Source organism: Neolamprologus brichardi, chromosome 18 (assembly GCF_056152115.1).
Source record: "Neolamprologus brichardi isolate AB-2024 chromosome 18, ASM5615211v1, whole genome shotgun sequence".
NCBI classification, from domain to species: domain Eukaryota; kingdom Metazoa; phylum Chordata; class Actinopteri; order Cichliformes; family Cichlidae; genus Neolamprologus; species Neolamprologus brichardi.
Window position 1 is genome coordinate 3,179,583 of NC_142121.1, and position 68,237 is coordinate 3,247,819.

At 42.1% G+C, this 68,237-nt stretch overlaps 3 protein-coding genes and 1 pseudogene across 9 annotated transcripts in view; all 4 read left to right on the plus strand.

Annotated features, from left to right (window-relative positions):
- The window catches only part of LOC148097306 (uncharacterized), a 2,521-nt gene extending 2,438 nt beyond the window's left edge, over nucleotides 1-83 (plus strand). For all 3 annotated transcript variants that reach the window (XM_087832295.1, XM_087832297.1, XM_087832296.1), the window contains one exon: nucleotides 1-83. This exon is cut by the window's left edge and continues 66 nt beyond it. In XM_087832295.1, the coding sequence (XP_087688421.1) occupies nucleotides 1-83 (83 nt within the window).
- A 4,745-nt stretch (nucleotides 84-4,828) lies between these two features.
- LOC148097307 (NLR family CARD domain-containing protein 3-like) lies at nucleotides 4,829-9,282 on the plus strand (annotated as a pseudogene).
- A 21,979-nt stretch (nucleotides 9,283-31,261) lies between these two features.
- On the plus strand, nucleotides 31,262-33,326 carry LOC148097308 (uncharacterized). 3 transcript variants are annotated; one of them, XM_087832298.1, is made up of 3 exons: nucleotides 31,262-31,406; nucleotides 32,734-33,116; nucleotides 33,180-33,326. In XM_087832298.1, exons 1-3 carry the CDS (start codon nucleotides 31,262-31,264, stop codon nucleotides 33,324-33,326), a joined length of 675 nt encoding a protein of 224 aa, XP_087688424.1. The 3 variants fall into 3 exon arrangements, with proteins under 3 accessions (XP_087688424.1, XP_087688425.1, XP_087688426.1); XM_087832299.1 differs by lacking the exon at nucleotides 31,262-31,406 and having other exon boundaries at nucleotides 32,829-33,075; nucleotides 33,187-33,326; XM_087832300.1 differs by lacking the exon at nucleotides 31,262-31,406 and having other exon boundaries at nucleotides 32,829-33,059.
- A 3,279-nt stretch (nucleotides 33,327-36,605) lies between these two features.
- On the plus strand, nucleotides 36,606-56,640 carry LOC148097309 (immunoglobulin lambda-1 light chain-like). 3 transcript variants are annotated; one of them, XM_087832276.1, is made up of 6 exons: nucleotides 36,606-36,648; nucleotides 36,741-37,082; nucleotides 54,225-54,272; nucleotides 55,620-55,931; nucleotides 56,064-56,138; nucleotides 56,492-56,640. In XM_087832276.1, the coding sequence occupies exons 1-6, from the start codon at nucleotides 36,606-36,608 to the stop codon at nucleotides 56,638-56,640; spliced, it is 969 nt and encodes a 322-aa protein (XP_087688402.1). The 3 variants fall into 3 exon arrangements, with proteins under 3 accessions (XP_087688402.1, XP_087688403.1, XP_087688404.1); XM_087832277.1 differs by lacking the exons at nucleotides 36,606-36,648; nucleotides 36,741-37,082 and adding an exon at nucleotides 55,501-55,519 and having other exon boundaries at nucleotides 54,131-54,334; nucleotides 55,632-55,931; XM_087832278.1 differs by lacking the exons at nucleotides 36,606-36,648; nucleotides 36,741-37,082; nucleotides 56,064-56,138 and adding an exon at nucleotides 55,501-55,519 and having other exon boundaries at nucleotides 54,131-54,334; nucleotides 55,632-55,931.
- The last annotated feature ends 11,597 nt before the right edge of the window (nucleotides 56,641-68,237 follow it).

Here is a 68,237-nt window from a genome sequence, read left to right on the forward strand (position 1 = left end):
GTCTGGTGTACTGCTGTGGACTCTCTCTGCTGATGATGCTCACAAACAAGGGAGCGTCCACCAACTGCACACATGCTGACTGACTGTTTCCTGCTCGCCTTTTCTCACCATCAGATCTCATCAATTCATCTCATTCATCACTTTGATCAGTATTGTGTTCATGATGTAGTTCATTCTTCTTCTATTCTGTTTTTATATTGCATTTTTATGCACACTCTATTCTAAAGTACTATATATATGGACAGTTATGGATCAAATGGAAATTCCTATAATAAACTGATCACTGATCAAAATAAATGTGATTTGTATTGTTTAGTTTATTTTGATTTTTAATTTGGTCATGTATTCTAAAACAAAAAAATAAAGCTTCATATTTTATCATTGTTATACGTACATTATTGTCCAGAGTGAGTTTTTTCATGCATTCAAAAAATCAGTAATTTATGAAACCATGTTAACACTTGTTTGTCACATTTACATCTTTAGTTTTAAATTATATCCATTTCCAAACAGAACTCCTGCATCTGAAGAAGACAAAAGTCAAATGAATGATCCAAATGTACTAAAACAAGTAAAATATTTAAACACAACTTTTAACCGAAATCATCTGAACTGTGACTGAATAGGTTTTTCTGTGGATGAAAAGTTCGTCAACAGCGACACCTGGAGTTGTTTTGTATGTCAGAGAACATCAGACCTGTGCTGATAATACTTAGTGATACTTTTTTCAAAATACAATTTTGAAAATATTTTAAAACAATGATAAAATAATTATGATCACAACACCTCACACTCAACATTTACTTTTGAGGTAAAAGTATGGTATTCAGCAGATATTCATTTGGTTTTATTTGCTCTTTTTAAAAGTACTTTTAAGAGGTTTTTAGTGCTGTTGGTATATATTAAAATGGTTGACATAACTGGCAGATGTGATGTGTAAATGTGAGGTCAGAGGTCAAATGTGACATGACATTTGGATGCAGGCCACATGTGAGGTGCAGAATCCTCGTATTACTTCCTAAGTGTTGCCAATACGCACAAAGGCAGCAGCATTTTCAGCTTTAATCCTAGAGCTGAAAGACATTTTATGAAAATTTGACATTATTTGACCTTGAAGAAGAGCTCAGAGGAATAAAGTAATGTCAAATTCAGCATCTCCATATATATATATATATATATATAAAACACCCAGCACGCCCCTGCGGGCGGTTTATCCTTCAAGCTCGGGTCCTCTACCAGAGGCCTGGGAGCTTGAGGGTCCTGCGCAGTATCTTAGCTGTTCCCAGGACTGCGCTCTTCTGGACAGAGATCTCCGATGTTAGTCCCGGTATCTGCTGGAGCCACTCGCCTAGCTTGGGAGTCACCGCACCTAGTGCTCCGATTACCACGGGGACCACCGTCACCTTCACCCTCCACATCCTCTCGAGCTCTTCTCTGAGCCCTTGGTATTTCTCCAGCTTCTCGTGTTCCTTCTTCCTGATATTGCTGTCATTCGGAACCGCTACATCGATCACTACGGCCGTCTTCTTCTGTTTGTCTACCACCACTATGTCCGGTTGGTTAGCCACCACCATTTTGTCCGTCTGTATCTGGAAGTCCCACAGGATCTTAGCTCGGTCATTCTCCACCACCCTTGGGGGCATTTCCCATTTTGACCTCGGGACTTCCAGGTTATACTCGGCACAGATGTTCCTGTATACTATTCCGGCCACTTGGTTATGGCGTTCCATGTATGCCTTGCCTGCTAGCATCTTGCACCCTGCTGTTATGTGCTGGATTGTCTCTGGGGCATCTTTACACAGCCTGCACCTGGGGTCTTGCCTGGTGTGATAGACCCCAGCCTCTATGGATCTTGTACTCAGAGCTTGTTCTTGTGCTGCCATGATTAGTGCCTCTGTGCTGTCTTTCAGTCCAGCTTTGTCCAGCCACTGGTAGGATTTCTGGATATCAGCCACCTCCTCTATCTGCTGGTGGTACATACCATGCAGGGGCCTGTCCTTCCATGATGGTTCCTCGTCTCCCTCCTCTTTCTTGGGTTTCTGCTGCCTGAGGTATTCACTGAGCACGCTGTCAGTTGGGGCCATCTTCGTGATGTATTCTTGGATGTTCGTTGTCTCATCCTGGACTGTGGTGCTGACACTCACCAGTCCCCGGCCCCCTTCCTTCCGCTTAGCGTACAGCCTCAGGGTGCTGGACTTGGGGTGAAACCCTCCATGCATGGTTAGGAGCTTTCTTGTCTTTATGTCAGTGGCTTCACGGGCAGGGCGTACGTGTTGATGGCCCGGATCTTGTTCTTACCGTTCAACTGACTCCTCAGGACTTGCCTGACCCTCTGCAGGTACTTGGTGGTTGCAGCTTTCCTAGCGGCCTCTTCATGGTTCCCATTTGCCTGCGGGATCCCCAGGTACTTATAACTGTCCTCTATGTCTGCAATGTTGCCTTCTGGTAGTCCAATCCCCTCAGTTCTGACTACCTTCCCTCTCTTTGTTATCATCCGACTACACTTCTCCAGTCCGAATGACATTCCGATGTCATTGCTGTATATCCTGGTGGTGTGGATCAGTGAATCGATGTCTCGTTCACTCTTGGCATACAGCTTGATGTCATCCATGTACAGGAGGTGGCTGACAACTGCTCCATTCTGTAATCGGTATCCGTAGCCAGTCTTGTTAATGATCTCACTGAGGGGGTTCAGGCCTATGCAGAACAGCAGTGGGGACAGAGCATCTCCTTGGTAGATCCCGCACTTGATGGTGACTTGTGCTATGGGCTTGGAGTTGGCCTCTAGTGTTGTACGCCACATCCCCATTGAGTTCCTGATGAAGGCTCTTAGGGTCCCATTGATCTTGTACAATTCTAGGCATTCCAGTATCCAGCTGTGGGGCATTGAGTCATAGGCCTTCTTGTAATCAATCCAGGCAGTGCACAGCTTGGTCAGTCTTGTCTTGCAGTCTCGGCTGACTGTTCTGTCTACCAGTAGCTGGTGTTTTGCACCTCTGGTATTCTTGCCAATTCCTTTCTGTGTCCCGCTCATGTATTGACCCATGTGCCTGTTCATCTTAGCCGATATGATGCCTGACAGGAGCTTCCATGTAGTACTGAGGCAGGTTATTGGTCTGTAGTTGGAGGGGACTGGTCCCTTCTTGGGGTCCTTGGGGATCAGGACAGTCCGACCTTTGGTTAGCCATTCCGGGTGTCCCTCGTTAACTAGCAGCTGGTTCATTTGTGCTGCCAGACGCTCGTGGAGTGCAGTCAGCTTCTTTAGCCAGTAGGCGTGAACCATGTCGGGCCCTGGTGCTGTCCAACTCTTCATACTGGAGACCCTTTCTTGGATATCTGCCACTGTGATGGTTACTGGACCCTGTTCAGGGAGGTCGCTAAGGTCTGCCCTCAGATCCACTAGCCACTGAGCATTGCCGTTATGGGTTGCGTCCTTCTCCCATATGCTCTTCCAGTATTGCTCCGTCTCCAGCCTTGGTGGTGCTGTTCTCTTATTATTGTTCCCTTGCCACTGAGAGTACACCTTTGCTGGTTCTGTGGAGAACAGCTGGTTTATTCTCCTGCCTTCTATCTCTCTGGTGTACCTCCTCAGGCGGCTTTGCCAAGGCTGTGAGTCTTTGCTTGGCAGTTTCCAAGGCCTCAGGTATGGACAGCTTGCTGTATTTCTTATGCACCTTCTTTGTCGCACCTTTCTGCAACTCCGTTATTTGGCTGACCTCCCTCCGTGCTACTTTGATCTTGCCCTCTAGCCTCCTTCTCCATAGAGGGTACTGCCCCTTGTGGCTGTTCAACTTGTAGCCAAGCATCTCACTGATCACTGCTGCCATATTGTAGATCAGCTTGTTAGTGTCGGTAATTGTGGTTGTAGGTATTGTCCGTATTGTCTAGCAGACCTTCTGAGGGTACTCCAGGTGAGTGGAGTGAGTAAAACTGTAACTATGAAGACTGTCGAGAAGTCCAGTGACCGGATAACACTGGCGCGGAGGCGTCTGGTAAACTGATAGTGTGGTTAGCTGGCAAAGAGAAGTTGAGAGCGCTGGCCTTATAAGTCAACAGCTTAATTACCCACAGGTGAGAGCAATGAGCAGGAACACGGTGGCTCCTCCCAGAGGTGGAACTGCCGGCTCTGTGGAAAAACACTGGCATTCACCCAGACCATGACAGAATTTGTTTCCCCTGCATCAGAAGCGTGCACTGCTGTCCAAATGACAGACAAACAGTATCCCACATTTTTAGTTCACAAACACTTCTTACAATCACTTCTTACTCCTGAAATTTTGGAAGTTTTATCCTTTTTATACAATAAAGTTACAGGACGATACAAATGATTATCAGGCAAAATGCTTTGAAGTAATCTCGTCCAATAACACATGAGGACAACAAGTGTATTTTCTGTTAATGTCACTACACTGATCTTAACCGTATGTTTTTTGATCGTAAAACATCACTCCTTCCAAATACAGTTGATTGGAATGGAGGCAGCGTCAACTGGATCCACCCTCTCTGCCCAGCGCGTGCTCCTAATACAGGAGAAACAAATTCTTTAGCATTTAACTACCTTGGCACAACACCAACACCACCATTTTTATAGACGACATCATTGATTATGTTGACAAATCGTTGCAGCCCTAGTCACAAGCTCCTTGTAGTGACTGAAACAATGAGATTGTGAATACAAGCAGCAGAAATTAGTTTCCTTCCAAGGGTGGCTGGGCTCTTCCATAGAGATGCTGTTTGTAGCCTGACCTTTTGAAAGGGACTCAGAGTGTAGCTGCTGCTTCTCCACATCGAAAGGAGCCAGTTGAGGTCATTCAGGCATTTGACTAGTATGCCTCCTGGACACCTCCCAGGTGCTCTCAGCTGGTTTGGGAACAATTCAATGTCTCCCAAGATGAGCTGGAGGAGGAGGCTGGGGTGAGGGAAGTCTGGAATCTATGATTTGAACCTGTGTCAGTCTTGTAACTGTAAAAGATATTCAATAGAACCTTAATGGAGATTTTTCCCCCCATTCATGTCATGGTAATTATTTAGTTATAGATAATAACCAATGTATTTGTGCAGAATGTTGGTTCCATGTGAAATACACTAGTGGTACAGGAGATTCTTTAAGTTTTGCCACAAGGAAGTCAAACTTTCCACTTAATGATATCTCATAACTGAAAAACTCTTAAGATGACAGAGCAGTTTATAGTTGGTGTCTATTTTCTGTGCTAATAATTGAAAATTCAGCATCACAATAACAATTACTTGGTTTTATTGAGCTGAATTTTTTTTTATAACTTTATCAATATTTATTTTAAGAGACGGGCATGATTTTCCAGAGACAAAGGAGCTGGATGGAGACGTCATATTTAAGGTCTGCTGAAAAAAAATCTATATTCCCTTAATAACAGCTTTTGAAAAAGAAAAGTATTTTTAAGATCACGCCTCTCATAGATATGCTGGGATATGCTTTTGTGTAAAAAAACAATAATAATAATGATCATAATAATAATATATATAACAAAAAAAGTGGATTAAAAAAAGTTTTTCTATTGCAGCTGGTGGAAACCCATGGCATGGAGATTTTTATGAGTGAAATTGGAAGGTATAAAAAGATGCTCTTTCCACACCTGTCACACTATTCTACTGAAAGGGATGAAGACAATCTGTCTACTGAAAATACAAAGCAAGACACGAGTGCCAGTGAAGGGGTTTTGAGGATTACATTACATGTCTTAAATGAAATTGGCCAAAAGGAGCTTGCTAACAAACTGGAGAAACGTAAGGACAAAACGTGCAAATATTACAGAATTAGTTTTATAGTTTGTTTTTGTGATCTCTTATTGAAAAAATATATCTTTTATGTTTTTTAATAAGCTGTTTGCGTTCTTTTTTGTTCTCTCTTTACAACCAGATATTTATGGTGAGCTTGATGTCTGCCAGCGCAAACTCAGACAAAAACTGAAAAGGTTTGAATACATTTATGAGGGAACAGTACGGCATATGGACCAGACTCTTCTCAACAAGGTGTACACTGAGCTCTACATCACAGAAGGACTCAGTGAAACTGTTAACAATGAACATGAGGTCAGGCAGATTGAGGCTGCATCAAGGAGATCAATGACAAAAGATAAGCAAATCAAATGCGAAGACATATTTAATTCTCTTTGTGGATCCCATAGATTCATCAGAACTGTGCTCACTACAGGCATTGCTGGTATTGGAAAAACTATCTCTGTGCAGAAGTTAAATCTTGAATGGGCAGAAGGAAGAGTTAACCAGGATATTCAGCTCCTTATTAATTTACCATTTCGGGAGCTGAATCTGATGAAGGAGAGAAGATACACTCTAACAGAACTTCTTCATAATTTTCTCACAGAGGCAAAAGATTCAGGGATTTCAGATTTTAGCAAATATAAGCTTGTGCTGATATTTGATGGGCTGGATGAGTGCCGGCTTCCTCTTGACTTCAACAACAATGAGCCTTGTTCTTGTGTCTCAGAGCAAGTTCCAGTAGATGTGCTTCTCACAAATCTGTTCAAGGGGAACCTGCTGCCCTCTGCGCACATCTGGATTACCACCAGACCCGCAGCTGCACGTCGCATTCCAGTTAACTGTGTTGATCGCGTGACAGAGATACGAGGGTTTAATGATCCACAAAAGGAAGAATACTTCAGGAAAAAAATCTCTGATCAAAACATGATCAGCAGACTCATTTCACATGTTCAGTCAACCAGGAGCCTTCATATCATGTGCCATATTCCAGTCTTCAGCTGGATATCTGCCACTGTCCTGCAGAAGATTTTAGAAGAAAAAAGCCACGAGAGGAGAGGAGAAATGCCCAACACACTGACAAAAATGTACACACATTTTCTTGTGCACAACTCATTGATCAAATGTCAGAAGTACACACTCAGGGAAGAGGTTTGCGAGACCCAATCACAGGTCAAAATGAATGAAGAGATTATCTTGAAGCTTGGAAAACTAGCCTTTGAGCAGCTACTGAAGGGAAACATAATCTTCTATGAGAATGAAATCAGCGAGTACGAAATAAATGTCAGCGACACTGCAGTATATTCAGGAGTATTCACAGAGATCTCAAAGAATGATTTTGGAATTCATCTAAAGAGATCATATTGCTTTGTGCACCTCAGCATTCAGGAGTATTTTGCTGCAGTGTATGTTTTCCACACCTTCATTTGCTCTAACCTAAACTTGTTGGAACCAGAAGGATCCCTCACTGTCCGAGAGGCTTCTACTGAAGTAACTGGCCTTCTCCAAAGTGCAGTGGATAAGGCCTTGCAAAGTGAGAATGGTCAGCTTGATCTTTTTCTCCGCTTCCTTCTTGGCCTCTCACAGGAATCAGATCAGTTGAAGAGTATTCTTGCCACCATGAGGAGTACTTTACCAAGTAATGAGGAAGTTATTGAGTACATCAAGGATAAAATCAGTCAAACTCTTTCCCCAGAAAGATGCATCAATCTCTTCCACTGCCTCAGTGAGCTTAATGACCAGTCTCTTGTAGAGGAGATCCAGAAGTGTCTGAGTTCTGGTAGTTTGTCAGAGATCACACTTTCACCTTCACTTTGGTCTGCTCTGGTTTTTGTGTTGCTGACATCCAAGGATGAGTTGAATGAGTTTGATCTGAGAAAATATTCCAGATCTGAGGAGGGTCTCCAGCGGCTGTTACCGGTGATTAAGGAATCCAAAATAGCTTTGTGAGTAAATTACAACAATACTCTGTAATGTTCATATGACATACAATATTATTTTTAAATGTGACAATTATTATGATGCTAAAAACACAGCTGAAACAAACACACCAGATCAAATTCACTCTCTTCTTCATAGCTAAATAATTAAAAAAATAACACTGTATGTTACTTACTGTAAATTAAACTTAATAGGCTTTACTCAGATTGACAATATGTGGAATCACAGACATTGGCCCTGGCTTAATATTTATTTAACTATTTTTTAATACAGTGCTTTAACTTGGCATCATCTACTATTTTATATTGTACAGCAGCCTATTAACCCTGCAAAATATACTAGCATATGGTTATTTTTTCTGCTTTTTAAGGCTTAAAGAATGCAACCTTACTGAGAAATGCTGTGAGATGCTTTCCAAAGTTCTATTTAGTTCATGTCTAAAAGAGCTGGACTTGAGTGATAATGACCTGCAAGACAAAGGAGTGAAACTTCTCCTTGATGGACTGGGCAATACTGCATGCCAGCTGGAAAAACTTAGGTTTGTGAAAATATCCTGGTGCAGGATATTTATGCCACACAAATAGCTAAAAGAAACTAACTCTATATGCTTTAAATTTAAATTTCAGTTCGGCATTCTGTGGAATCACTGACTCGGGCTGTGACTCTTTGGCTAAAGCTCTGACCTCCAGCCTCAAACACTTGAAGGAGCTGGACTTGAGTTACAATCATCCTGGGGAGTTGGGAATAAAGCACCTCTCCTCCATAGAGAACGACCCTGATCACCTCACTATCAGGTATAGTTGAGTTAAATTACACTTACAGTTAAATAAAAGTTATTTTTTTCATGTTCTCTAGATTAGCAGAAAATAACATCTTTGATTTTACCTAGGATAAGTGACAGTGGGGAGTGTTACTTAAAATCAGCTCTGAAGAAATGTGAGACTTTTTGTTATTATTTTTAAACAAACATACCAGTGACATTTCAAGTTTTTATACTGGATGGGGGCACAAAAAACAAAACTGAAATCTTTTTTTTCAGATGCACAAGAGCTGACTGTGAACATGAATACAGCACATTCAGAACTATCTTTTTCTGAAGACAAGAAACAAATGAAACGATTGGAAGAAAGTCAGAAATACCCTGACAACCCAGAGAGATTTGAAGACTGGGGACAAGTGCTTTGTAATGAGGGTCTCCGTGATCGGTGCTACTGGGAAATAGAGTGGTCTGAGGAATGGATGGGTATAGGAGTTGCATATAAAGGAATCAGCAGGAAAGGTAAAGGGAACGAACCAGTCCTTGGCTACAATGATCAGTCCTGGAGTCTACGCTACTGCAAAGGCAAATACACCGTCTGGCACAATAAGAATGATGATGCACCCATATCTGTTCCCTATTTCAACTCCAAGAGGGTTGGAGTGTTCTTAGACTGGACAGTTGGCACGCTGTCCTTCTACGCAGTGTCTTCACAGACCATGATTCACCTGCACACTTTCCACACTGAATTCACTGAGCCATTGTATCCAGGCTTCAGACTGGGAGAGCCAAGTGCTACATTAATTTTACGCCAACCAGAATATCTTTAAATGGTGATAGCCCCTGCAGACAACAGTTTTTAGAGTACAGTTTTACAGTATTGACAATTATGTGAGCGCTGTAAAACAAATGAAGGGATTTCAGAAGACCTTGTATGTAAGTGATTTCAACAAAAGTTTTTTTTGTCGTTTTTTTTAAATCAATTTCTAGTTTTGTAGCAAGTGGATATCAAAGCTGTGAAAAGCTGTCTGTCTTTAACCCTGAATTGAATCAGCAGAAGAGGACGGAAGGATGTATTTTTTCCTATAACTAACAATTTCAAGGAAATTGGTAATAAATTACATATTTTAAATCTTAATATCTATTTTCTGTAATGAGTTTTTTTTTATGTTAAAGTGTTTGTATTATGTTTTTTATGCTTTTGTGATGAGGGATGGGATATGGATCAATAGGTGACAGTATTGAGAAAATATACTAGAAGCTTGTGAAATCAAGCTGTAATAAATAATCATCAGAACGATCCCATTGCAAACCAAAAGTGTGGGCATTGGATTTATTTTCACATTTTAAAAATACAGAGAAACGTAGATGTCGAAAGCAAGAAGTTCACATCCACCATCTGCCTGGGCTCTTTCTTTGTGGAGTTTGCATGCTATCAGAATGTTTCCATGTCCAGTCCAAAGACATGCAGTTAATTGGTTATCTGAATGGGCATGATTGCAAGTGGATATCAGCGTGGGAAAAAACCCCACACAGCAACTCACTCATATTAACAATGATTAATTGGAAAAATATATTTTGTGCTCAGTCATAAAATGTTTTGTGGCACTGGTTCTTCCCATGGGTCAAATGTAATGTTAACTTCAGTTACGTTATATTGATCAGCCACAACAGTAAAACCACTGACAGATTTTAAATTAAATGTGTCCGAACAATTAAAAGATTACAGCAAAGAACCAAAGGCCCTGACTCAACCTCCTTCCTATTCCAATCTGAGTATCAGTGGGATGACCCTGAACATGCCTGATCCATGGAAGTCCCACTCAGCAACCCACAGGACCAAAGGACCCCAGTGCCTAATGCTACACAGTGATCGGCAGGTGATTTTCATGCTGTGGCTGTTCAATGTATATACTGTACATCTGAAACATTTAAACTACAGTTACGGTGCTTATGGGGAACAAACATATATTTATACATAAGACTTAAGAAACAGCATATCGTATTTTTTTCCCTTTTTTATTTCACGAGGAAAAAATGTCCCGCGCAATGTTTATGGAGATGTGGAGGAGCCGTCAAAGTTAAAAGCAAACAAAAAGTATGATTGGCTAAAACTGGTTGATGCATATCAAACAGTTGAAATGAAAAAAAAACTTTTTTTTTTATTTTTGTGCAAAGCTAGGTGAACCTTGCGCTATATTGACATAATGATAAAATAATATTAAAATATGGAAACACAAACTTTAGTCTATTTTTTTTAATTGAATTATACTAAAATCTGACAAAAAGAAGGAAAATAAAAAATATATCTCTATTTTCTGTTGCCTACATTGCAGAGGGTGAATTTGCTTCTGAACAGGAAAATGAGTGGGAAAGGCTAAAGTGTGTGTAACCCAAAGGACCAGACAGGACGCAGAAACTCGTGTTGGGCTTTTGTTTATTTGTTCTAATGTCATTGTTTGCTTTAGCACTTTTCGGTGCTCACTGCTCCAGATCCGCACCGACTCTCTGCTCCAGCAGCTCTCTTCCTCTCCAGCCCGGCCGCTACTGAAAGGGAAGGGATGATTATATGATGCTTGCCATGCTCTGAAAACAAGCCTTCCCAGGCGCCACACCCTGAACACTCTGTTTGACTCCTCCCTTGCAACCGAGCAACCAACCACACCCCGCCACACACCTCCAGCAGGAAATCAGCCACAGCCATCTGAACCCCCATCCTATGGACCACCATGAACTTAAAAGCCTGGAGGGCCAGATACCACCATATGATCCGACCATTAGCAAACACATAACAAATTGAACTGAAATGAATTTAATTTGACTTTTAAAATCATGCTGAGTGTTCCTCATGTGAGCCATGATGACATGAGGTGATGACTGTGTTTGATATGAAGCTGAATCCAGTGTATGTAGTGAACTTTGTGCTGTATTGATGAGTAGTTTAGTGATCAGAGTCCATGTAGTTTCCAGGATCAGACTGAATGCAGTGCAGTGCTGGAAGCTGCTGCTGACTGTGTGAATGTGTGTCTGTGCTGCTTGTTGCTGCTGTCAAACTTCAGATGAGCAGGTAGTGAAGCCCGTGGTGAGCGTGTACCCAGCAGCATCCAGAGCCCACCTGGAGGGGAACAGCTCCCTGCTGTGTGTGGCCTCAGCCATGTTTCCTCCTCTGGTCCAGTTCTCCTGGAAAAGACAGAAGAAGAACGGCGGAGAAGCGGAGGAGCTGCCCCCTGCTGAGGGAGAGCAGCTGGAGCTCAGAGAGTCGGGACACAGCGCCTCCATCTTACTGATCCAGGAGCAGGACACCAACACATATAAATACAGCTGCTGGGTGAAGCACGAGGGGGGCACAGTGGAGGCCCAAACACAACAAGGTAATGAAGGCTTGGTGACTGTGTTGAGCAGTGATTCAGCTTCATGTGGAGATGCTGTCAAAGAGAGCAGAGCAGCAGAGGACTGACATTTCTCACTGCAGCTCCAAACATTTGACTCCTTTTCTGTTTCAGAGCTTCCAGCTCCAGCAGCCTCCTGTCCTCCAGAGAGAGAGCCAGCAGACCTGCCAGCTCTGCAGCCAGCTGACTGTAAGATCACCTGCTGCCTCTCTGCATGGACAGCTCCAATGTCCAATGAGGGAGCTGGAACAAGTTTAGGGTCTTAAAGTTGCACTAATTGATCAAATCTTCATCCAACAAGCTCTGATAAAGCCACTGTACACTAGCTGCTCAGCACCAAACAGCAGACAGACCATAATATGTCAGAGATCAGTTTGTTAGCTGCTTGTGGAGTTCTTCTGCCCCCAAGTGGACACAAACACTACATCAATTCATCCACTTGAAGAAGAAGCTGTGACTGTTTCTATTTGGACTTTTTCTCCTTGATCTGAGAGGAATAACCCGACTGTCTGTCTGTCTCTTTGTGTCTGTCTGTCCTTCAGTGTCCTTCCAGTCTCAGTGCAGGGTGAAGCTGCTCTGCCTGCTGTACACAGTGCTGATAGTGAAGAGTCTGGTGTACTGCTGTGGACTCTCTCTGCTGATGATGCTCACAAACAAGGGAGCGTCCACCAACTGCACACATGCTGACTGACTGTTTCCTGCTCGCCTTTTCTCACCATCAGATCTCATCAATTCATCTCATTCATCACTTTGATCAGTGTTCACAAATGTTAGTTATGATGTGTTGTGCTTATTTTGCCTTTTTCTTCAACAGTTAGAAGATCATCTGAAATAAATCCATCTTTACATGTATTGTTGCTCTGAGTTAGAATTCTTTTTGTACTTATTGTGACTTTTATTGTAGTAACAAAAATCATCAGGAATATTTTTATCACAAGTTTTCAGTTTGATTTGTTTTTGTTTGATTTTCAAATGTCAAACAGTGTAGTTGTGTTTGTGTGAATAATAAAGATTTCAAGATGAAGAGTTTGATTCGACTTTCATTGTGTGATGAACAACAAGCCGTGTGAGTGAAGCACAAACTGACTGTATCCAAACTTCCTGCAGCAGACGGGCTGTGTGGCTTTCTGCTCTGCAGCCTCCACACCGTTAGCTGTGGCTTTTCACTTTAATAACACAATGACAGTTACAAGCATGAACTCTGCTTCAAGAATGATTCCAGGAAGCATCTGTGTTCTTCACCTGTGAGAGAAACAGCTCAAATCCTCAACTCAGAGCTGACAAATGAACTTTCATGGACTCAAAGGAGAGACCATGAAGCCCCTGCAGTCTGCTCAGCTCCCATTTTATTAGCTGAGCTGAGTTTTTCATTCTGGATATCACACACGTAAGAACAGATCAAGTCTGAACAGCAAATGTTGGAGAATCATTTTGAAGTGTTGCTAAATGTCCTTATTATTACAAAAACTACTGAATGATTCAGAAAATCGTTTCCAACAAGCAGAAATATGCAAACAAAGTAGAAACAAGGCAACATGAGTCATTCAGATGCAGATAACATATTGTCCTTATTTTGAAGAACACAGTCATGAAATCTTTCTGTGTGTCATTCATTGAGTTGAAGTGCCTAATAGAAGAGGAAAAGCAGAAATAATCAATGATAGCTGAGACATTGAGAACATGGCTGTATGCCTGCTATCATAACAGGAAACAAAGCACACAAACAGCAAACAGACAATAATGTGCTCGCAGGTTGTTGTGTCATTTTTGACATTTAATGAAGTCACAAAAATGTGTGCGACTCATTAAAGGAGTCTGTACGTGTCAGTCAGTGCTCTGTATTCATGTGTTCACCTCATTAAAGTCACTGAGACACTTTTCTCCTCCAAACTTACAGCACAGCTTCATATTTCACTGACTGATTCTTTGATTACATCCATTAAGGGTCACACAGTGAAATTAGTGCAAACTTACAAATGTGTTGCAACAATTTTGGCCTCCAAACTGAACTTTGAGACAAACAGTGAAGCTGTGAGCAAAAAGAGGCTCCAGTGTGTGTCATGGTGGAGGAAACTGTTGTATTCCCACATTAAAAACATGCTGATCTTATTGGATTTTTCCCTCAAAGTCTTTTTCCTCCTTTTTCTCTTCATCCAAATGTTCTAGCAGGCTGACTGTGAGTCCCTGTTTAAGCTGTACAGCAGAAAGTAACAGCAGTCAGCGGCCTCCACTTGACTTCATGACTTCAACCCCTCGCACAGTCACTTTCACTTTCTTCCTTCTGTCTTTTAGTCCTAAAATGTAGAACAACACCAGATCAAAAGATTTGTGTCCTTCACTCACATCTTCAAATGAGACCTTCCATATCAGAGATGATACAAAGGCAACATTTGTCTTATTTCTCTTTCATGAATCAAAAAGTACTTTTGTACTGTTGTGTAAATGTGTGTGTAAAGGTGGATGACTGCCTACTGCAAATGAAATCTAACCATGGCTACAAATAAATGAAGCTGACGTGAAACACAGCCCTGTTTTTATTACTGTTTATAGATATTAGAATTGATGATCATCATTTGAATGATTCTTAAAAAGGCTTTAATGAATCCTTCAGTCTGAAACCAACTTGGAACAAAACACATTAGAAGATGTGGGAAAGAAGCACAGTGTGCACATATTTTAAACACACAACAGAACCACATGTGTTTGTTTCAAAGAAGATTTTTACTCTAAATGTTCTTATATATGATTTTGTTTTTTTAACTACTTTGTGTGCAATTTATGAACTTTTAAAATATTGAACCATATTATTATTTTTATTTTTCTATTTATTTATAGTTTAGTTATATTTAGTTTGTATATTTAGTGTTTTCATCACAGCTGTTAAACAACAGATAACAGTGTGTGTTACTAAATTCACAGCAACATGAATGTTTCTGAGTGTTTGTGCATCATGTGACCCAGATTTTTGGATCTGCTGTCAGATTGAAATGAAGACGATGAAACCACAGCAGCTTCAGCTGAGCTGTCAATCAGCAGCAGCAGTCTTATCTGTGGGCCGCAGGGGCTGATGGGAGCTTTGAGGACCTGTTAGAAACCACGTGGCCCTCGTCTGATCTCGCAGCTCGTCCTTGTTTGGCCTCAGCTGCATCAGAGCGCCACTTCTCCCCAGGTTCACCAGAGGAAACACCACTGCACAAAATGCTTTTCCTCCCAGCTGCTGCTCTGTGCTGTCTGTGTTCAGGTGAGTGTTTCCAGCCAATCAGGAGCCAACAAAGTCAACCTGTAACAAACACTGTCACACTAACCTTCATCTATCTGTCTGTGTCTCTACAGCACTGGTTACCATGGCAGCAGAACAGCTGATTCAGGACGATTTAACATTGACCAGGAGAGTTGGAGAAAGTGTCTCCTTCAGCTGTGGAGGGATTAATAAGTGTGATTATAATTATATATTCTGGTACCAGAAGAAAGAAAAAGAAACATTCAAAGTGATTTTTGATATTGATCGGAGTAACGGTGACATAGATAGAAGTTACTCTTCTCATCCTCAGCTCAGTGACTTCTCTTCTGTAAATACAAACAAAGGCTGGGAGTTAGAGATTAAGAAAGTTAAACTCGATCATTCAGCCACCTACTACTGCAACTGTTATAAGGAACATCCCCACAGTGAGAAATGATCCCTGCAGCCTGAACAAAAACCAACAGATGAACAGATGTCAAACAGTGTCTGTGACAGGAAGAGAGCAGTAAACCACAGCCCAGCTTCACATGTTTCACCTCCATCTCAGAGTCACAAACATACTGAGCTCAGGGACGATTTTTATTTACTGCTGTCAGAAATTCAATTCTATTTATTTCTGTTTGAACAGATTTTTCATCTTGTTTTAAGACAGAAACAAGAGGAACAGATGACATCAAACTTCCAAATGGAAACAAATGTATCCTCAGTCCCACAAAAACATTTATTCAAAGTGAAAGAAAAACAGATTGTGTCAAACTGAATCAAAGTCCATCCCTCATTCACAGTGTTAATGTTCTCTTCATGAAAACTCTTCCAGCAGCACTTGTTGTTTAACACCTTTCAGTACATTTAACCAGACACTTGGACTGATGTCAGGTCAGGATTTTGTCCTTCTAGCAGCGGCTCATTAGGACGCTGATGTTGTTGGACAGATTTCCATCAGTTTCCTGTGGATGTTTATAGAGGATGAATCAGTCACGGTGCCTCATCTTTCCGTCACCGTCTTTTCTCTCTGATAGAAAAAAAACAGATTTTGTATCTGAATATGTCAAATCTGGAATCAAAGGACAAGATTTCTGTTTTCTGTTTGTGTTTCCTGACCAATCACATTTGAGCAGCTTTGGCTGCTTAATTTCATTTGCAGCATCGCTGCTGAAGAAGAATCAGAGTCTGACTGGATCAAACACACAGATTTAACAGCAGAAAAAGTGATTCCATGTAAAACACTCTCGTTCACAAGTTTTAACTCACATAACTTCACATTTCCTCAAATTGAATCTTAGTCATTTAATCACAGGAAATTTCTGGGATTTTGTTCCAGACTGTTTATTTATTTATAGATTTTTCTCTACTGAATTTGTTTCAAATATTCAGGTTAAAAATCAGTCTGATTTATTCTTAATGAGTCTTGTTCACAAAGTTACATATGCAGTACTCTGTACATCTTCCATCCTTAGAGATAAATAATATATGTTGTCCAATACTCAGCAGACTGAACCAGGACTGGAAACTTGCTCATCATCTCATCTTTGAGGTCTCCATTTAAAAAGCTTGTATGTTGAACTAAAAACTTTATTCTGGAATTCACTCACACTGTGTTTTGCCAATATTGTGTTTTTTTTTTTACCATGAAGTCATTGAGAGTCCTTCATACCAGAGTAACCAGAAAGGATAATATATATTTTAAATATGTAACTTTCTACAGGACTGAATATAACATCATTATGTAAAAGTCCAGAGTCTCTGTGCTTCATCTGAGGATGATGTGAAAACTTCTAACATCACACAAAGTAAAGGTCTCTATCACACTGCTCATGAAATGCAGATTTGTCCATCTCCTATTTTGGGCGTCTAGTGGAGGTCTGAAGATTTCCCTCTGAGGAAGCTGCTGGTGAAGGTTGCGAGTTCTGCTTGATCCCTGCGGTGACCTTCAGTGTCTCTCACCCTTTACCCACCCCTGTGGCTTGTCATGTGTTTCTTTGGTGTATTAAGAGTTTTTTCATGTGCAGAGGTGTTTTTTCTGTTCTCAAACTGGGGTCTGTTTCAGAAAGCGGGTTTAGAAAACTCAGAGTTAAAAATGATACTCATGGTTGAGTAACCCCGAACTGTCCAACTCGGAATATTCGGTTTCAGAAAGGCTGATAACAATTAGTTCAATCAACGCGGAGTTGCTTTAACCCCAAGTTAAGCGCGCGCACGAGGATACATAAAGCCCTGATTAGTGGAGCACAGATTAAGCGAGTCACCATGGAGATGGAGGGAAAGAAGGCGCGGTCAATGTATTTTACGGCGCTTGAGGCCGAAATTCTGATGGCAGCACAAGCCGATAACATGCAAATTTTGCGGAAAAAAAGTAACACAGCCTCAGCTGCAAAAGAAAGGGAGCATGCATGGCAAAACATAGCCGACAGAGTCAATGCGTGAGTGTTAATTTAAACATTGATCCTAATGTGTTTGCAGCTTGTTATAATTCTAGACAAAGAGGAGTAGCAATTTTAATACATAAAAATGTTAATTTTACAGTACTCGATACAGTTATAGATCCAGAGGGTAGATTTCTAATTATTAAACTATCAATATTGAACAAAAAACTATGTATTGTAAGTATATATGGTCCAAATGTTGATGAACCCTCATTCTTCCACGGATTTTTTAGTGCACTCTCTGAACACCTTGATTGCACACTCATTCTTGGAGGCGACCTCAACCTTGGACTAAATGAAGAAATGGATAGGCTCAACACAACAGGAACTCAGCGCAATTGGCAATCCACAAATATAATCAAACAGTATATGAGCGATTATGGCCTTTGCGATGCATGGCGCTCCCTTCACCCCAACAGTAAGGAATATACTTTCTTCTCACATGTTCATCACTCCTACTCTCGTCTGGATTATTTTTTGGTCAGCAGCTCACTGCTGAGTGACATTTCAGACACTGAGATTCACCCTATAGCTGTCAGCGATCATGCTCCTGTATCTTTAACACTAATGCACAAGAATAATACTACGCCAAGTAAAAACTGGAGATTTAACACATCACTACTTAAAGATGAAGACTTTATTAAATATTTTAAAAAGGAATGGATTTCATATTTAGACTTTAATGACACTCCCGGAACATCTGCTTCTGTTCTATGGGAAGCAGGAAAAGCTGTGATGAGAGGTAAAATAATTTCTTTCTCATCACACAAAAAGAAAGAAGAAAACAAAAATATTCAGGAATTAGAAAAAACCATCAAATCCTTAGAAGAAGCCTACGCGTTCCACCAAGATCAAGAAATAATGAACAAAATATGCAAAACAAAACTAGAATTAAATGAAATTATTAATAGAAAAACACAATTCCTTGTACAAAGACTTCGCTTGCAGAATTTTGAACACAGTAACAAATCAGGATTTCTAGCAAACCAGTTAAAAATAAATAAAGAAAAAACAACTATATGTGCTACTAAAGATTTATCGGGGAACACAATATGTGACCCTGGAAGAATAAACAACATTTTTAGGGATTTCTATGAAACTTTATATTCACCACAAATAAACCCATCTAAAAATGAAATTGATTTGTTTCTTGACAACGTAACTCTTCCAAAATTACTAGACAGTCAAGCAATGGCACTGGATTCGCCACTGACGCCAGGTGAACTCCAGGAAGCCCTGGTAAGTATGCCCAATAACAAGGCTCCAGGTCCAGACGGCTTTCCTGCAGAATTCTACAAAGAATTCTGGACAATTTTGGCACCAGTATTCCATAGATTGTTGCAGGAAATCAAGAAAAATGGCAGACTACCACCAAATATGAATTCTGCCAACATTAATCTCCTGCTAAAACCAGGAAAAGACCCTTTATTTCCCTCAAGTTATCGTCCAATATCCCTTATAAATGTAGACCTTAAAATAATCTGCAAAGCTCTCTCAAAGAGATTAGAGAAAATAACCCCCCTCTTAATTCATCCTGACCAAACTGGTTTCATAAAAGGTCGGCACTCCTCAACAAACACTCGTAGATTACTTAATTTAATAGACTACTCATACAATAAAAACATTGAAACCATAATATTATCTCTAGATGCAGAAAAAGCATTTGACAGAGTTAACTGGAAATTTTTATTTGCAACTTTACACAAATTTGGTTTTGGAAACTCTTTCATAAATTGGATAAGAATATTATACAATTCCCCAACAGCTCGTATCAGAACAAATGACCAGACATCCTCCAGCTTTTGTCTTCTGAGGGGCACCAGACAGGGATGCCCACTCTCCCCTTCACTTTTTGCAATTTTTATCGAACCTCTAGCAGCAGCATTTAGACAGGCTACAACAATTAAGGGCATAAAATGTAAGAACGTAGAACATAAAATCAGTCTCTATGCGGATGATGTGTTGCTTTTTCTGCAAAACTCACAAATCAACCTCTCTGAGGTAATTACTCTAATAAACTGGTTTTCAAGAGTTTCAGATTATTCAATTAATTGGCCAAAATCTACAGTTCTTCCCATTAACTGCTCCTTCCATAATTCATCTTCTGCCCCACTACAATCTGGAAATATTAAATATTTAGGTATTAATGTTTCTCCTAAGCTTTCAGACTTAATTAAATTAAACCACATCCCACTTCTAAAGAAAGTAGAAGGCGATCTGACTAGATGGAAATCTCTACCCATATCACTCATGGGAAGGGTCGCCACTATAAAAATGATGATCTTGCCAAAAATAAATTACTTATTTTTAATGATCCCCAACAAACCATCACAAGATTGGTTCAGATCTCTGGATTCACATATTTCTAAATTCCTTTGGAAAGATAAACCCCCGCGTATCAGCTTAAAAACACTACAAAGAACCAAGGATAGAGGAGGATTAGATCTGCCTAATTTTCACCAATACTTCTTAGCCAACAGGCTTCAGTTCATCTCAGAATGGTTAAAATGTACCCTCTTAGATGAGCCCTGGCTAGATGTTGAACAGGCACTATGCAATGATCTAGAGATTTCAGACCTACCATTTATTAGCTCAAACATCAAAAGACATGAATGCTTTAAAAGCATCAACATCAGCTTTTCTCTGACAGCATGGTGGGAGTTTCTAAAAATAACGGAGTCTTCATTAATCCCATGCAAACGTACACCTATCTGGAATAACCCTGACATATTACAAAACAATAATAAGATTAATTTCCCAGAATGGAGTTGTAAAGGAATCAAATACTTAGAACATATATTAGAGGGAACAGAATTTATTCCATTTGACAGACTAGTTACACAATATGGGATCAACAAGAAAAGATTTTTAGAATATCAACAAATTAAATCCATAGTAAAAAAGAAATTTAACCTCAGTCAAGTTGAATTACAAACACCACCAAGTGTGGTTCAATTTCTTACTCTTAAATCCCCCAAACTATTATCTAAAATATACAGAACACTTTCTAAAATAGATGAATCAATATCCCTTCCTATTGCAAAGTGGGAAGCAGATTTATCAGTCAGCTTAGACCAAAACGTCTGGTCTCAGATGTGCTTAAAAACCTTTAAATTGATTAAAAATCCCAATCTGCAATTAATACAATACAAAATACTGCATAGAGTGCACTATACAGGTCATCGAATGTTCAAGATGGGCTTTACATCCGCCAACAACTGCTCGCACTGTCAAGGCAATACACCAGACAATTACATCCACGCTCTTTGGTTCTGTCCACCAGTGCAGAAGTTTTGGCACGAGATATGTGAAGACTTATCAAAGTGTCTGAAATGTAAAATTCCAACCTCCCCTTTAGTATGCTTGTTGGGAAATTTGGATGATGTCACTACAGAAACTAATACAGTCCACATGGTTTTTACTGCCCTATGCATCGCCAAGAAAACGGTCCTCATGAACTGGAAAAATAAAAATAATCTTAATTCTAGCCAATATAGAAACTATCTAATAGATCACATTAGTCTCGATATAGCCTCTGCCACCACATTAGATCAATCCCTCTGGGCTCCTTTGATCGGGTCCATCACCTAGCGGGGTTGGGGGGTCGTGGTTTGGTCCCGCCTTGGCTATTGTGGTTGATGTGGAGGTTGGGATGGGCTTAGGGCACCTGGAGGACCCCTAGAGACGTTATCCCTGGAGGGCTTAACCCGGGGGTTGTGTTCATAACCTGGTTAGTGGCTCTGGTCGCTCTCAGAGGTTGTTCTCCTCGTGGCCGCGTGCAGCGGGGCTGGAGGATGGTCTGTGCTGGCGGACGTAGGTTACTGGCCTGGTGGCCTGGCTGCCCCTGAGTGGATCCGGGGCGGGCGTGGGGGTTTGGGGTTCGGGGGTGCTTCGCCTCCGTGCTGGGGCTCTGGCTGGGCCTTGGGGGCTTCGGTCCTCGTCGGTGTGTCGCCGAGGTTGTGGGCGGGTGGGTGCACGGGGGCTCAGCCCTGGCGCAGGGGGCCTCTTGTGCATCGGCCTAACCGGGGGGCTCTTCAACTGGCAGGGAGGTTGTTCCATCTTTGCAGGAGTCCACTCTGCAGGTGGGGGAGAGACATAGGAGAGGTGGAGAATAAACTTAACCTGGGTGTCTGTGTCTTGTGTAGTCTGGGAGATGATTGAATGTTGGGGTGGGTACAGTTTCCTCTGCGGTGGGGTAGGGTGGGCTGCCCCGGGTCCTGTGGGGCTTGGCGGTGCTGCTGCCGTAGGCCCCGGTCTGGATGGGCCTGGGCTCCCTTGCCTTGGTGGATACCAGAGGACGGGGGTGCCTATTGGGGTCAGCGGGGGAGCTGGCCCTAGGGAGGGACACCCTCCCCTCCCTTCTTTTCCTCCCCGTCCCCGGCTGCCTCCCTCTTCCCGCTCCACCACACCCACCCACACAGGTAGGGCTTTGGGGTGCGGGTGTGTCACCAGGGTGCAGGGGAGACATTCCCCCCCCCTCTGTCCTCTTCTGGCCACCTGTGCCTCAATTTTATCTCACAACTTAGACATCCACATTACTTACACTCTAATAACACACACACACACATATATATATATATATATAGGGCCTTGAGGGTGGGCACGTTAACGGCGTCCAGTAGACGGTCTGTGTATTCAAACCTACCTCTGGCGCCGGTGCCCACCTCTCAATTTTAAATCCATGTAGACATTGAGGGTTCTCGGGAGGGGCCGTGCTAACACCTGCTGCTCTCTGGCAGCAGCACCATGCTCTCCCTTGTTTTAAACACACTTTAGAGCAACACGCAGTAACACTACACTTGAGCGGGAGGAGGAGGGTATGGGGTCTTAACACACCCCCGTTCTCTGCTAGCCATCGGGGCGGGGGGGCTGGGAAGAGATGCTGGCTGTCCGATTGGCCTCCCTGCTGCTGCGGAGCCTGGGGCGGTCTGCTAGCCTCCACCCCGGAGGGAAGGGTAACATCTCTTGGGTCTGGGTGCCGTTTCCCCCTCTGGGGGCGAGGATACCTGGACCCGGGGTATAGAGTATGTTTGGGGAGTGTGATTGTATGTACATGTCCATTTACGTTTATTCCTACGTTGGGTGAGTGCTGAGTGTTTGTATATGTGTGCATGAGGGTGGGAATGCATGTCTGTGTCTGTGTGTGCCTGTTTGTCTGTGTCTATATGTCAGGTCGGGTCTTAGACTCCACCTCTCTGGGAACTCCCAGGCCCTCCAAGTGTGGAGGCCTATCTCCCCTCACCACACTCCCTGCCGGTGACTGATGCCCTCAGGGGTCGGTGCATTGTTGGTTCTTGGTGTCCGGGGCTGGGCGCTCAGGTCATGTGCCAGCTCACTCCCGGTGGCTACTTGGCGGGGCCTGGCGCCTGCTGCTCAGTCAGGCCTCTTCCGGGGCGCGGAGGGCCCTCGGGCCTCCGGCCTCTGTGCCTGCGGCTCGGTTCACTCTGGCACAGCTGGCTGCCGGCGGAGCCGGCGGGCACGCCGGTGCAGCCCCCTCTAGTTTCTGCCCGGTGGCTACTGGGTGACCCCTCGCCTGGGTATCCTCAGCCCTTCCCATGAAGGTGGCACGGATGCCCCTCCGGTGGTCCTCCTTGGGCTCTTGCACTCTGGGACCTCTGGATGTCTGGGGCCTGGATCTCCTCCATGCCTACTTCATGCCCTGAGGGACAGGGCTATGGCTCTCTACATCCTCTTGCAGACCATTACATGGGGAAACCATTTGAATACAAGCGCGCCGATCCACACAGGTGTGCACACAGGTGTTCACTGTTTGTAGACTTAAATCACACCTTTCTTGGCTGCTACTTCAAAGCACATTGTGCGCTGTCTGTCCTGCGTGCTGCACAACAACATTCAATATTTAGTATTTACTGCTGTTTACACTTAGGTAGATTAATGCGATGGTGTTGTGTATAGTATGTTGCTTTGTTTTGTTTTTTGTTTTTTTTGCTTGTTTTCTATTCTTTTTCTCTCAACAGGTGATCCCGGAGATATTTTTTTTCCCCCCTTTCTCAATGTCCCTCTCCCCTTCTGTTTTTCTTTTCCTTCCTCTTTCTTTCTCCCTTTCCTATCCCTCACTCATGTCTGTCCCGTCTGTAACAACTGAAAATAAAATAAATAATAAAAACAAAGGTCGATCAAATGGACCAATACGGCAATGCCATGATGATCCATTTGGCAAAATAAATCCATTGGGTATCCTTGTTGGTCTTCAGACAACAATTCTGACGGCTAAAGAACCAAATGGGACAAAAATGGGCAAAAAAAAAAAAAAAAAAAAAAAAAAAAAAACAACATTGATCTAGGGATTTCCACCCATTTAACACGTTATTTTATTATATTGTATTTTATTTTTTATTTTATACATTTCATTTTGTGATGTGATGTGAGAGCAGGTGCAACCCAACAGGCCCCAAACGTTCCTGGTAGCAAGTAAAAATGAAATATAAAAATATTGTCCAAACAGGTAAGGTGTAATTGTATTATGAGCCATAGTGCTTGGTCTGTTTGTCCTATGTAAATCAATTGCAGTTAGAGGCTACATTAATTTTCTTTCTGTAAGCACTTATTGAAATTATCTGAGCATAGGTACATATTTGCTTACTCTGTATGCTCAAATGTGACCCGTTATAGCCAACAGAAAAAAAGCAGAGGCCCGAAAAACAGGTGGGGGTCCTCCACCACCACCGCTCACAGAGGCTGAGCAGTTGGCCCTCAGCCAAAACAGTGGGCGCCCTGTGGCTGAAGGCATCTCTGCGGGGACATCCTCTGAGTCAATAACCCCGCAAGACACAAGTGCCTACATAAGAGGTAAATTCAAACTAATACATGATGTGCATACATCCTTTCTTCACAGTCACCTTTGCAGTGCTACTCATTCATTTGATAAACTCTTTACCATAATGAATTATGTTGTAGTGAAGTTATTTTCCTACTGATTTTGCCTTCCCTCAGTCTTGGTTGTCTTTGAGAGCATAATGACAATGAAGTGTAAGGTGATTGGTATATGTTTGTTAATTGCCATTTGGTCCCTTGTAAGTTATAAGTGACCTGTATAAACCTCATATTCTATCAGTTGATGGTGATGGTGTACTGCATCTGGTGCAGCCTACTGTTGAGCCAGACCAACATGCAGTTGTGAGTACTCTTAATACTCCACAGATTATATGAGTTTACAGTAGAACAGCAATGTTGTTCATTTCTTTACTACAGGAAAATAATGAAGAAACATTGACAGCTGTTACAGAGGAGGAAGCAACAGAGACACTTCATGAGGTTTACATCTTACAATGGAAAATATAACAATTGAATAAAATGTGGTACTATAATAAAACCATGGACTTTCTATGTCTCTAACAGAGTGATGATGGAAATGAAGAGGAAGAGGGTCCAGCCACTTCTCCAACAAACCTTCCCTCAGTAAGATGTTCAGCACTGATTTACAACCAACCTAAGTAGGCATGTACTATGAATGTCAATGCTATTTTCTGTGTTTCAATAGCTCCCTGTAAAGCAGCTGTACAAGACCTATTTGATCAAGAAAATAAAAAAATGCGACTTGGAAACGGAACACTTCAAGCAGCAGATCCAAAAGACCAAGATTGAGATTTTACTGCTGGAACATCAGTTAAGGGTGGGTGAAGTGGTCAGAGATGGACGAATTATTTCAGTGTTTGAACAACATAATAATATACTTATTAATACTTTGTGTACAGGAAATACAGGCGACCAATAAAGCCAGTTGAACAAAAAATCTGTTTATTCTTCTTTCAACATGTTGAGGTGATGGGTCAAAGGAAATGATTGTGACATATGGTGTCTCTGACTGCTCTTCCATCTTGTATGTCCGCGGGAGGGTCAGGATGTTCATGGTTTGGATCACTGCTGATGTTTGCTTCAGAAGGACAGTGTTCTCCTCTAATTGTGGCAATGTTGTGAAGAATCACACATGCCACAATAATGTCACATGCCCTTTCTGGGGTGACCCTGAGTCTTTGAAGGCACTGGAACCGGGCCTTAAGCATTCTGATAGTCATTTCAACTCTGGCTCTTGTCCTGCAATAAGCCAGATTATATCGCTGCTGTGGGCCCGGTTCAGGGTCAGGGTAAGGGGTAAGCAAATAGGGTAAACATGGATACCCCCTATCACCAAGCAAGTAGCCAGTGAACTCTTCTAAGACAGAAGGATACACTTCAGTTCAAATGTCCCTGTAGCAATTGGTCTTTATATATTTTAAAGTATTTTCAACTCACCATGTCCAAATTTTGTGCTCAGTGTACATTCACGAAAAATTCGTGAGTCACGAACAGAGCCTGGCCACTTGGCTTCCACATTTGTGATAATGTTGGCAGCATCACATATGATCTTCACAGTGCAGAGAACACAAATTAGCATCCATTACTATAATGAAATAATTTGTTAGTCTGAAATGCTACAGGGAACTATGTACCTGTACATTAATGCTGTGGAAAGACTTCCTGTTCACATAGTCTCCTTCATTTACTGAAGGAGCAATGATTGGAATGTGAGTGCCATCTATACAGCCAATCACGCCTGGGAACCCTGAAAATACATGTAAAATTTAAGTAGTAGTTCAAGTATCACCACATCATGAATTAAGTTTTGTTCATCCTGATACCTGCAATTTTGTGGAATCCCTCTTTGATAAATCTTGTGGGTCTATGACCGGGGAACACCACAAACGAGTACAGGAGACGTTTCAGTGCAACTGTAACATTCCTGACTGCCCGACAGACGGTAGCCTTGGAAACGTGCTCAGCGTCACCAATATTATATAGAAAGCTCCCGTTTGCAAAAAAACCGAAGTGCAATACAAATAATATGTACAGAACTGAGAGAATGTCCGCGATGTGTCACATGAGCAATATTAGGCCTGAGGATGTTATTCAAATAAATTATAGATTGTGCTGAAAAACGGTAACGTTCACACAGAAAATCATCAGGAAATGATAAAATGTCCAAACGCGCTCTAATCACTCTCCCGGCGGAGAGCTCTGCGGAGAATTTGGGCTTCAACATCTACTGGCTCTTCAAGGAAGGGGCACGCCATGTCTGACACTTCCTACAGTCAGGTTTCCGACAAAGAGGCGGAGAAAGTCAGGGTTAGATGAAGTAAACCTGCTAGGGGGCAGGTTAGCTTCACGGAGTGTGTTGTCATAGTAACTCACTCAGAATTAATCTAAACTCGCTTTGTGAAACCGAAAACCCAGAGTTTTCGTTAACTCAGGGTATACTTACTCAGAGTTTGCACTAAACCGGCTTTCTGAAACAGGGCCCTGATCTCCCTGTTGGAGCTCAGTCTGGGGGGAGTTATTTTTTTCTCCTTATCTTTCCTCATGTGGTGCATTTTCCATTGTTAGACCTCTCTGACCTGTCTTCCCCATGTGATGTTTTGTGTAATGTATGTATGGTCGGGGGGGTAAGATGGCGCCGCCATTGCGTGCAATAGGTCGGCAGCCTTATGAAATTTCCCCTTGTGGGACTAATAAAGGTATATCAGTCAATATCAATCAGTCAATCAATATAAATCTAATAAACTAATAGTTCATAAAGGACACAGACTCATTACTGTAAGATTCATTTTAATACTTTAATTGATAAATCAAAGAAAATGCTGGAGCTGCAACATGTTAACATGTGGTTAACAGATTAAAATTGATGCTCTCGTATTAACAGCTAACTTTCTATGTTGTGCTGATTTATTTGTCACAGTCTTGGTCATTTATTTTGAAGTTTTTTGTGGAGGTTAAACTTTCTGTTATAAATTTACCTGTATGTGTATTTTAAATATGATCTGTGTTATTAAATGCAACTGTTTCAAATCCACCTTGAAGGCTGCTTTCTTGTTCTGAAAGATGAGGATGTGTAACTGTGACACTAGAAGAGGTGTGGATCTTATTCTCTGAACTTTCTCTAAACTTATATTTTATGTAACAGTACCTTTGTATTTTCTGTTAACAACACCAGGGCCCACTGGGATGATGTCCATTAGCTTGGATATTCTCTTCTGCCAAGACTTCTGCTACCTTCCTTCCTCCATACTTGACAAAGACGACTGACTGTTGTTACTCCCACACACTGGGCAGGTGATCCACAGCGGATCCACTGGATACGTGAATCTGCGAGGCCACGAGCAATATTCCAGGGGAACGCTGGATGCAGGACACTCGACAAGCGCCGAGTGTGCGACCTTCGAGACATGGCGCCAGCAACTAGTCACCGCAGGAGCTTTTCCAGTGTGGATCGGGGCAACAGAAACTTGGGAGGCTGCTGACAAAGGCTCCCCATCACAAAGGTAACAAACACACCCCAGCCACACACAGTTCCACATACAAGCAAACACACACAGTAATTCAATTCAATTCAATTTTATTCATATAGCGCCAAATCACAACAAAAGTTGCCTCAAGGCGCTTCATAGATACCATAAAAATTGGAGATCCAACGATCACCAGTTTCATATCTGCAGCTGATTTATAGTTAAGCTGGTCTGTAGAGTTCACATAGAGCCGGTGTGGGTGAGGGGACTCGCCCAGCTCGAATGACCAAAGTCCAGGTGTTGTCCCTCTTTCCACTGACAAGAAACAAAGAGCTGAGTAGCCTTGCAGGTCAAATCCTACCAGTCCCCTCAGTATGACAGCTCCCCCCTAGATCGTGGAACTTGTTAGTAACAGGGTTGATGTTAGAGGCCTGAACAGTCAGGCCCAAGGGAGTGTTATATTTAAAGGCCCAGAGTAACCTCTAAGAGCTGTTTATAATAAAATGATTAATATTCTTACCTTTACCTTTACTATTTCACAAAGGTTTAAAAAGGGTACGTCCACAATTTAGACTGTAATTACAGGATATTTTACTTTATGTCACGCTGGACGGAGGCCAGCAACTTGAACAGAACCCAAGCGCAGACACACAGAGCGGAGGCAAGAGGGCGTTTTAACACAATTTATTGGTGAATATATAATATGGGTGAAACCACAATAATGTGGCAAACTGCGGTGTGGAAAAGTAGCCGTGGAACTATTAGCGTGGCATGAACGTGAGGACAACTGGATCTAGGCAGGTAAGTATTGGTCACACTGGGGAGAGAGGAGAGCGGAGTTAGAGCTGGGTTGAAGTGGTTTACCAGAGAGGGTAATTATGAGAGTCTCTTCAGCTTACTTGCAGGAGGTGGAGGTGTGGTATCGAGGGGGAGGTGAAACGGCTGACCTGGGGTTCGTTGGATCCAAAGTGGTGAGTGAGCAGGAGGGCAGGCAGATGAGGTTTGGAGATATTTCCCAGTGAGATGGAACGGAGCTGCGATCCAAGCGGTGCGCAGCAGTCGACACTGGAGAACAAGGAGGAGATGACAGCGCAGAGCTTAAATCCCTCTTTGGCCTGATTGCCCCAATCAGCTCCAGATGCGTGAAGCTGAGGAAGTCCTGCCCACGGGCGGAGCCAAGGGTGCTCTGGCACTGATGGAAAATCCCAGCTGCTCACCCAGACCATGACACTTTATTTGGCAGGAGAGAAGCAGAGGCAGAGTTAAAAGATAATAACAGTCACAGAATAATAAGCAAATCACATCAATCATAATTATCTCATTAACCTACTCTGAGCTAATGCTGATTTGAAAGGATGAGAGAGGTTGGAGGAGAGAATGAGCAGATCTTGTGCTGAATTTTGTTTCATCTCAGTGTTTTTGTGCTAATGGAAACAATCCAACAGGAAAGCAGGAATCCTTGAATATTTGATACTTCAGGAATACAGCGAGACCCCAGATCTTCTCAGTGTTGGGAGAAGCTGCAATCCACCAGGAAAATGATGGGAATCCAAACCATTAGAATTATAATCCAACAGAGCAAAGATGATGATGATGATGATGAGCAGAGATGGAGCCAAATCCATGTTGAATTTGTAAGTCCATTGTCTGGGCAGCTGCTTGATCCCTCTGGTGTCTCTGCCAGAATTTCCAATGGTGAATTTCTGGTATCCGATCATCTGAACTGCTCATCACACAGAACTGCTGGAAACAGAACCTGAACATCTCTGAGGCTCCAATTTATGTTCTGACAAGTGTTCACTCACCCCACCTCTCCTCCCTCTGGTAGGTCGTCACCAATCACTGTGTTTACAGAAGATCAGCAGTTATTTTATTTTCTGAAACTACATTTATTATTTAACATATTGATCAGGATCTCTGATCTCTGATTATAACTTTGATTAAAAATAAAGATGATTTACTATTAGCAGACCAATGTCTGCTAATAGTAATAGTTTATTGAACTGAGATCAGATCTGTAATTGTCACTCTACAAATTTGATGACAGGGGAAAGTGAAGGGGACTTCAGCCTCTCTGTCTCACTTCTTCCATCAGAAACTTTTTGTTGTTTTATTGAGCTGAGATCAGATTTGTGATGATCACTCTGATAACTTCATATTGTTTCCTTTAAACCATTTTGCCAAAGTTTCTGTACAACTGTGTGTTTAAGCCTCAAGTTCGTCTCTTGAAGGTCTTCAGCTGCTCATGTTGCAGATCCACTGTGAGCTGAAATTCCAATGAAGCTGTTAGAAAAATCAAAGTGATGTTTCAGATTAGTCAATGAGCTCATTAGTTAATAACTGTGTAAGATGGTGTTATGGTCCCCTGATCCTCTGCTGCCTACCCACCATCTATCTTTCCTCCCTCTGCTTTCTATCTTTGTCTCTCTGTGAGTGTGGCATTTGTGGTGTGTGTGATGTTTGGCAGTTCTGCTGGTTCCTGCTCCTCCTCGGCTGGAGCACCTGCAGTAACTGATAATCAGTCCAACATCAGTTTGGAAGAATTTGACTCCATTTTTGACACAGAGCAGCTTTAATTCTGACATGTTGGATTTTCTCACATGAACTGCTCACTTCCAGCTCTTTCACACCATTTTTGTTGGACTCTGTTGGACTTGGTTGTTGCAAAGCTCTATTTTTAACAGCAGGCATGGACACTTTGTGTTCCTACGAGGCTGCTGGAGCTGATTGAGGCCACTCAGTACAACACTGATGATTCCAGCAGACATGCCACAGCACATTTCAGAAGCATCCTTGAAGCATCTCTTTGCTCTGCACCACTAAAAATAACTCTGGATCTATTTTTTACAGAAGCTCCATCAAGCTGCAGAAAACAGAGGAAAATGTGCAAAACAGAAGAAACAGCAAAGGAAATCCTGTCAGTGTTGAAAATAGAAGAGCCTGTGCAGACCAACATGTTTCTCTTCTAAAATACACCAGGTGTGGTTTGAAGGACGCAACAAAACCACATCAGAAAGACATCAGAGACTCATCACATCACTCGCTGGATTCACTGTATTATTTTTCTCTCAACATTATTTGGAACAAAGAAAACAAACTTGACTGGTTTGTGTCATTGTGGTGCTGCATGGCCCACTTTCTCCTGAGATTCAGTTCACAGACACATGTTCTGATAGTTTTCTTCAGAATTTGCTGCTATAATTCAAAATTGATTGTGTGATTAATGATGGTGAGCCAGATGGGCCAAACCATGATACTATCAGCAGATGTTTCATTGTAGTGGTGGCATCATTGATGGGATAAATGGACTGGTGCTTATATAGTGATTTTCTATTTTCATGTGGACTAAAGTAGTGGACTGACCAACAGACTGACATTAACATCAGAGCCGTGCTGCTAGTGTGGCTAAAAGAAAAGAGAAGAAGAGACAGTCATGTTGATATGAACATTAGAGAAACACATCATGGAGCTGAAATATGATCCTGCTTCCTCATTTGGACTCATTCACCTCAGCTGACACGTTCAACAGCAGACAGGTTTTTGTAGCAGTCTTTCTCACTGTGAGAGGAACAGGATGGAGATACCTCATCTTTGGCTCTGGAACTAAACTGTCTGTAACAGGTAAGAACAAACATTTATTTTCCTTCAGTTGTTTTATTGTAGAAGCTGAAAATGTGTTTAAAGTCAGTTTCTGCTGCTTCAGGCTTTACATGTTAGTTTTTCGTCATTAGTAGAGAATTCATCTGCAGCCATTGTTACAGAAGAAAAGCTCAATAATCTCTGAAAACATGTTGAAATCTCACTGAACAACTAAAGTTATTCTTTATTTCTGCAAATATTAGTGATGTTACAAATATTTAGGATTTGATCCTCTCAGTGATTCTGCTGGTTTTTAACACAAGATCATATTTGATGTTAAAATAATACAGTAGTACATTTGTAAATATAAATGAAAATGTAAACATGTTTTTAATATTCAAAGATAGATTCTATTGGTGATTTTTTAAAAATATATTAATATATAAATTGACATTGATACTGATTAGGGACACAAAAAGTGTTTAAACAGTGAAGAAAAAATATAAATAATAAATAATATAGATCAAACAACAAAATATGAAATTGTTAAAGTCATGTTTGTGTTTCTTGCTTGTTTGATTTGTCAGTCTAAATTAGAAATGAAGAAAAAATTCAGCAATGGTCATATTTCAGTAAATATTTCTTCAGAAAAATAATTTTCATGACGTTTCAGATTCTTTAGATTTTATATTATAAATAATGATGAATTAATTTATACTGTTGAAAAAAGGTATTTAATTCTCATTCAAATTGCAGCTTAATTACATTTAATTTGTGCATTAATTCAAACATACACCGTATATAATCAAAACAAAATAAAAACACAATAATCAAACTAAATAATAGATGTAGTGCCCTTCAAATTATTCCAATAACATTTTTAAGGATTGTGAAGTCTGTGAAAGAAGTATAGTATTGATTAAAACATGAATAAAACACCTGTTTAAAAACGGATACAAAAGTGGAAATTTCATTGCTGGAATTAAATCATGTTGAATTATTAATATCTCTGGTAAAACTTGTGTTTAAGATGGAAAATATAATTTAAATAGTTTGAAGACAAATCTATATATGCGTACATTTGTGATAAATAATATATTAAAATATCAGCAAACAAATATTTTATTTCATGATGTAAAGACACACTGAGTGTTCGTCATGTGAGCCATGATGACATGAGGTGATGACTGTGTTTGATATGAAGCTGAATCCAGTGTATGTAGTGAACTTTGTGCTGTATTGATGAGTAGTTTAGTGATCAGAGTCCATGTAGTTTCCAGGATCAGACTGAATGCAGTGCAGTGCTGGAAGCTGCTGCTGACTGTGTGAATGTGTGTCTGTGCTGCTTGTTGCTGCTGTCAAACTTCAGATGAGCAGGTAGTGAAGCCCGTGGTGAGCGTGTACCCAGCAGCATCCAGAGCCCACCTGGAGGGGAACAGCTCCCTGCTGTGTGTGGCCTCAGCCATGTTTCCTCCTCTGGTCCAGTTCTCCTGGAAAAGACAGAAGAAGAACGGCGGAGAAGCGGAGGAGCTGCCCCCTGCTGAGGGAGAGCAGCTGGAGCTCAGAGAGTCGGGACACAGCGCCTCCATCTTACTGATCCAGGAGCAGGACACCAACACATATAAATACAGCTGCTGGGTGAAGCACGAGGGGGGCACAGTGGAGGCCCAAACACAACAAGGTAATGAAGGCTTGGTGACTGTGTTGAGCAGTGATTCAGCTTCATGTGGAGATGCTGTCAAAGAGAGCAGAGCAGCAGAGGACTGACATTTCTCACTGCAGCTCCAAACATTTGACTCCTTTTCTGTTTCAGAGCTTCCAGCTCTTCCTTCTCCACACGAGGTGAAGCTGCTCTGCCTGCTGTACACAGTGCTGATAGTGAAGAGTCTGGTGTACTGCTGTGGACTCTCTCTGATGCTCAAAAACAAGGGAGCGTCCACCAACTGCACACATGCTGACTGACTGTTTCCTGCTCGCCTTTTCTCACCATCAGATTTCCTCCAGTCAGCAGTCAGAAATGTAAATTAACTTCTGGTTGGTTCAATGTTTGTTTATTGAAAATTTGACCTTTTCTCATTTAACATCTTAAACCTTTTAATATAAATGCACATAATAAGTGTGCTTTGTGTGCTTGTATAAAGCAGATTCTTTGTGAAGTTTACATTTTTTAATGTAACGTTTAATTAATTTTTTGTTCAGCTGTGCAGAAAAACTCAGCTGATGCATTCAGATCCCACCACAACAAAATAACAGTGTAGTTATTTGTCTGAAGTAAAAATAAAGATTTGGATTTTAAGAATGCATTTCTCATTTCTTCTGTGATACATAACCTGTGTGACTGCAGCATTCACAGATCATAAACTTGCTCTCCTGCAGCAGACGGGCTGTGTGGCTTTCTGCTCTGCAGCCTCCACACCGTTAGCTGTGGCTTTTCACTTTAATAACACAATGACAGTTACAAGCATGAACTCTGCTGAAAGTTGTTCAGGAAGCATCTGTGTTCATGTGTGTGAGAGAAACAAAGTGTGAACTCAGAGCTGTTACAGACATTTGTAAAAACAATTTCACAAAACACCATCAGTTCAGATGGATATTGAGCATCTTTCTCACTTTTTCTAATAATTATAAATATGTAAAATGTTTAATCAAAATGTGTCATTGATTAATCAGCTTAATTATTCAGACTAGTACAATTTATACAAATAATATAATTGAGTTAAAAATTGAAATAAAAACATAATTATTATAATTAAGACCAGCACAGAGAAACAAACTCAAACAAACAACATTCATCAATTTGATGATTTAACCAGTGATGAATATTTATTAAGTTCACGCTGTGCTATAAATTCTGTTGATATTAATATTAAGATTTAACCCTCATAATGTCGTCCTGATTTCCATACACCTGTGGTCCTCAGGGTCAGAAATGTCCCCACTTCATTTGAGTGTTTTTTAAAGTATAAATTGTCAATGTGTAAAAAAATACATTAAATGATCAGTTATTGTGATTATTGTTTCACAACCAGAGTCGGTCGCTTTAACAGATGATCACAATCAGATTAAGGCAGTGGTAAAATCTTGCTTCTTTCAGCTCAGGCAGCTGCAAAAATAAAGCCAATTCTTTCACGGCAGCACTTTGAGACAGTGATCCTCGCCTTTGTTAGCACTCGGCTGGATTACTGTAATGCACTTTATATTGGGCTCAGCGCATCATATATTAGTCATCTACAGAGGAGGCAAAATGCCGCAGCTCGTCTTTTAACTGGCACTCGAAAGTTTGAGCACATTTCCCTGTTTTAGCTTCACTTCACTGGCTGCCCATTTCTTCTAGGACTCATTTTAAAATTCTTTTATTTACTTTTAAAGCTCTCCATGGCCTCGCCCCATCTTATCTCTCTGAGCTGCTACAGCCTCATACACCCACCCGCTCTCTCAGGTCAGCTGATCAGCTGCTCCTGCATGTACCCAGGACTGGGCGTAAACTTCGTGATCGTGCTTTTGCTGTAGCAGCTCCAAAACTGTGGAACGAGCTTCCTTTAGAGATCAGACAGGCCACTTCTTTATCAGTTTTTAAGTCACTCTTGAAAACCCACCTCTTTACCCTGACCTTTGACACCACGTGAGATGTTGGTTTATATTTTTATCTTTATTTCAGTTGTTTTTAGGAGATTCGATGCTGTTTTATCTTGTTTTTGTTTTAATATAGGGCTGTTTTAATTTTATGTTTGATGTGTTTTATTTATTTATTTTGCTGTTTTCTGTTATTCTATTGTTTTAACTTATTCTCTGTACAGCACTTTGTTCCTGTGCTGGGTATTTTAAAGTGCTTTATAAATAAAATTGCATTGGATCACAGACGGGTTTATGTCAAAGTTAATGTAGGAAGCTGTTTTTAAACTACTTCAAGTTTTTTACTGGCAGCAAATAATCACGTTTTCCTTTGGGCTCCAAAATGACCCCGTCTGCTTTGACTGTTTCTAAATGAAAGGTATAAAATATCATCCATCTCTGTGTTTCAAGGTTTAATTCAACTTTATTCCAACTCATTGCCTGACAGTTTCCTGTATTTTGGCATGGTAGGAACAGCAGGGCATGGGTCTGAGTGAAGGCAAACTTTCATGAGGACAAAGGCGTGTCCATATTTGACACAAGTGCAGGAGGATAAATTATCAATTCGCTGAACTTTAGTGATGCTTTTAAAGAATCTGTGATTTTAAAATCTTTAATGCAAATATAAAATCTGATGAGATTTATTCCACAGATTTGTGTTTTATGTCAGGGTAAATAATCTATAACTTAAGTGATTTACTATGAAGTGAAAAAGACAAAATATGAAACAGATGTTGTCATCGAGGAGTGGACTCAGGCGCAGACAAAACTCAGACGCTCGATGGTGAAGAATTAAGTGAAGTTTATTACAGGAGGTTCGGTGTGACGACAACGAGTGATGAAAACAAACATGAACTAAAAATCGTCTCTGAGGTAAATGACTAATTTACAAGGTATCACGTATCACACCACGCTGTGAGACGCTGTCAGCAGCACTGAAGGAAAACACTATGAACAGTGTTGAGACGACACCAGCCTCTCCGATCCTTTTGTCTTAGTAGAGATCACAGAGATGTTTCCAAATATTCCTACTTTTGTACTGTTGTGTAAATGTGTGTGTAAAGGTGGATGACTGCCTACTGCAAATGAAATCTAACCATGGCTACAAATAAATGAAGCTGACGTGAAACACAGCCCTGTTTTTATTACTGTTTATAGATATTAGAATTGATGATCATCATTTGAATGATTCTTAAAACTGTCGTCAATAAAACAGAACAATTAAAAATGAGATGCCGTGAATATTATTTATTCATTTTGATTTACAAAAACAAAGAAAAGGTGAAGATATTCAAAAAGTTATATAAAGAAGAAAACCACAGATAACAGTGTGTGTTACTAAATTCACAGCAACATGAATGTTTCTGAGTGTTTCTGCATCATGTGACCCAGATTTTTGGATCTGCTGTCAGATTGAAATGAAGACGATGAAACCACAGCAGCTTCAGCTGAGCTGTCAATCAGCAGCAGCAGTCTTATCTGTGGGCCGCAGGGGCTGATGGGAGCTTTGAGGACCTGTTAGAAACCACGTGGCCCTCGTCTGATCTCGCAGCTCGTCCTTGTTTGGCCTCAGCTGCATCAGAGCGCCACTTCTCCCCAGGTTCACCAGAGGAAACACCACTGCACAAAATGCTTTTCCTCCCAGCTGCTGCTCTGTGCTGTCTGTGTTCAGGTGAGTGTTTCCAGCCAATCAGGAGCCAACAAAGTCAACCTGTAACAAACACTGTCACACTAACCTTCATCTATCTGTCTGTGTCTCTACAGCACTGGTTACCATGGCAGCAGAACAGCTGATTCAGGACGATTTAACATTGACCAGGAGAGTTGGAGAAAGTGTCTCCTTCAGCTGTGGAGGGACTGAACAGTGTTATTACGGTCTGCCCTATATTTTCTGGTACCAGAAGAAGGAAAAAGAAACATTCAGAGTGATTGGATATACAGAAAAGAGTGGTCGTAGTTGCACTCTTAACAAACCTTACAATCATCCTCAGAAAGATGATTTCTCAGCTGTGAATAAACAGAACAGCTGTGAGTTGAAGATAGAGAAAGTTAAACTCGATCATTCAGCCACCTACTACTGTAACTGTTGGAAGTCTGCTCCCCACAGTGAGAAATGATCCCTGCAGCCTGAACAAAAACCAACAGATGAACAGATGTCAAACAGTGTCTGTGACAGGAAGAGAGCAGTAAACCACAGCCCAGCTTCACATGTTTCACCTCCATCTCAGAGTCACAAACATACTGAGCTCAGGGACGATTTTTATTTACTGCTGTCAGAAATTCAATTCTATTTATTTCTGTTTTGAACAGATTTTTCATCCTGTTTTAAGACAGAAACAAGAGGAACAGATGACATCAAACTTCCAAATGGAAACAAATGTATCCTCAGTCCCACAAAAACATTTATTCAAAGTGAAAGAAAAACAGATTGTGTCAAACTGAATCAAAGTCCATCCCTCATTCACAGTGTTAATGTTCTCTTCATGAAAACTCTTCCAGCAGCACTTGTTGTTTAACACCTTTCAGTACATTTAACCAGACACTTGGACTGATGTCAGCTCAGGATTTTGTCCTTCTAGCAGCGGCTCGACTAAACACACAGATTTAATAAAAACTGATCATGTAAAACACTCTCGCTGAGGTCAGGAGTTTGAACTCTCGTAACTTCACATTTCCTCAAATTGAATCTTAGTCATTTAATCACAGGAAGTTTCTGGGATTTTGTTCCAGTCCTCCTGACAGAAATGCTGGAACTGAATCAGGTTTTTAGGACTCTTTGTTGAATTATGCTTCTCTCCATAAATGCATAATAAATAAACTTGACTTTGCTTTCTTTAAAGTGTATTTTTTCTCTGTTTGTCCACTTCCTCACTGATGACCTGATGTTTTCTGCACTACAACCACATTAGTGTTCTTCTTCATGCCACCTTGTGAAGTAAACTTATACCTTGTCCCTGTTTCAGCATCTTCAGAAGCTCCTTTGTTCTGGGACTGATTTGCACTTTTCAAAACAGAGTCTGTCCATTTACAGGAGACTGAACACACATTTATGATATGACGGCCGTTAGCCTGTTTGTTTTGTTTGTTTTTCTGATGTGCTGAGTTTATAATTCTGGTGTTTTTATTTAGTTTTGGTTCCTGTTTTGATTTTATTATTTCTTCTAGTGTTTCTGGTGTCCTCAGTGTTTCCTCCAAGGTTAGCTGCACAGAGATAACTACAAAGGAGAAAAAAACAAAAAAACACACTTCGCACACGGCAGCTACAAGGATGGTGTGTAACATAGTTATTAGACCCTTCAGACTTACAGAGAATAGCAGCAACAGCCTTCACTGTTTTATAAGACACTAGTTCAGATCAGACAGACGAGCCACTCACTGTTGTCACGTTGTGTTTTGAAAGGACAGCCTGTCACATCCTCCTTTCCTGTCCACTCCACAACCTGCCTGTTCAGAGAACCTGTAATATTATCACATGAACTATTACAGTGGAGCCTGAACCCACAGTGGGTGGAGCTCTACAGCCAGATGTGAACAGATGTGATGTTTACTGAGTGGCCCTCTGACAACAACATATGCATCTCTTATATTTGCTCACAGTGTATAAAATGAAGTTCACTCATTTGAGTATGAAAACTATTTTTGTATTTCATTAGGAATGATGTGTGCTGCTCGTCATGATAATTGTTTTTAATCATAAAAGGTGATATTGTACAAGAGAGTAATGGAACAGGAGCGCTGAGGCTTCAGAACTTGTCTATGAAGCCTAAATTTTTAAGATTTCTTCAGCATTAAAGTAATCCAGTAATCCAGTGTAATCCAAATAAATTACTTATTTTTAATGATCCCCAACAAACCATCACAAGATTGGTTCAGATCTCTGGATTCACATATTTCTAAATTCCTTTGGAAAGATAAACCCCCGCGTATCAGCTTAAAAACGCTACAAAGAACCAAGGATAGAGGAGGATTAGATCTGCCTAATCTTCACCAATACTTCTTAGCCAACAGGCTTCAGTTCATCTCAGAATGGTTAAAATGTACCCTCTTAGATGAGCCCTGGCTAGATGTTGAACAGGCACTATGCAATGATCTAGAGATTTCAGACCTACCATTTATTAGCTCAAACATCAAAAGACATGAATGCTTTAAAAGCATCAACATCAGCTTTTCTCTGACAGCATGGTGGGAGTTTCTAAAAATAACGGAGTCTTCATTAATCCCATGCAAACGTACACCTATCTGGAATAACCCTGACATATTACAAAACAATAATATGATTAATTTCCCAGAATGGAGTTGTAAATACTTAGAACATATATTAGAGGGAACAGAATTTATTCCATTTGACAAACTAGTTACACAATATGGGATCAACAAGAAAAGATTTTTAGAATATCAACAAATTAAATCCATAGTAAAAAAGAAATTTAACCTCAGTCAAGTTGAATTACAAACACCACCAAGTGTGGTTCAATTTCTTACTCTCAAATCCCCCAAACTATTATCTAAAATATACAGAACACTTTCTAAAATAGATGAATCAATATCCCTTCCTATTGCAAAGTGGGAAGCAGATTTATCAGTCAGCTTAGACCAAAACGTCTGGTCTCAGATGTGCTTAAAAACCTTTAAATTGATTAAAAATCCCAATCTGCAATTAATACAATACAAAATACTGCATAGAGTGCACTATACAGGTCATCGAATGTTCAAGATGGGCTTTACATCCGCCAACAACTGCTCACACTGTCAAGGCAATACACCAGACAATTACATCCACGCTCTTTGGTTCTGTCCACCAGTGCAGAAGTTTTGGCACGAGATATGTGAAGACTTATCAAAGTGTCTGAAATGTAAAATTCCAACCTCCCCTTTAGTATGCTTGTTGGGAAATTTGGATGATGTCACTACAGAAACTAATACAGTCCACATGGTTTTTACTGCCCTATGCATCGCCAAGAAAACGGTCCTCATGAACTGGAAAAATAAAAATAATCTTAATTCTAGCCAATATAGAAACTATCTAATAGATCACATTAGTCTCGATATAGCCTCTGCCACCACATTAGATCAATCCCTCTGGGCTCCTTTGATCGGCTCCATCACCTAGCGGGGTTGGGGGGTCGTGGTTTGGTCCCGCCTTGGCTATTGTGGTTGATGTGGAGGTTGGGATGGGCTTAGGGCACCTGGAGGACCCCTAGAGACGTTATCCCTGGAGGGCTTAACCCGGGGGTTGTGTTCATAACCTGGTTAGTGGCTCTGGTCGCTCTCAGAGGTTGTTCCCCTCGTGGCCGCGTGCAGCGGGGCTGGAGGATGGTCTGTGCTGGCGGACGTAGGTTACTGGCCTGGTGGCCTGGCTGCCCCTGAGTGGATCCGGGGCGGGCCTGGGGGTTTGGGGTTCGGGGGTGCTTCGCCTCTGTGCTGGGGCTCTGGCTGGGCCTTGGGGGCTTCGGTCCTCGTTGGTGTGTCGCCGAGGTTGTGGGCGGGTGGGTGCACGGGGGCTCAGCCCTGGCGCAGGGGGCCTCTTGTGCATCGACCTAACCGGGGGGCTCTTCAACTGGCAGGGAGGTTGTTCCATCCTTGCAGGAGTCCACTCTGCAGGTGGGGGAGAGACATAGGAGAGGTGGAGAATAAACTTAACCTGGGTGTCTGTGTCTTGTGTAGTCTGGGAGATGATTGAATGTTGGGGTGGGTACAGTTTCCTCTGCGGTGGGGTGGGGTGGGCTGCCCCGGGTCCTGTGGGGCTTGGCGGTGCTGCTGCCGTAGGCCCCGGTCTGGATGAGCCTGGGCTCCCTTGCCTTGGTGGATGCCAGAGGACGGGGGTGCCTATTGGGGTCAGCGGGGGAGCTGGCCCTAGGGAGGGACACCCTCCCCTCCCTTCTTTTCCTCCCCATCCCCGGCTGCCTCCCTCTTCCCGCTCCACCACACCCACCCACACAGGTAGGGCTTTGGGGTGCGGGTGTGTCACCAGGGTGCAGGTGACCTGTCCTCTTCTGGCCACCTGTGCCTCAATTTTATCTCACAACTTAGACATCCACATTACTCACACTCTCATAACACACACACACATATATATATATATAGGGCCTTGAGGGTGGGCACACTAATGGCGTCCAGTAGACGGTCTGTGTATTCAAACCTACCTCTGGCGCCGGTGCCCACCTCTCAATTTTTAATCCATGTAGACATTGAGGGTTCTCGGGAGGGGCCGTGCTAACACCTGCTGCTCTCTGGCAGCAGCACCATGCTCTCCCTTGTTTTAAATACACTTTAGAGCAACACGCAGCAACACTACACTTGAGCGGGAGGAGGAGGGTATGGGGTCTTAACACACCCCCGTTCTCTGCTAGCCATCGGGGCAGGGGGGCTGGGGCGGTCTGCTTGCCTCCACCCCGGGGGGAAGGGTAACATCTCTTGGGTCTGGGTGCCGTTTCCCCCTCTGGGGGCGAGGATACCTGGACCCGGGGTATAGAGTATGTTTGGGGAGTGTGATTGTGTGTACATGTCCATTTACGTTTATTCCTACGTTGGGTGAGTGCTGAGTGTTTGTATATGTGTGCATGAGGGTGGGAATGCATGTCTGTGTCTGTGTGTGCCTGTTTGTCTGTGTCTATATGTCAGGTCGGGTCTTAGACTCCACCTCTCTGGGAACTCCCAGGCCCTCCAAGTGTGGAGGCCTATCTCCCCTCACCACACTCCCTGCCGGTGACTGATGCCCTCAGGGGTCGGTGCATTGTTGGTTCTTGGTGTCCGGGACTGGGCGCTCAGGTCATGTGCCAGCTCACTACCGGTGGCTACTTGGCGGGGCCTGGCGCCTGCTGCTCGGTCAGGCCTCTTCCGGGGCGCGGAGGGCCCTCGGGCCTCCGGCCTCTGTGCCTGCGGCTCGGTTCACTCTGGCACAGCTGGTTGCCGGCGGAGCTGGCGGGCACGCCGGTGCAGCCCCCTCTAGTTTCTGCCCGGTGGCTACTGGGTGACCCCTCGTCTGGGGATCCTCAGCCCTTCCCATGAAGGTGGCACGGATGCCCCTCCGGTGGTCCTCCTTGGGCTCTTGCACTCTGGGGCCTCTGGATGTCTGGGGCCTGGATCTCCCCCATGCCTGCTTCATGCCCTGGGGGACAGGGCTATGGCTCTCTACATCCTCTTGCAGACCATTACATGGGGAAACCATTTGAATACAAGCGCGCCGACCCACACAGGTGTGCACACAGGTGTTCACTGTTCGTAGACTTAAATCACACCTTTCTTGGCTGCTGCTTCAAAGCACATTGTGCGCTGTCTGTCCTGCGTGCTGCACAACAACATTCAATATTTAGTATTTACTGCTGTTTACACTTAGCTAGATTAATGCGATGGTGTTGTGTATAGTATGTTGCTTTGTTTTGGTTTTTTTTTGCTTGTTTTCTATTCTTTTTCTCTCAACAGGTGATCCCGGAGATATTTTTTTTTCCCCCACTTTCTCACTGTCCCTCTCCCCTTCTGTTTTTCTTTTCCTTCCTCTTTCTTTCTCCCTTTCCTATCCCTCACTCATGTCTGTCCCGTCTGTAAAAACTGAAAATAAAATAAAATAAATAATAAAAACAAAGGTCGATCAAATGGACCAATACGGCAATGCCATGATGATCCATTTGGCAAAATAAATCCATTGGGTATCCTTGTTGGTCTTCAGACAACAATTCTGACGGCTAAAGAACCAAATGGGACAGGCAGAAGAAAAAAAAAAAAAAAAGTAATCCAGTGACAGCTGTCAGTGTTTCCATGGCTACACAGCAAACAGTAACTGTTGATGGTTAATTCAACAAACTGAATTGTAAACAAATACAGTTTAAAACAGCGCTTATGTGTAACTGTCCATCAACGTGACCATTAAAACCCTCTTCCTCTGGCTCCGTCCTCCTAACAGTCGAAAGGCAGGTGATTAAACTCCAATCGCATTCAAACTAATGACTGTAGAAAACATGAACGACCCGACAGCTTCCCAAAAAAATGAAGTCAAAACATCTCTATCGCCTCCTGGTGTCTGGGTGCAGGTGTCCTTCCTCCTGAGTTTGACTCTAATTACATTAGTTAGTTAATGCTGTTAAACTGGGTGCAGAGTCGCCCAGTTTAACAGCATTATCGTTTAACAGTCGGGTCCTTCCGTCTAACTGACAGAAGGACTCGAGGCACCGACACACTTTGTCGGGAAGTTAAATTTTTGTTTGTAAGCTAATCAGTAACTAACGTCATTAGCTAGCTAAGATGATGAAAGTCGTGTTTGTTAGCTAATCTGTGCACATGAGTGAATTTACCCTGACTAAAGAAATCACTGTGAGCCTGAATGCTGATTAAAGTCAGTGCTGTAGTTCAGACATTAGCTCTGCTGCTCTGACTGAACTGAACTGAAGGATGTTCAGTCCTGCAGCTGAAACGTTTATATGAGAAACAGAAAAGTCACCGATCAGTCTCTGACTAATGTTACTGTACTTTTATTATGAGTGTTAGACTGTAAGAGGCTGGACTCTCCTTCAGCTCCTGTACAGAACTGATTATTAAATATAAACAGCAGCATGTTTCTGTCTCCACATCTGTAAGGACAGTAACACCAAACTTGCACTTCAATAATCCCTCATTAATCATTAACAGCAGATTAAACAGTTTGAACTGAAGATCAGCTCCAGTTTCTGATGTGTTTGTTACTGACACAGCTGATGTCCACAAAATACAAGAAACACCATTAAAATAACAAAGCCCAACATTGATGCACTGGAACATATTACAGACGTTTGGCAGCTGAAGCCAGAATTTATATTTAATTTTTTCTTTAAAGATTTTTTTAGCACAGACTGTATATTTATCTATAGATTTTTTTCTACTGAATTTGTTTGAAATATTCAGGTTAAAAATCAGTCTGATTTATTCTTAATGAGTCGTGTTCACAAAGTTACATGTGCAGTACTCTGTACATCTTCCATCCTTTGAGATAAATAATATATGTTGTCCAATACTCAGCAGACTGAACCAGGACTGGAAACTTGCTCATCATCTCATCTTTGAGGTCTCCATTTAAAAAGCACCAATGACTCAAAGGTAAATATTATACTGGATAATGTGTTAGTATATAAGACTTTGTCTTTTTTAACAAACAGCTCATCTATCAGCTGTCAGCAGAACTGTAGAACTTCAGATCCTGAAGTGTGTGAGGACAGAGAAGAGTCAGCTTTACTTCAGGTTTGATGGATAAACTTTCACAGTTTGTGATGATTCTGTTCTCTTTGTGATTTTAGGAGCTGCCCTCAGCACCACCCAGTGACATCACACACATCATCCTACATGTTCACTCTTTGTCAGTGGAAGCTGCAGCTGTTTTAATTGATAAAGTTAAAGACAAAAAGTCAAAGGGATTAAACATCCAGTTCCAGCCTTCTTGACTGTCTTTCAACAGTTTGAGCCAGTGTCTAATTCTGCTTTAAAAGATATAATTGATCATCTCAAAATCTCTGGTTCCCCGCACGATATTCTTCCTTCTCGTTTCTCTAAGGAAGTTTTACATGTTATTGGTCCTTGTGTCTTATCTCTGCTGAATGCATCATTGTCATCAGGTTGTGTACCGTCTGTCTTTAAGCATGCTGTTGTGCAACCTATTATGAAAAAGAAAAATCTTGACCCTAATGGTCTCACTAACTACAGGCCGATCTCCAAACTCCCTTTTATTTCCAAAATATTGGAAAAGGTAGTTCTAAACAACTTCAGGCCTTTTTCGATGCAAATGGTATTAATGAAAAGTTTCAGTCTGGTTTGAAACCTCGCCCCAGCACAGAGACAGCCTTACTTAGAGTTTTTAATGATCTTCTTTTAACCGTTGACTCTGGCTATTCCGTGGTTATAGTTTTACTTGACTTGACTGCTGCTTTTGACATGGTTAACCACAACATTCTTCTATCAAGATTGGAACATGTTGTTGGTCTCAAAGGTACGGTTTTAACTTGGTTTAAATCCTACCTCTCAGAGAGGTCGTTCTCTGTTGCCATGGGGCAACACTCCTCGGCTTCTGCCCCTATTTACTGTGGTGTGCCTCAAGGGTCTGTGCTTGGTCCTGCTCTCTTCTCTTTGTACATGTTAAAGTTGGGATTAATTTTTAGAAAATACAACATCTCCTTTCACTGTTATGCTGATGATATCCAGATTTATTCACCTTTGAAATCCGATGTGACTGCTTCTTTGCAACCTCTGCTCAACTGTTTGCATGAAGTTAAAATTTGGTTAACACATAATTTTCTTACATTGAACAAGAATAAGACCGAAACCATAGTGTTTGGTATTCACACTCCACTAGACCAGTTAGCTGATGCCCTTGGCCCTCTCGCTAGCCATCTCTCGCCCACTGTAGGAAACCTCGGAGTGTTCCTGGATGGCTCTTTTAAACTTGATGTAGTGAAGTAGATTCTAGATTCTGTCCGTTGCACCAGGAGCACGGACACCAGGGTGTAAAGAGAACCATAGACCTGGTTTCTCAGCGGTGTTACTGGCCGGGGATGTACCATGGCATCCAACAGTGGTGCCAGGAGTGTGAGCAATGCCAACTAACTAAAGATGTTCAAATCTATCCTAACGCTTACATGGGCCATTTGCTTGCATCCCGACCAAATCAGATCCTTGCAGTTGACTTTACTGTATTGGAGCCATCACGTAATGGGGTTGAAAATGTTCTTGTTATGACAGATGTGTTCTCAAAATATACCCAGGCCATCCCAACCCATGATCAACGGACATCGACAGTGACAGAAGTGTTGGTGAAGGAGTGGTTCTGCAGATTTGGCGTGCCAGGGCGTTTCCATTCCGATCAAGGTAGAAACTTTGAGAGTGAGACTGGTTGAGCAGCAGTGCCAAATGTATGGTATTGGTATTGACTACCCCTTACCATCCAGCCGGTAATGGTCAATGTGAGCGGTTTAATCGCACTTTACACAATTTGCTGCGCACCCTCCCTACCTCTCGGAAAAGGGACTGGGCTTGTTATTTGCCACAAGTGATCTTTGCATATAACACCACAGTACATCAGTCTACAGGTGAGTCACCATTTTTACCCATTGACTTTTTGTCTGGTAGGATTCAGGAGCCTGTGGCTGGTAGCACCCATGACTGGGTTGTAGAGGACCAGACTCGACTACGTCAGGCATTTGAACATGCTAAAACGCTTGGGGGCTGCAGCTAATTGGCGCAAGATACGTCATGACCAGCATGTGAGGGATGCTCCCCTGCAAGAAGGTCAGTTGGTTTACCTTAAGGAGGTTGGGTTTAGAGGCCATCATAAAATTCAGGATGTTTGGAGTTCGGTGGTGTATAAAGTGCTTAAGGCCCCTGACCAAAAAGGGTCCGTGTACACTATTGCTCCGGTAGATAACCTTAGTAATGTGAAACATGTCCACCGTTCACTACTAAAGAATAAGGTGGAAGGTGTGACTACCTACCCTCCCTGTGCTCCGATCCAAACATTAGAAACTGCCCCTGTAGAAGAACCGATTCAAGGTGGCGAGTGGTTTTTCATTGGTCTCTGAACCTACTCCAGCCCCAAACAGTTGCCAACCAAGACCAGAGAATCCTAGCCCTTGTAGACCAGACGAGCTAGAACCCTCAACGTCCCCCATGGTGTCGGCTTGCACTGATCAACTGCCAGTTATGGCTGGTGTTCATAACAATATAGCCCCTCTACATAGGACTACCCGTGGTAACCCATATGGAAAAAAAATAGTAAAAACTTATATGACTTAACTCATGAAAGTGGCCACTTTCTCATTACTTTCATATATTGTTTTAGTAAGTATCCAAAACATACAAGTTTCATTATATAATTTTTCAAGGGATCTTATATCTGTTTTTACTCTTGTATGCTTTTATATAAGTTTCACACAAGACAGATACAAACTTTATAAGATTTATATATATCTTTTCCATATGGGAATGCTGGGACGCACTCGAATCTGCATCATTTGCCCCAGGTAGCGGGAAGTAGAGCAATAGGGGCTGGGCACTCCCAGGCACCTGTGCCTAATACAGTTACCCTGTTTAGACCTTGGCAGTGAGTGTCAATCGTCGGGACGACGATTCAAATCCCGGGGGTAGATTGTAGTGAAGTAGATTCTGGGGTAGGATTTTACATGATGTCCACAAACGCACCACTAACATCCACACCTTCCCAGTTCATAATTAGCAGGCTTATAAGGAACAGCTGCGCTTCACTACCAGAAGGAGGCATTTGGCAGTCTTGTCCATCCAAGGTGCTGAGAGCATTAGGCAGCTAAGCACTGCAGATCTCTCAAGGAAAGCTACTGAGTTTAGTATTGCCATTTAGAGTGGTAAGTGGGACTCTTGTGTTCATCATAACGTGGCATATAGTAGGGTGGACTTTGACAACTGTTTCCCTCCTTGGTTGCAGGTTTGCACTATACTGCTGCTGTCTTGTCATGCTGTTTTGTTGTTATGCGATGCTTTTATAATGAACAGTAATTTGGGGTGTATTTGTTTTATGTAGATCTTTTACTAATTTGTCTAACGTTTTATGCTTTCTTTTATTGTGTTAGTGGAGGTGTGGCCACTTGTTGAGGGGCGAGGCACGTGAGGTGGAATCCCCTCTCCGATGCATGCGAGTGTACACACCGGGCATAGGTAGATTGCACCGTTTAGTGTGAGTGAGGTCTGCAGTGAAATCACACGGGTGAGTAATTGGTGGCACCCTTGGGCAGTCCTCCCTGTAGGTTGCCTCCTCAAGTGGCTGGTCTCCACCATTTTGTTTAGTTATTCTTTTAACATGTTGTGATTGTTTTTAGGGTAGCATCGTGGTAGGGAGTCTGGTTGTTTTGTTAATAAAGTGTTTTAATTATCTTTTTTGCCGTCTCAACCCTGCTACCTTAGGTGCCTTTTTGATTTTATAATTCTATGTTTTTAGTAGTAGTTCTTAATAAACTTTGATTTGTAAAATTCATCTGTCTCACCTCTGCCATTAATATTAAGTCTGTGGGCTTTGGTAGCCAGTGTAATACTTACTTTGGCTAGAGAAATCTTTCCTGGGGTGTAACCTGGCGTTGTCAACATCTTAGTTACCGTCCCCGGTTATTTCTCATCGCGACACCACATTGAGAAACAGGTGTCCACTGCGGTAAAAAACAGGTTTTACCAGTTGCGTCAGATTTCCAAAGCAAAGCCGTTCCTTCCTTTAAAGGACCTTGAAAAGCTTATCCACGCATTTATTACATCCAGATTGGACTACTGTAACTCCCTCTACTCGGGCCTCCAACACTCTTCTCTTTGCCGGCTTCAGTTAATTCAAAAAGCATCTGCGCGTCTTCTAACAGGTACGAGAATCCATGAACACATAACTCCAATTTTAGCCAAATTACATTGGCTCCCTGTTAAATACCGCATAGATTTTAAAATTCTTTTTTTTACTTTTAATATTCTGAATAATTTAGCGCCCAACTATCTCTCTGAACTACTCCACTTATACAACCCCAACAGAGCACTTAGATCGTCCAATCACATGCTCCTAGCACAACCTAGGTCTCGAATGAAGTCGAGAGGAGACCGGGCCTTTGCATCCGTGGCACCCAGACTCTGGAATAACCTCCCTGTTCATATTCGTACTGCCGAGTCGATCCAGTCTTTTAAATCATGTCTTAAAACTTATTTTTTAACTTTGGCTTTTGATTCTGTCTAGTTGGCTGGTCCAGCTTGTTGTGTTGTTACCTATTGTTTGTTGTCCTCTTTCATTGTTTTAATTGTCTCATGCTTTTACTGACTGTGAAGCACTATGGTCAACACTGTTGTTTTAATATGTGCTATATAAACAAATTTTGATTTTTGATTTGATCCATGTAACTGTGTCACTATATAGGAGAATAAATATTAACTCAGTTTGGTGTTTCAGAAAGTTGCTGATCTCAGACCTGCACAGCTTCTGTTTTAAACACTGAATGTAGTCAGCTGCATAAAGTGAGATTTTCTCTGATGGAATTAAATAAAACCTGATGAAGGTCAAAGGTTGTCACTTGTATGTTGAACTAAAAACTTTAATCTGGAATTCACACACACTGTGTTTTGCCAATATTGTGTTTTTTTTTTTTTTTTACCATCAAGTCATTCAGAGTCCTTCATACCAGAGTAACCAGAAAGGATAATATATATTTTAAATATATAACTATAACAGAGTCTCTGTGCTTCATCTGAGGATGATGTGAAAACTTCTAACATCACACAAAGTAAAGGTCTCTATCACACTGCTCATGAAATGCAGATTTGTCCATCTTCTATTTTGGGCGTATAGTGGAGGTCTGAAGATTTCCCTCTGAGGAAGCTGCTAGTGAAGGTTGCGAGTTCTGCTTGATCCCTGCAGTGACCTTCAGTTCCTGATGTTTCTGAAATGACACATCAGGAGTCTTCCTCCGTGGGTCAACAGAAGCTGTGATAAATGAAAGGGAGGAAATTTCTCAAACCTTTGGGCCCAGGAAACCCAGCTTGGTCCTCATGGTCACCTTCACTTGTTGTTCGCCAGGGTGAATGTAGCTGTTGATAATAATGTGGACTTTGGACCCTGTTATTAAATGAAAAGAACAAATTACACTTCTATGAAACCTTTTGTCATTGTCTTGATGCATTCTCAATCATCCAGGAAAGTAAATCTCCAAAAGTTGATTCTGTTCCTCTGGATGTAGTGTTTTCAGTGGGAGAAACGTTTCGTCACTCATCCAAGTGACTGGAGAGACTGAAGAATTCACTTGGATGAGTGATGAAACATTTCTCCATCCATCTTCATCCGCTCTTTCCGAGGCCGGGTCGCGGGGGCAGCAGCCGAAGCAGAGAGGCCCAGACCTCCCTCTCCCCAGCCAACTCCTCCAACTTATCCGGGGGAACACCAAGGCGTTTCCAGGCCAGCCGAGAGATATAATCTCTCCAGCATGTCCTGGGTCTGCCCCGGGGCCTCCTCCCGGTGGGACATGCCCGGAACACTGCTGTGGAACGCACACAGACATATATACACATGCAGACACACACTCATCCCCCCTCCAAACGCCGTCAACGCTACTTTCCTTCCGATGCTGACAGTGGATCAAGGAGACCAGCGCATAGGCTGCAGGCCCGGATGTACTGTCTAATTCGGCTGTCTCTCACCCTTTACCCACCCCTGTGGCTTGTCATGTGTTTCTTTGGTGTATTAAGAGTTTTTTCATGTGCAGAGGTGTTTTTTCTGTTCTCAAACTGATCTCCCTGTTGGAGCTCAGTCTGGGGGGAGTTATTTTTTTCTCCTTGTCTTTCCTCATGTGGTGCATTTTCCATTGTTAGACCTCTCTGACCTGTCTTCCCCATGTGATGTTTTGTGTAATGTATGTATGGTCGGAGGGTAAGATGGCGTCGCCATTGCGTGCAATAGGTCGGCAGCCTTATGAAATTTCCCCTTGTGGGACTAATAAAGGTATATCAATCAATATCAATCAGTCAATCAATATAAATCTAATAGTTCATAAAGGACACAGACTCATTACTGTAAGATTCATTTTAATACTTTAATTGATAAATCAAAGAAAAAAATGCTGGATCTGCAACATGTTAACAGATTAAAATTGATGCTCTCGTATTAACAGCTAACTTTCTATGCTGTGCTGATTTATTTGTCACAGTCTTGGTCATTTATTTTGAACTTTTTTGTGGAGGTTAAACTTTCTGTTATAAATTTACCTGTATGTGTATTTTAAATATGATCTGTGTTATTAAATGCAACTGTTTCAAATCCACCTTGAAGGCTGATTTCTTGTTCTGAAAGATGAGGATGTGTAACTGTGACACTAGAAGAGGTGTGGATCTTATTCTCTGAACTTTCTCTAAACTTATATTTTATGTGACAGTAAGTTTGTATTTTCTGTTAACAACACCAGGGCCCACTGGGATGATGTCCATTAGCGTGGATATTCTCTTCTTCCAAGACTTCTTCTGCCTTCCGTCCTCCATACCTGACAATGACGACTGACTGTTGTGTTGAGCTTCTCTCTCAAATCAAGTGTCCACATTATTCAGCTCATCAACGATTTTTAAGGAGAACATCCCACAGATGATGTTCCCACATGCTGGGATTGCCGTGTGTTACCCTGGTTGGACATCCACAGAGAAAGGTGAGTGTTAATTGTTGCTCTCTTTATTATCATGCCACCACCAACATCTGATTTTTGTGATCATTAAAATCTTCTAAATTGTTTCAATTACATTGGGAACATTTGTACTAATACTGAACCATTCCTTAAAATCTTTTACATACAAATCATTTTTAAGGAACAGGTCACTATGATCGGCCAGCAAGACGCTAAGCCGACCGTGGAGACGAAGGCTGTCATGATGTGACCAAGGATCCATCCCCAGAGCCAACTGGCCGCCCCACAGTTTCCACAGACAGGGGAGGGGGGCTGGAGGCGTAACCAGCTGGAAGTGGGAGGTAAAGCTGGGAACATGACCGAAGGTCCGTCCCCAGAGCTGACTAGCTGCCCCGCGCTGTCCACACACAGGGGAGGGGACTGGTGGCCTATTCTGTGGAAAAGTCATGAGGGAGGGGACATGACCTCCCAGTTTCCCCTGCATGTGGGGGTTATGTCTGCAAAAAGCCTTCAGATGGGACCTGAGATCCCCAGGGCTCCAGGCCTTAGGAGCAGACTGAAGCGTGGAAACCCTGGGCTTCCTAGCGCTTCCAGAGCATGCTGCAGGAGTTGGGTTTCCCTGGGCCGACAATGGCTGCTGGTAGGTACCTACTCCTTGTATGTTACTGGTTCCGCTTTTCTGTCTGGTTTCCTGTATTCTATTAATATACCTCTGCAGCTCTACACTAAACTTCCTGTTTTTCAGTCTGGCTGAGCACTTGGTTTATGAGTCAAAAGTGGCCTTGCTTTACAAGCCTTTAATATTAAAATACATTATGAACAGAATTAAAAGATAATAACAGTCACAAAATTATAAGCAAATCACATCAATCATAATTATCTCATTAACCTACTCTGAGCTAATGCTGATTTTAAAGGATGAGAGAGGTTGGAGGAGAGAATGAGCAGATCTTGTGCTGAATTTTGTTTCATCTCAGTGTTTTGTGCTAATGGAAACAATCCAACAGGAAAGCAGGAATCCTTGAATATTCGATACTTCAGGAATACAGCGAGACCCCAGATCTTCTCAGTGTTGGGAGAAGCTGCAATCCACCAGGAAAATGATGGGAATCCAAACCGTTAGAATTATAATCCAACAGAGCAAAGATGATGATGATGATGATGAGCAGAGATGGAGCTAAATCCAATGTCTATGTCCAATGTCTGGGCAGCTGCTTGATCCCTCTGGTGTCTCTGGTAGAATTTCTAAAGGTGAATTTCTGGTATCTGATCATCTGAACTGCTCATCACACAGAACTGCTGGAAACAGAACCTGAACATCTCTGAGGCTCCAATTTATGTTCTGACAGGTGTTCACTCACCCCACCTCTCCTCCCTCTGGTAGGTCGTCACCAATCACTGTGTTTACAGAAGATCAGCAGTTATTTTATTTTCTTGACTGAAATTACATTCGTTATTTAACATATTGATCAGGATCATACTTTGATTATAAATTTGATTAAAAATAAAGATGATTTACTACGAGGACATAGGGAAAAAGTTCCTTTCTTACAGTGATGCCACAAATCTGGGTCTAACAAATTAGGCTGGATGTTAATTTTACCCCCTCAAAGATGTGGTGACAGGGGAAAGCCAGTAGACTTCAACCTCTCTTCAGAGTGAAATTGGTTTTTTTGTTGTTTTATTGAGCTGAGATCAGATTTGTGATGATCACTCTGATAACTTCATATTGTTTCCTTTAAACCATTTTGCCACAGTTTCTGTACAACTGTGTGTTTAAACTTCAAGTTCGTCTCTTGAAGGTCTTCAGCTGCTCATGTTGCAGATCCACTGTGAGCTGAAATTCCAATGAAGAAAAATCAAAGTGATGTTTCAGATTAGTCAATGAGCTCATTAGTTAATAACTGTGTAAGATGGTGTTATGGTCCCCTGATCCTCTGCTGCCTACCCACCATCTATCTTTCCTCCCTCTGCTTTCTATCTTTGTCTCTCTGTGAGTGTGGCATTTGTGGTGTGTGTGATGTTTGGCAGTTCTGCTGGTTCCTGCTCCTCCTCGGCTGGAGCACCTGCAGTAACTGATAATCAGTCCAGCACATCAGTTTGGAAGAATTTGACTCCATTTTTGACACAGAGCAGCTTTAATTCTGACATGTTGGATTTTCTCACATGAACTGCTCGCTTCCAGCTCTTTCACACCATCTTTGTTGGACTCTGTTGGACTCGGTTGTTGCAAAGCTCTATTTTTAACAGCAGGCATGGACACTTTGTGTTCCTACGAGGCTGCTGGAGCTGATTGAGGCCACTCAGTACAACACTGATGATTCCAGCAGACATGCCACAGCACATTTCAGAAGCATCCTTGAAGCATCTCTTTGCTCTGCACCACTAAAAATAACTCTGGATCTATTTTTTACAGAAGCTCCATCAAGCTGCAGAAAACAGAGGAAAATGTGCAAAACAGAAGAAACAGCAAAGGAAATCCTGTCAGTGTTGAAAATAGAAGAGCCTGTGCAGACCAACATGTTTCTCTTCTAAAATACACCAGGTGTGGTTTGAAGGACGCAACAAAACCACATCAGAAAGACATCAGAGACTCATCACATCACTCGCTGGATTCACTGGATTATTTTTCTCTCAACATTATTTGGAACAAAGAAAACAAACTTGACTGGTTTGTGTCATTGTGGTGCTGCATGGCCCACTTTCTCCTGAGATTCAGTTCACAGACACATGTTCTGATAGTTTTCTTCAGAATTTGCTGCTATAATTCAAAATTGATTGTGTGATTAATGATGGTGAGCCAGATGGGCCAAACCATGATACTATCAGCAGATGTTTCATTGTAGTGGTGGCATCATTGATGGGATAAATGGACTGGTGCTTATATAGTGATTTTCTATTTTCATGTGGACTAAAGTAGTGGACTGACCAACAGACTGACATTAACATCAGAGCCGTGCTGCTAGTGTGGCTAAAAGAAAAGAGAAGAAGAGACAGTCATGTTGATATGAACATTAGAGAAACACATCATGGAGCTGAAATATGATCCTGCTTCCTCATTTGGACTCATTCACCTCAGCTGACACGTTCAACAGCAGACAGGTTTTTGTAGCAGTCTGTCTCACTGTGGGAGCAGGAGAGTGGTACCCCATCTTTGGCTCTGGAACTAAACTGTCTGTAACAGGTAAGAACAAACATTTATTTTCCTTCAGTTGTTTTATTGTAGAAGCTGAAAATGTGTTTAAAGTCAGTTTCTGCTGCTTCAGGCTTTACATGTTAGTTTTTCATCATTAGTAGAGAATTCATCTGCAGCCATTGTTACAGAAGAAAAGCTCAATAATCTCTGAAAACATGTTGAAATCTCACTGAACAACTAAAGTTCTTCTTTATTTCTGCAAATATTAGTGATGTTACAAATATTTAGGATTTGATCCTCTCAGTGATTCTGCTGGTTTTTAACACAACATCATAGTTGATGTTAAAATTAAATTAATATAGATAACAACAAATATGGTTTCAGGAAATATTTGCTTTATGTTGAGGAACAAATATTTTTAATAGTCAAACATTCATGTAGCTGCTTCAAAAAGGTAAAAAAAGTATAAAAACAGATACTGGTTAGAAATCTCAGGAATGATATGACAGATAAATTTAGGATGAATTTCACATCGTTAAACTCTGATATTTATTTCTGAGATGAAGTCGTGTGTGTGGATTTGTACGTGACAATAAAAAGTTAATAATAGTTTAATTTTACAAAATACTTTAACATTCAAATTTTTATTAAATATACTTTGGTAAATAATTTGTATTTTATGACTAAAAATATCATGAAGTGTATCTCATATTATTGAAAACGTTTTATTCAACATTTCAGTTTTAGTGTTTTAAAATAGTTGCTACAGTTTTTTATTTGAATAAAAACATAAATTAAAATAATCACTGCATTACTTTTCCAATTTTTACACAAAAATATTTAAGAATAAATTAGTCTGAAAGACAAATATGGTCTTTATGGTAAAATATATCAAAGACAAGAAGAATGGAAATTTTATCTGCTGAACTGAATTTTGTGAAATGATATTTAATTTTATTAATAGTACAAAACAATATGAAAAAAGATGAATTTATTTTTGGGCAGAAGAGGATCTCTGTTAGAACTCGTGTCTAAGGACTAATAAGAAAAATACATTTTCACTTGTATAAAGACAAATATTTTAAAATTGGACTGAACTAAATTTCTATAAAACAATAAAAAGCAAACACATGACGAATTAAAATGAATTTAATTTTACTTTAAAATCATGCTGAGTGTTCCTCATGTGAGCCATGATGACATGAGGTGATGACTATGTTTGATATGAAGCTGAATCCAGTGTATGTAGTGAACTTTTTGCTGTATTGATGAGTAGTTTAGTGATCAGAGTCCATGTAGTTTCCAGGATCAGACTGAATGCAGTGCAGTGCTGGAAGCTGCTGCTGACTGTGTGAATGTGTGTCTGTGCTGCTTGTTGCTGCTGTCAAACTTCAGATGAGCAGGTAGTGAAGCCCGTGGTGAGCGTGTACCCAGCAGCATCCAGAGCCCACCTGGAGGGGAACAGCTCCCTGCTGTGTGTGGCCTCAGCCATGTTTCCTCCTCTGGTCCAGTTCTCCTGGAAAAGACAGAAGAAGAACGGCGGAGAAGCGGAGGAGCTGCCCCCTGCTGAGGGAGAGCAGCTGGAGCTCAGAGAGTCGGGACGCACCATTGCCATCAGGATGGTTGATGGGAGCGATTCTGACACATATAAATACAGCTGCTGGGTGAAGCACGAGGGGGGCACAGTGGAGGCCCAAACACAACAAGGTAATGAAGGCTTGGTGACTGTGTTGAGCAGTGATTCAGCTTCATGTGGAGATGCTGTCAAAGAGAGCAGAGCAGCAGAGGACTGACATTTCTCACTGCAGCTCCAAACATTTGACTCCTTTTCTGTTTCAGAGCTTCCAGCTCCAGCAGCCTCCTGTCCTCCAGAGAGAGAGCCAGCAGACCTGCCAGCTCTGCAGCCAGCTGACTGTAAGATCACCTGCTGCCTCTCTGCATGGACAGCTCCAATGTCCAATGAGGGAGCTGGAACAAGTTTAGGGTCTTAAAGTTGCACTAATTGATCAAATCTTCATCCAACAAGCTCTGATAAAGCCACTGTACACTAGCTGCTCAGCACCAAACAGCAGACAGACCATAATATGTCAGAGATCAGTTTGTTAGCTGCTTGTGGAGTTCTTCTGCCCCCAAGTGGACACAAACACTACATCAATTCATCCACTTGAAGAAGAAGCTGTGACTGTTTCTATTTGGACTTTTTCTCCTTGATCTGAGAGGAATAACCCGACTGTCTGTCTGTCTCTTTGTGTCTGTCTGTCCTTCAGTGTCCTTCCAGTCTCAGTGCAGGGTGAAGCTGCTCTGCCTGCTGTACACAGTGCTGATAGTGAAGAGTCTGGTGTACTGCTGTGGACTCTCTCTGCTGATGATGCTCACAAACAAGGGAGCGTCCACCAACTGCACACATGCTGACTGACTGTTTCCTGCTCGCCTTTTCTCACCATCAGATCTCATCAATTCATCTCATTCATCACTTTGATCAGTGTTCACAAATGTTAGTTATGATGTGTTGTGCTTATTTTGCCTTTTTCTTCAACAGTTAGAAGATCATCTGAAATAAATCCATCTTTACATGTATTGTTGCTCTGAGTTAGAATTCTTTTTGTACTTATTGTGACTTTTATTGTAGTAACAAAAATCATCAGGAATATTTTTATCACAAGTTTTCAGTTTGATTTGTTTTTGTTTGATTTTCAAATGTCAAACAGTGTAGTTGTGTTTGTGTGAATAATAAAGACTTCAAGATGAAGAGTTTGATTCTACTTTCATTGTGTGATGAACAACAAGCCGTGTGAGTGAAGCACAAACTGACTGTATCCAAACTTCCTGCAGCAGACGGGCTGTGTGGCTTTCTGCTCTGCAGCCTCCACACCGTTAGCTGTGGCTTTTCACTTTAATAACACAATGACAGTTACAAGCATGAACTCTGCTTCAAGAATGATTCCAGGAAGCATCTGTGTTCTTCACCTGTGAGAGAAACAGCTCAAATCCTCAACTCAGAGCTGACAAATGAACTTTCATGGACTCAAAGGAGAGACCATGAAGCCCCTGCAGTCTGCTCAGCTCCCATTTTATTAGCTGAGCTGAGTTTTTCATTCTGGATATCACACACGTAAGAACAGATCAAGTCTGAACAGCAAATGTTGGAGAATCATTTTGAAGTGTTGCTAAATGTCCTTATTATTACAAAAACTACTGAATGATTCAGAAAATCGTTTCCAACAAGCAGAAATATGCAAACAAAGTAGAAACAAGGCAACATGAGTCATTCAGATGCAGATAACATATTGTCCTTATTTTGAAGAACACAGTCATGAAATCTTTCTGTGTGTCATTCATTGTGTTGAAGTGCCTAATAGAAGAGGAAAAGCAGAAATAATCAATGATAGCTGAGACATTGAGAACATGGCTGTATGCCTGCTATCATAACAGGAAACAAAGCACACAAACAGCAAACAGACAATAATGTGCTCGCAGGTTGTTGTGTCATTTTTGACATTTAATGAAGTCACAAAAATGTGTGCGACTCATTAAAGGAGTCTGTACGTGTCAGTCAGTGCTCTGTATTCATGTGTTCACCTCATTAAAGTCACTGAGACACTTTTCTCCTCCAAACTTACAGCACAGCTTCATATTTCACTGACTGATTCTTTGATTACATCCATTAAGGGTCACACAGTGAAATTAGTGCAAACTTACAAATGTGTTGCAACAATTTTGGCCTCCAAACTGAACTTTGAGACAAACAGTGAAGCTGTGAGCAAAAAGAGGCTCCAGTGTGTGTCATGGTGGAGGAAACTGTTGTATTCCCACATTAAAAACATGCTGATCTTATTGGATTTTTCCCTCAAAGTCTTTTTCCTCCTTTTTCTCTTCATCCAAATGTTCTAGCAGGCTGACTGTGAGTCCCTGTTTAAGCTGTACAGCAGAAAGTAACAGCAGTCAGCGGCCTCCACTTGACTTCATGACTTCAACCCCTCGCACAGTCACTTTCACTTTCTTCCTTCTGTCTTTTAGTCCTAAAATGTAGAACAACACCAGATCAAAAGATTTGTGTCCTTCACTCACATCTTCAAATGAGACCTTCCATATCAGAGATGATACAAAGGCAACATTTGTCTTATTTCTCTTTCATGAATCAAAAAGTACTTTTGTACTGTTGTGTAAATGTGTGTGTAAAGGTGGATGACTGCCTACTGCAAATGAAATCTAACCATGGCTACAAATAAATGAAGCTGACGTGAAACACAGCCCTGTTTTTATTACTGTTTATAGATATTAGAATTGATGATCATCATTTGAATGATTCTTAAAAAGGCTTTAATGAATCCTTCAGTCTGAAACCAACTTGGAACAAAACACATTAGAAGATGTGGGAAAGAAGCACAGTGTGCACATATTTTAAACACACAACAGAACCACATGTGTTTGTTTCAAAGAAGATTTTTACTCTAAATGTTGTTATATATGATTTTGTTTTTTTAACTACTTTGTGTGCAATTTATGAACTTTTAAAATATTTAACCATATTATTATTTTTTATTTTTCTATTTATTTATAGTTTAGTTATATTTAGTTTGTATATTTAGTGTTTTCATCACAGCTGTTAAACCACAGATAACAGTGTGTGTTACTAAATTCACAGCAACATGAATGTTTCTGAGTGTTTGTGCATCATGTGACCCAGATTTTTGGATCTGCTGTCAGATTGAAATGAAGACGATGAAACCACAGCAGCTTCAGCTGAGCTGTCAATCAGCAGCAGCAGTCTTATCTGTGGGCCGCAGGGGCTGATGGGAGCTTTGAGGACCTGTTAGAAACCACGTGGCCCTCGTCTGATCTCGCAGCTCGTCCTTGTTTGGCCTCAGCTGCATCAGAGCGCCACTTCTCCCCAGGTTCACCAGAGGAAACACCACTGCACAAAATGCTTTTCCTCCCAGCTGCTGCTCTGTGCTGTCTGTGTTCAGGTGAGTGTTTCCAGCCAATCAGGAGCCAACAAAGTCAACCTGTAACAAACACTGTCACACTAACCTTCATCTATCTGTCTGTGTCTCTACAGCACTGGTTACCATGGCAGCAGAACAGCTGATTCAGGACGATTTAACATTGACCAGGAGAGTTGGAGAAAGTGTCTCCTTCAGCTGTGGAGGGACTGAACAGTGTAGTAGCAGCTATGTGCTCTGGTACCAGAAGAAAGAAAAAGAAACTTTCAAAGTTATTCTACTCATTTATACTGATGATGGCAGTGTTTATTCAGGTCATGGTCACCCTCAGGAAGATGATTTCTCAGCTGAGAATGAACAGAACGGCTGTAAACTAAAAATCAAAAACGTTAAACTCGATCATTCAGCCACCTACTACTGTAACTGTTATAAGTATGGTCCCCACAGTGAGAAATGATCCCTGCAGCCTGAACAAAAACAGTGTCTGTGACAGGAAGAGAGCAGTAAACCACAGCCCAGCTTCACATGTTTCACCTCCATCTCAGAGTCACAAACATACTGAGCTCAGGGACGATTTTTATTTACTGCTGTCAGAAATTCAATTCTATTTATTTCTGTTTGAACAGATTTTTCATCCTGTTTTAAGACAGAAACAAGAGGAACAGATGACATCAAACTTCCAAATGGAAACAAATGTATCCTCAGTCCCACAAAAACATTTATTCAAAGTGAAAGAAAAACAGATTGTGTCAAACTGAATCAAAGTCCATCCCTCATTCACAGTGTTAATGTTCTCTTCATGAAAACTCTTCCAGCAGCACTTGTTGTTTAACACCTTTCAGTACATTTAACCAGACACTTGGACTGATGTCAGGTCAGGATTTTGTCCTTCTAGCAGCGGCTCGACTAAACACACAGATTTAACAAAAAGTGATCATGTAAAACACTCTCGCTGAGGTCAGGAGTTTGAACTCTCGTAACTTCACATTTCCTCAAATTGAATCTTAGTCATTTAATCACAGGAAGTTTCTGGGATTTTGTTCCAGTCCTCCTGACAGAAATGCTGGAACTGAATCAGGTTTTTAGGACTCTTTGTTGAATTATGCTTCTCTCCATAAATACATAATAAATTAACTTAACTTTGCTTTCTTTAAAGTGTATTTTTTCTCTATTTGTCCACTTCCTCACTGATGACCTGATGTTTTCTGCACTACAACCACATGACTGTTCTTCTTCATGCCACGTTGTGTAGTAAACTTATACCTTGTCCCTGTTTCAGTATCTTCAGAAGCTCCTTTGTTCTGGGACTGATTTGCACTTTTCAAAACACAGTCTGTCCATTTACAGGAGACTGAACACACATTTATGATATGACGGCCATTAGCCTGTTTTTCTGATGTGCTGAGTTTATAATTCTGGTGTTTTTATTTAGTTTTGGTTCCTGTTTTGATTTTATTATTTCTTCTAGTGTTTCTGGTGTCCTCGGTGTTTCCTCCAAGGTTAGCTGCACTGAGATAACTTCAAAGCAAAAAAAAGTAGCACACTTCGCACACGGCTGCTCCAAGGATGGTGTGTAACATAGTTATTAGACCCTTCAGACTTACAGAGAATAGCAGCAACAGCCTTCACTGTTTTATAAGACACTAGTTCAGATCAGACAGACGAGCCACTCACTGTTGTCACGTTGTGTTGTGAAAGGACAGCCCGTCACATCCTCCTCTCCTGTCCACTCCACAGCCTGCCTGTTCAGAGAACCTGTAATATTATCACATGAACTATTACAGTGGAGCCTGAACCCACAGTGGGTGGAGCTCTACAGCCAGATGTGAACAGATGTGATGTTTACTGAGTGGCCTTCTGGCAACAACATATGCATCTCTTATATTTGCTCACAGTTTATAAAATGAAGTTCACTCATTTGAGTATGAAAACTATTTTTGTATTTCATTAGGAATGATGTGTGCTGCTCGTCATGATAATTGTTTTTAATCATAAAAGGTGATATTGTACAAGAGAGTAATGGAACAGGAGCGCTGATTAGCTAGCGTCATTAGCTAGCTAAGATGATTGTTGCACTCTCGTGTGATGCGACGAGCCAATAATCACTCTCGATGTTAGTCCGCTTTGAAACTTTAATGCGTACTCCAGCTCACGACAAAACACACAGACCGCACCGGAAGAACAAACTCCCCCCGCCATACTATTGCAGTTGGATAGTCCCCCACAGTTATGGCAGGTCTGCACAAACAAATATTGCTTGGTGATCATTTAACCAATGATCTACATCTTCCCCATTTAGCTTGTAGCACCTAACAAAACTAATTCACTCACGAGTTTCTAAACAATGCTTCTTAACACAACTTTAACTTAACAATGTTTTTTGCTCGGAGTAACCCCACACCTTAACATAACAGCAATTATGAAAAATGCAAATAGCCAGCAAGCATCATATGTCAACATACTGACAACAAACTGATTACACCTAAGGCTTCCTAGTGTTTTCCATTTACATGTATCTTGGGTTGGGTCTGCAGATGCGACCTGCACGTGTAGTGTATGGTGTCTGGTTCACAATGTTCTGGCCGGGCACCTGCACAGCAGGTTGGGGCTGAGGAGAGGATGTGTTTTGTGAATCTTCGTTTGAGCGTGTGTGTGATTGCGGTGTGAGTGTGGAACTGTCCATTGTAGAATGGTTAGTGTCCTCGCACTCAGGGTCATAGTCATGGAGTGGTGGCGGCGGCGGTTCTGCCACTGGGAGGATGTGGCGGCGATTCCTCCTGTAGGTTCTTCCATCGACCTGAATGATGTAGGATCGTGGCTCCTTGCTCTTCCTTTCCACAATTCCCAGCTTGTCGTAGCCTTTCTCTGTCTGCACGCGGACCACTTGTCCTTCTTGCAACGGCTGTAGCGTGCGACTGGACTTATCATAGTGACGCTTCAGTCTGAGTCTTTTGTCGCGAAGTCGGTCACAGATCAGTCCTGTGTCTTTTGCAATGGGTGCCAACAGCTTGCTGCACACAGGAATGCCCGCGCGTGTCTGACGAGACATGAGGCGTTCAGCAGGGGAGCCTAGTTGTGTGTCACGGGGAATGTTTCTAAGGTTTAGGAGGTCAAGAAACACGTCGGTTCCATCTCGGTGAGATTTTTCCATGAGCTGTTTTGCGCTGCGCACCGCTCTCTCAGCAAGACCGTTTGACTGTGGAAACTCTGGGCTGCTGGTTGAATGGGTGAAGTCCCACTGTTTTGCGAAATCAATTAACTGTTGACTAGTGTATTGTCTGCCATTGTCATTGAGGAGCGTGTGCGGTGTGCCATGAACTGAAAAGTGTCTCTTTAGCTTGGAGATGACCGCTGCTGTGGTCAAGTCACGGAGAAGGTCAATCTCAATCCATCCTGAATAGGAATCTACAAGGACCTGGTATTGTTTTCCATGCCAGGTAAAAATGTCAGCAGCCACCGTTGACCATGGGAGGTCTGGAACAGGGTGCAGTTGTAGCGGTTCTCTCTGCTGATGTGTCTTAGTGCTGTTACACACAGTGCAAGAGAGCAGCTCTTCTGCGATGTCTTTTGACATTGCTGGCCAAAAAATGACACTTCTAGCTCTGCGCTTGGTTGCTTCGGTACCTGGATGGCCTTTGTGTACGATGTTGATGTACTCTTTGTGCAGGGACTGGGGAATGACAGTTTTGTGGCTTTTCATGATGATCCCATCCTCCATGCTGAGCTCATCTCTATATGGAAAAAACAGAGCTATGGCGGGCTGTACTTGGCTCTCTCTGCTGGGCCATCCTCGCTGAATGACCGTGCTGAGCGCTTGTAGCACATCATCTTGTGCTGTGTGCTGTCTTAGCTCCTCCAGGTGAGCAGTGGAGATGTAGCTCACTGTTATCACTTCATAATCAGTGTGTTCAACCGGGCAGCGTGACAGCGGGGCGAGCGGGGCTCTTGAAAGGGTGTCGGCTAGATACATGTATTTCCCCTTTTTGTAGACCAGACTGATGTCGTAACTCTGTAGTCGCAGTAACATCCTCTGGAGCCGGGCAGGGGCGGCATGGATTGGCTTTTTCATTATGGTCACCAGGGGCTGGTGGTCGGTTTCAATGAGTGTTGCTTTGCCATAGACATAATCTTTGAACTTCGTGCAGGCAAACACCACGGCGAGGAGCTCCTTCTCTATTTGAGCATATCGCGTCTCTGTGTCAGTGAGAGCACGCGAGGCGAAGGCCACCGGTCTGCCATTTTGCAAACACGCGGCACCCAGCCCATAGCATGATGCATCACATGTCAGTGTGACTGGCTCCTTGACATTGTAATACGCCAATACTGGCGGGCTGGAGAGGCATGATTTGAGGTGGTCGAAAGCCTCCTGGTGCTGTGGGAACCAGCACCACGCAGTCTCCTTGTGGGTTAGTTTCCTTAGGGGTGCGGCAATCTCACTAAGGTTTGGTATGTATTACCCAAGGTAATTAACCATACCGAGGAAGCGCTGTAGCGACGTGACATCCGTGGGCACCGGTATTGCTCCTATTGCTGTGGTTTTGGAGGGGTCTGCTTTTAGACCGTCCCTTGTGAAGATGTGGCCCACATATGACACTTGATCTAGGCGAAATTTGTACTTGTCAGGGTTTAGCCTGAGTTTGATCTCTTGAGCACGTGTCAGCACTTTCTTCAGGTTGGCATCATGTTCGGCCACTTCGTGTCCTCCGATGATGATGTCATCCACAATGACAGAGCACGGGTAACCGGCAAACAGCTGTTCCATGGAGCGCTGGAACACCTCACTGGCTGAATTGATACCAAAGGGCATCCGCAGAAACCTGTATCGCCCAAATGGGATGCTGAATGTGGTCAGCAACGAGGATTTCTCGTCGAGCCGTATTTGCCAGAAGGAGTTTTTTGCATATAGCACTGAGAACACTGTCGCTTCTGACATCTGTGCTGCCACTTCCTCAACGCTGCGCATTGGGTGATGGGGTCTTTTCAGTGCTGTGTTGAGGTCTTTTGGATTCATGCACAGTCTGATCTCATGCTTGTCTTTCTTGTGTGCTGCCACCATTGAGGACACCCAGTCAGTAGGCTCGGTGACTGGTGTTACAACGCCGATGCGTTGCATGCGTTCAAGTTCAGCTTTGACTCTTTCTTGCATCGCGACGGGGATGCGGTGAGCTGGACGGACCACAGGCTGTACATCAGGGTCTAGCATCATTGAGTATGTGACTGGAAGTTCCCCCAGTTCATCACTGAACAGGTCATGGTATTGTGTGAATATGTGGGAGCTGAAATCTGTGCTGCTTTCTGTGCTGATCTGGTGGACCTCAGGGCTCATTTTCACAATGCCCATTTCCATGCATGCTCGAAATCCTAGCAGCGGTTGCACTTCTCTATCCACCAAAAAGAAAGGCAACGTGTGACACTGCTTCTTTAAGCAACAAGGGAGTGTAACAGTTCCAGTGGTCTGAATTCTCGTGCCTCCATAGGCAACAAGGCTCACAGGATTCTCTTGTTTGACTGTCTGTCTTCCGCCATTCACTGTTTCGAAAGTCTTAAGTGACATGACATTGCATTTTGCTCCTGTATCTACTTTCATCTCAGTGGGCACGCCATTTATGTGTATTGTGACAAATCCCTCATCTTTTTTATTAGCTTTAGCGTGGATGCAGTCAATCTGTCTGTCAAGCTCTACACCATCCACGTAAAACGTTTCATCCTGAAGTGGTGGCTCACTCACTGTTAATTCGTTCACAAGCCACCTTGCAGTCTGTCTGTTAGGGTGGGCTCTGTGATGGCTGCGTGGTTTAGACTTGCAGCAACTTTTGTAGTGATTCAGTTTTTTACAGTTGTGACACTGTTGTCCAAATGCTGGACACTTGTCTCGCTTGGCCGCATGGCTGCCTCCACAATTGGAGCATTTGGTGACAGTCTGTGGGAATGAAAGGGGCTTAGGCTTGTGCTTGCTGTTCAGAATGGGCTTTACTGCGTCGACACTGGTAGCTTGTGTTGCTACTGTCTTGCTGTTTTTTTCAGTCATTTCGTGTATTCGACACACCGAGATAGCTTTAGCAAGTGTCAGCTCGCTGTCTCTTAGCAGAGCCTTTCTCAACGTGTCGCTAATGACACCACAGACGATACGATCACTGAGCATCTCGTCAGTGAGGTCCCCAAAGTGACAACATCTAGCCTTGATCTTTAAATCACTGATGAATGATTCAAGTGTCTCACCTGGCTTCTGATTTCTGGTGTGGAATCTATATCTTTCCATCGTCCTGTTGTGTTGAGGATTGCAGATTTCTCGAAATTTTGCCTTCAAACATTCTGGATCCTCTCTGGACTCAGCAGCGGTGAGTATCTCTCCATCTGCACCAGCTGCGCGAACGGCAGGAGCATAAACGAATGAGCGTTCTCGTTCAATGGCGTCTAGTCCAGCAATATTTAGGAGAATGTAAGCCCTAGTCTTTGCCGGCTTGTCAGAGTGAGCAGCGGCGATGAAAATATCATATTCCCGTTCAAAAACACGCCAATTCTCGGCAATGTTCTCATCAAAAACCAGAGGGTCAGGTCTGCGAAATCCGTCCGCCATGATGGGGCAACTTCTTTCCTCTTTTTTTTTTTTCTTTAGCGGCTAATCCAACACAGCGCACAATAAGCAGTGCGGTACCCCGAGAGGGATATAAACATACGCGCTGGCGTGACGTCCGTACCGTCTTCTGACACCATGTAGCACTCTCGTGTGATGCGACGAGCCAATAATCACTCTCGATGTTAGTCCGCTGTGAAACTTTAATGCGTACTCCAGCACACGACAAAACACACAGACCGCACCAGAAGAACAAACTCCCCCCACCATACTATTCCGGTTGGATTAGTCCCCCACAGTTATGGCAGGTCTTCACAAACAAATATTGCTTGGTGATCATTTAACCAATGATCTACAATGATGAAAGTCGTGTTTGTTAGCTAATCTGTGCACATGAGTGAATTTACCCTGACTAAAGAAATCACTGTGAGCCTGAATGCTGATTAAAGTCAGTGCTGTAGTTCAGACATTAGCTCTGCTGCTCTGACTGAACTGAACTGAAGGATGTTCAGTCCTGCAGCTGAAACGTTTATATGAGAAACAGAAAAGTCACCGATCAGTCTCTGACTAACGTTACTGTACTTTTATTATGAGTGTTAGACTGTAAGAGGCTGGACTGTCCTTCAGCTCCTGTACAGAACTGATTATTAAATATAAACAGCAGCATGTCTCCACATCTGTAAGGACAGTAACACCAAACTTGCACTTCAATAATCCCTCATTAATCATTAACAGCAGATTAAACAGTTTGAACTGAAGATGAATCACTGAGGACTGAAAATGTTCTCACAGTGTTCTTCACTCACAGACTGTAACATCAGCTCCAGTTTCTGATGTGTTTGTTACTGACACAGCTGACGTCCACAAAATACAAGAAACACCATTAAAATAACAAAGCCCAACATTGATGTACTGGAACATATTACAGACGTTTGGCAGCTGAAGCCAGAATTTATATTAAATTTTTTCTTTAAAGATTTTTTTAGCACAGACTGTTTATTTATTTATAGATTTTTCTCTACTGAATTTGTTTGAAATATTCAGGTTTAAAATCAGTCTGATTTATTCTTAATGAGTCTTGTTCACAAAGTTACATGTGCAGTACTCTGTACATCTTCCATCCTTAGAGATAAATAATATATGTTTTCCAATACTCAGCAGACTGAACCAGGACTGGAAACTTGCTCATCATCTCATCTTTGAGGTCTCCATTTAAAAAGCACCAATGACTCAAAGGTAAATATTATACTGGATAATGTGTTAGTATATAAGACTTTGTCTTTTTTAACAAACAGCTCATCTATCAGCTGTCAGCAGAACTGTAGAACTTCAGATCCTGAAGTGTGTGAGGACAGAGAAGAGTCAGCTTTACTTCAGGTTTGATGGATAAACTTTCACAGTTTGTGATGATTCTGTTCTCTTTGTGATTTTAGGAGCTGCCCTCAGCACCACCCAGTGACATCACACACATCATCCTACATGTTCACTCTTTGTCAGTGGAAGCTGCAGCTGTTTTATTGATAAAGTTAAAGACAAAAAGTCAAAGGGATTAATCATCCATGTAACTGTGTCACTATAGGAGCATAAATATTAACTCAGTTTGGTGTTTCAGAAAGTTGCTGATCTCAGACCTGCACAGCTTCTGTTTTAAACACTGAATGTAGTCAGCTGCATGAAGTGAGATTTTCTCTGACACAAGTAAATTAAACCTGATGAAGGTCAAAGGTCGTCACTTGTATGTTGAACTAAAAACTTTAATCTGGAATTCACACACACTGTGTTTTGCCAATATTGTGTTTTTTACCATGAAGTCATTCAGAGTCCTTCATACCAGAGTAACCAGAAAGGATAATATATATTTTAAATATGTAACTTTCTACAGGACTGAATATAACATCATTATGTAAAAGTCCAGAGTCTCTGTGCTTCATCTGAGGATGATGTGAAAACTTCTAACATCACACAAAGTAAAGGTCTCTATCACACTGCTCATGAAATGCAGATTTGTCCATCTTCTATTTTGGGCGTCTAGTGGAGGTCTGAAGATTTCCCTCTGAGGAAGCTGCTGGTGAAGGTTGCGAGTTCTGCTTGATCCCTGCGGTGACCTTCAGTTCCTGATGTTTCTGAAATGACACATCAGGAGTCTTCCTCCGTGGGTCCTTAAAAAAACATTTTTACAGAGCAGGTCACTATGATCGGCCAGCAAGATGCTAAGCCGACCGTGGAGACCAAGGCTGTCGTGACCTGACCAAGGGTCCATCCCCAGAGAGGATCGACTGTTTCCACACACAGTCGGGAACATGACCCAATGCTGGGTCACATGCTGGGAACGTGACCTAATATCCAGAGCTGTGAATGCCCTGTCCATCACCTCAAAAAGTATAACCTGGCTGGGGGCTTCCTGCAGGACAGGTAGCTGCCTGTGGAACAAAGGATGGACGCAGCCTCAAAGTCCTCCTGATAGCTGTCCTCCAGTAGCCCCTAACTGGCGAGAGA

Excerpts from the sequence above, each read along its gene's own strand:
- LOC148097308 (XM_087832298.1), top strand. The coding sequence starts at position 31,262 with ATGATCCTGCTTCCTCATTTGGACTCATTCACCTCAGCTGACACGTTC. Across the intron at positions 31,407-32,733 it reads AACTAAACTGTCTGTAACAG|ATGAGCAGGTAGTGAAGCCC; the intron begins GTAAGAACAAAC and ends GTCAAACTTCAG. Across the intron at positions 33,117-33,179 it reads ATGCTGTCAAAGAGAGCAGA|CTTCCAGCTCTTCCTTCTCC; the intron begins GCAGCAGAGGAC and ends TCTGTTTCAGAG.
- LOC148097309 (XM_087832276.1), top strand. The coding sequence starts at position 36,606 with ATGCTTTTCCTCCCAGCTGCTGCTCTGTGCTGTCTGTGTTCAG. Across the intron at positions 36,649-36,740 it reads TCTGTGCTGTCTGTGTTCAG|CACTGGTTACCATGGCAGCA; the intron begins GTGAGTGTTTCC and ends GTGTCTCTACAG. Across the intron at positions 55,932-56,063 it reads GGAGGCCCAAACACAACAAG|AGCTTCCAGCTCCAGCAGCC; the intron begins GTAATGAAGGCT and ends TTTCTGTTTCAG.